At 39.8% G+C, this 72,089-nt stretch overlaps 3 protein-coding genes and 2 long non-coding RNA genes across 9 annotated transcripts in view; 4 read left to right on the top strand and 1 right to left on the bottom strand.

Moving 5' to 3' along the window:
- The first annotated feature begins 24,524 nt into the window (after window positions 1–24,524).
- LOC105448275 lies at window positions 24,525–28,775 on the top strand. Of its 5 annotated transcripts, XR_974215.1 has the most exons (4): window positions 24,526–26,159; window positions 27,149–27,328; window positions 27,533–27,756; window positions 27,848–28,775. It is a non-coding gene; the product is annotated as an uncharacterized LOC105448275 (long non-coding RNA). The 5 variants fall into 5 exon arrangements; XR_974211.1 differs by having other exon boundaries at window positions 24,525–26,159; window positions 27,533–28,775; XR_974214.1 differs by lacking the exon at window positions 24,526–26,159 and adding an exon at window positions 26,167–26,420 and having other exon boundaries at window positions 27,533–28,775.
- Window positions 28,776–29,210: 435 nt separating this feature from the next.
- LOC105448276 lies at window positions 29,211–35,672 on the bottom strand. Its single transcript, XM_011686777.1, has 3 exons — window positions 33,604–35,672; window positions 32,557–33,089; window positions 29,211–32,292 (listed from the first exon to the last, which is right to left on the bottom strand). Exons 1-3 carry the CDS (start codon window positions 33,779–33,781, stop codon window positions 30,055–30,057), a joined length of 2,949 nt encoding a protein of 982 aa, XP_011685079.1. The 5' UTR covers window positions 33,782–35,672; the 3' UTR covers window positions 29,211–30,054.
- Window positions 35,673–40,992: 5,320 nt separating this feature from the next.
- On the top strand, window positions 40,993–43,014 carry LOC105448274 (zinc finger protein 512B-like). Its single transcript, XM_011686776.1, has 2 exons — window positions 40,993–41,064; window positions 41,474–43,014. Exons 1-2 carry the CDS (start codon window positions 41,050–41,052, stop codon window positions 42,584–42,586), a joined length of 1,128 nt encoding a protein of 375 aa, XP_011685078.1. The 5' UTR covers window positions 40,993–41,049; the 3' UTR covers window positions 42,587–43,014.
- A 3,302-nt stretch (window positions 43,015–46,316) lies between these two features.
- On the top strand, window positions 46,317–48,846 carry LOC105448272. The gene is made up of 4 exons (XR_974210.1): window positions 46,317–46,549; window positions 46,782–46,929; window positions 47,167–47,472; window positions 47,588–48,846. It is a non-coding gene; the product is annotated as an uncharacterized LOC105448272 (long non-coding RNA).
- Window positions 48,847–66,918: 18,072 nt separating this feature from the next.
- LOC105448369 (DNA ligase 1-like) overlaps window positions 66,919–72,089 on the top strand; it is a gene marked incomplete at its 3' end in the record, with an annotated part of 5,195 nt that continues 24 nt past the window's right edge. Inside the window, exons 1-6 of the mRNA XM_011686891.1 lie at window positions 66,919–67,343; window positions 67,418–69,923; window positions 70,128–70,199; window positions 70,428–70,476; window positions 70,598–71,688; window positions 71,901–72,089. The exon at window positions 71,901–72,089 is cut by the window's right edge and continues 24 nt beyond it. Of these exons, the coding sequence (XP_011685193.1) occupies window positions 67,737–69,923; window positions 70,128–70,199; window positions 70,428–70,476; window positions 70,598–71,688; window positions 71,901–72,089 (3,588 nt within the window). The remainder of the gene's footprint in view (window positions 67,344–67,417; window positions 69,924–70,127; window positions 70,200–70,427; window positions 70,477–70,597; window positions 71,689–71,900) is intronic.

Here is a 72,089-nt window from a genome sequence, read left to right as displayed (position 1 = left end):
GTGTTACGGTCGCATGGGACGCATGTTAAGTGGTTAATTAATAATTTCCCTCCAGTACAGTTTATACCCCGAAACTTCGCCACCATCCGGATGGCGTCCGGATTTATGACGTTACTCACCCGCAAATCCAAGAATGCCGTCTCCTCGGCACGTTGCTCGGCGGTACCAGCAACAGGGGAACCGTGCCCCTCGTCGCGCCGCCGCCGCCGCCACCGACGCCGGGACCGCAGCCGTCGACGTCGTCCGCCGGAAGCCGGAGCTCCGGCACCTGGAGACTGCTCATTCTCTCGACGCACTCCACTCCCGGCTCGTCTGGTAGCGTCACGTCACCAGAACGCGTCGTCGCGACCGACGTCTTCGCGTATCACTCGCCGGCCGGACATCACCGAGCCTCGCGCTTCGACGAGCTTCGAAGGGGATTCACGACGACGACGACGATCAATTTCACGCGCACTCGGTCATTTCACACGGACGCGTCGTCGTCCGCCTCGATCAGAGCAGCATTTCTCAGGATCTGCACGCGCGACCGCGACATCCTCCTCTATCCAACGGCACGACACGAGAGCTTGCATTTACGTTTACGTATCGCGAAGCTTGCGCGTTGCGCCCGTAGGACTCCCGCGTCGACTTATCTGCGGAAACGGAATGCGCGCCGCGAGGCGTTATAATAACAGCCGGCGTTTGTTACACTTTCAAAGACTCGATGAATAATCGTACGTCGAGGTAATCAAACGATCGACGAAACGATTATCTAATGAAGCCGTCAAGCGGTGTCAAAGATCTACTTATTAGAATTCATCATTCATTCATATTCATCATTACAGGTTAGATTTTCCTCCGCCGTCAATTTTTTTCTTATTACTGATAAAACATCAGAATCAGCCTTGGGGAAAACGTTATGTAATCCATTTACACGTGCGGATCGAAGGACTCCGCGTTTGGCCAAGAATGCAGGCGGGAAAACGCGCGATCGTAAAGATCGTAAATACGTCAACTTTCATCCGTGTTAACAACTCGATCCCGCTGATATACGATCGTACGGTTCGCCAGAGACAGTGTTCCGCGATTACGTATGAAGATGACAAGTGTTTCAGCGACGGGCAATTCTTTCCGCGCGGCGCTTTGTCAGCGGTGTACGGCCTGTCATCGATATGCCGGCGTCGTATCGCTTTTATCGAGTATTTCCAGCAATTATGGCGAGGTGCTGAATGAAATCACACTATGCAGCCTGTGACGCGAGGCCGCCTTTTGTCTACGTCCATAAACGCTGCTTTTGAAAGCTCGAAAACTCGCCCGTTGAACAACGGTGAAACGCGCGTTGCGGTAAGCAATGCCCCATGGCACACACAGCGCAGATGAGCTGCGCTCTCGCGCGTCAACGCGACAAAGCGCCCGCGGGGGTCACTCATTACTGGTTCTCAAAGAGAATAATTTCGGAGAGCGAGCTCGACTCTCGCGCGCACGCGATAGATTCGCTCGCCGTGAATTGGCGCAGCGGCGTTTGTAATGATTATCCCCGCGGCCAATTTACAACGGCGCCGGGCGCGAAGAGAGAAATTTTATTTTTATTAATACGCGCCCCTGCAACGCGCGCTGCACGTGCGCGAACGCGACGCGTTGTAGATCGATAATCCCGCTAATTAATCTGTCGTTCGTCACAAAAATTATCACAGCCTCGTGTTTTTAACAAAACAAAAAGCTAGTCCGACGAGATTCGATCGCGCCGATTTTGAGAGGTAGTTTCCACGGAAATATGATATACGGCATGGAAAACCGTTAAGCTCGACATCCAATCTAAAAGAGTCAATGCAATCAAGAAGGGAAAGCCAAGATGAAGGAAAATTCCGCGAGAAGGAAATGTTGCTGCTGCGCGGCATCCCCCCAGAGCCGGTATATCTCCGACGCCGGCGGAATATTTGAAATTCAAATGACGGAAACGAAAGCGCGCAACCGAAACTTTATGTCCCGTGCAATAAAAAAATCGTGTCGCACTTTGTGCGATATCGCGACACGCGTCGCAACGATCTCTGTCACATTTGTATGAGCAATGCCATCCGCATGCGGCAGCCATCGCAGTTTATCTCGATTCGAACGAGGCTGAATGAACGCGGGATTTTATATCTTTCCGCTTTGAGGTGTCCCAGAATAACATGCGCTCTAATCAATTTCTAACAGCGACAGATTCCTCCACGCTTCGTGTTACCTAATTCAAGGCTGAGTATCGTTATCCGCGGCGTGCAGGCTGCTTCTATTTGTCTGTTATCTAAACTCTGCTTGTATTCCTCCCGACGATAGAGTATCCTCAAACGAGACGGCTAGAAATTTATCGGGAGATATCGGTCTGCCGAGGCAGATCCCGAGGGATGAATCGGGTGTGTTCGGCCCGCCAATTGGCGGTCCGTTTACTGGAAAAATTTATTGGCGGACCCGAAGGGAGAATTCGCGGTAACAATCGCACCGCGCACGGAGAAAGGATTCCGCATGTTTCGCGAAACACACCGTCGACGTGGACGTTCATCAAAGTTACATCGGGAATTACGGGGGGGGGGGAGGCTTAGTGGATAAGCACGGAGGTCGATTGTAACAACAGAATTTTATCTCAACAGAATTTTTATCCGCTCACACGTAATCACATCACGCTTCTGGATGTACCGCAGGAAGAAAAATTTACATCGCATTTACGTCGAAGAATTCTTAACTTCGTTGAATTTTAATTTAAAATTAAATTTTGAAGATACCAAGAATTGAAAGATAAAATATTGCGGCGGCGGCCGCTGCACGCGAACTTTTGCCGATGAAAAATCAAACTTCAAAGTTTTCCGGTAACAGGCGGCGATCCCTCTCGCCTGATCGTTCACCTGCGGACGGACGATTATCGACCCCTCCCCCCGCCCCTCTCTAACATTTTCGTGGAAATGACGATTCCATCAATCGCGGATAACAGGTTCGTAATAATGTGCATTTCGCACGACGGGCCGTGATATACCGTGGGGGGAAAATGCGGAGGTGAAACGCGAGGGGCGGGGAGCTCCGCGTAATGTCGAAGGTAACAAAGAAGGGAGAGAAAAACTGCCTCGAGTGTTTATTGCGCGGGCTTGTACGCGGGAGGCCACGTGTAACCCGGCGGAAATAGCGCTGGCATGTAAGTCGAGTATAATAGCGACATTAAAAGCGGAATTACTTCGATGAAGGTTGAAATATAACGCGGGTTTAATGTGTCGTTAAATCGGTGCGCTACAACCACCTTTTTAATTATGTTGCAACGTATTGTTTTTAAAATAATAACAATAACAACGACGACAATAACATCTCGATGGGGCGTAGTAGCGTACCTACTTGTGAAACGACGCGACGCAGTGAAAACGCGTAGATCCCGCAATTCCGTGGAGGCGCAACCGCAACGCGACGCGACGCAACGCGGGATTCAACTTGCGGGGATTGTTCTACCGCACGTGATACGCCTCTGCGTTTGCCGGGCCGACAAATGTTAATTAAACACAGAACGAACGAAGAACACCGTGTCGCTAACCTAAGTCAAACAGCGGCGCCGTCATCAGAAACGCGCTGTACACACAAAGGATAGACGCACCGTAGTAGCAATAGCATCTCAATTAAGCGACTGCTAGAAACACGAGACCGTGTAATATATTTGTTATCTGTAGAGATTTGTTGCAATTGTATAATTTAAATGAATAAATAAATCGGAGCCTCTTGAAATTAAACAAAACAATGGAGAGGGGAAAAACAAAAGCTAATAACACGTCAATACGTGGTCGTTAGTGCGCGAGTACTCAAATGCATATTATATACAAAGTTAATGTGGCGCGGAATGAATATATTTGCGCAGTAGACAATGAATATATTTCCGCGTGTGACTCCTATTAGCTATTGCTTCTTCTTTTCTATTGTTACCTATAATTTAATTCTGCCGACGGTGTCAATAACATTAAAGAATGTAACGCTTGATTTTCGAAACAGCACTACACGTCAAGATAACGAGATAGCGCCGTCGATACTATCTCTTGTTGTCTCGCTCTATTTCAGTTAAGGAGAGATTGACTTCGAGAAAAAGTTTTTTTTTTTCCTAAATTAAGGCCGGTAGTTCTTAGAACGTTCTTCATGTAACAATGTAATAATATATAATAAACGTGTCTCGCACACAAAAGTATGATAAGACGGGCATTGTCTTATTGATAACCGTGAGACACGATACGTGCGATATCTCTTTCTTTACGCGCACACATACACAGACACAGGTTAGCCGGTTGTAAGCCGATAATGCTGTAATTTGAATTGTAAAATGCCGCTCTCTTACATATACGTAAATACTCAACATTATACCAAGTGCGCAGTTTGTAAATGCAGACCTGCCCCCTCAGCAGGAAATGCTGCCTGTAATATATTCGTCATCGCGTGCGGGCAATTCCGACCAATCACCGCGCGACGGAAGCGATCGCCTCCTAACCGAGGGAATATCGCTTTTTCCCGATATAATCTCTCGATGTTTACGCGCTCGTTACACTCATCCCGCATACACACAGTGAAAGCGTTCCTGCGGGGCACGTGAGTGTATCACGTGCCGCAAGACTGGCGGATGAATATATGTCCTTGACGGGAACGTAGATTGCGCACGTCTCCGCATCGAAAAGTATGCAGAACGGAATCGGATTCACGTCGCCGGTGGAAATAAGCACGGTTTACACATGACTGGGCGACGAGGCCGGGAGGATGAGGATCGCTTTTACGAGCGAGGGAACGACGATGTAAATGGAGCAATGAACTCTGCATCATGCTAAAAGCTATTCTAACGATCGCATTTAGACCACTCCGGAATATTGTTCGGTGGCCCGCCCCCCCCCCCCCATCCCCCCCCGTCCGCGCAATTCGCTCACGACCGGCAAACATCCGCCTATTGTTAACAGCGAGATTAATAAATATATCAATGGATAATTATCGATCGGCAATCGTATTATCCACGTCGTCAAGGGAGCCCGGGATAAAATATATCGCGAACGCGTGGGCCGCCGATTCAAACGTTACCATCGAGACGAAATAAATCGCGAGGGAGACGGGAGAATAATAATTACGAAATCGGCTCGCGTACGCGAATCGCTTGACCTTCGCTTTTACGGCACAAAACTTCTTGGTTCGTTTTCGACATGACGTTTTCGGCACGCACGCACGCACGCATACACACAGGCGTATACACTTCACGACACGTCGCCAAACAGAAATACACTCACGGGAAACTAACTGAATATACCGTTATGATCCAGTCTGGCAGAGTTGTGTCTACGTCAGGTTTAATCCGACACAGAAAAACGCTACCTTGAAACGTAACGTTTCGATATGACGCGATATACGATGACTGATAATTCATTGGCTTAATCCTCTTACAAATTGTAATAAAGTCACGTTAAATCCATTATTTACAATAGGATAGCCCGACATGTACTAATGAAACTGACGCTTAATATAAAGGGAAAAATTATAAGAACAGTTAATGTTATAAATAAAATCTCTACAATTAAAATATTTGTACTATAAATAAATACTAAGAGAACAAAGTGGAAATAAAAATTGAAGTTACGGCACGTGACATCGTTTGTCTTCGGCACAACACGGCTGGAAAGAAATCTAACCAACACGACGCGGGGAGTCGGCAAGAATTTTGCGCTTTGTCACCGTAAAAGTGGTAGAAGTTTTGCGAGATGTCGTCTAAAACAGATACTTTCCGCTCTTATAACACAATGTCGGGAGGGAAGGTAAAGATGACCGTAAAAGTAGATCGGACAGTCTCGCATTACGATGCTCGTTATACTAAGCGCGCGATTCCGGCTTTCATTACGTCGAATGAGTATTAAAAACACTGAATAGAGAACGCTTCTTACAACACCCGAAGTTATCGACCGTCCATTACTTCTTTCCGCGATAAATATATATTCATTTGGAAATTCAGCGCATGCCTCCTTGCGCTATTTTAACAAGTTTTTTATAATTATTTTTACTTTCCACGCTTTAAAATCTTTATGAAGATCGGAGAGGCGTAACTTGAAAGCTAGAAGATCTCCGGGTTTCTCTTGGTAAAAACAAACTCGAAAATCCTCCTTGAGCGCTACGAAACTTTTTGAAATTTGCATTAACCGTTATTTTATACAGCACGCTCACAACATCGCTGCGCTATTGTTTCCAATAAATTAATTATAATGAATTTCTGCATAAAATTATAAAAGAAAATATGCATCGCATAATCCCCAGCTCCTTGCCTGGACTTGACTCTTTAAGTAATTTTTTTTTTTTTAGAGTATTATATCACTGTGAAAAAGAATCTCCCTTTTTCCCCCAGAACAGGAAGGTCAGTTTCTTTGATACAAGTCTATGTCAACAACGGCTGTAATCAGGTGGGCTTGCCGCTTTAAAAGACCGTATATTCCCCGGGATCGAAGCGAAGGTGTATCTATTCATTCCTCCGACACCTCTTTTCCTTGAAATGCCGGCCTTACAGGCGGAAGAAAGTGCCGACGACGACTGACGGCGGAAGCGATCGATAACAGTCATGTACTTTATTCTTTTGAAATGCCGTGCGCGCGTTACGAGACCTTTTTATTAATTACAAATAGGAACGGATCGATAGATAGTTAATGGCGTCGCGAGAATAAGAGGACATAATTATCATTAGCAATTCTTCTCTATTCAACGAATACTCGTCTCGTTAAGCCCGGCCGTGCAATGCCGAGGCGATCCGATAAAAAATACATGTCCCTGCTGCATGTGTAACATTCCGCTTGCGTCGTTAAGTGACTGACAGCTCTATTACAAGCGCATGCGGATACAATACGATAACCACATATCTAAGCGGCACGATCGTATAGGCGAAGCTCACCGGCAAACGCATTTCTCACATTCCGCGCGCGGGACTGGAATTCACGGAATCTCGATTAGCCGATCATCCGAACATATAAATAAATATCGGTATACATAAGCGCGGGACATATAGGTATATATATATATATATATATATATATACCTCCTATCTATATGTGCAATCGACATCTCTTCGATATTCAGCGGATAACGCGATATCTAGACTGCAGCGGCGACTCTTGTCGACCAACTTGCGGGACAGCCCGATCGGAACAGCCTTTCTCCGTCTCCAGAACTCTTCAAGTTCCGTCTACTGCACTCGAGAATCACTTTGTGACTCGTGTTAAAAATCTTTTCAGAAGTAACGTCGAGAGAAAAAGAGTGATTGAGAGCGAAAGAACTGCAGCCGCTGAAAGATAATGGATTCGTCCTGACACTGTAGAACAGAACAAATAAAATCGCGAAGTTGAATATAATGCCGAACTCTAATAATATGATGCCGAAAATAATATAACGAATCAAAGTAATACTCCACCAAATGTATCGGATACTATATCATTGGATACACAAATCCAGTGGAACGAAGTCCCATTTTCCACGCGTAATAACCGAGAAATTGAGTTATGCGCAGTTAATCCCGCGATAAAATTCGAGCTAGATGCATAATAAGTATGCCATTGATGCCCGTCGAACAAACGGGCAATCAATATACTTTCATCTCACTTCCTTCCTAATCGTTTGCATCATCTCGTTGTTGCCGTTCTATACGTCATTACATCCCCCTACCGATTGGCAATTACGTTGTATTGCTAATTAATCCTTTGGGATTAATGTCACATTACGATTGCCACTGCCAGAGCACGAGCTGCAGCTACAACTCAGCGAGTGTTCTAATTACCCGGTTGAAACCGTCCAATTTCCGATTATCCTGTCAGTAACTTAACGACAAACGTGAATAGACGCGGAACCGGAAACGTATAACGCGATATGCGTGTGCGATAACTAACTCGAGTTGAATTTCCTGCCGCGGTCTCGCGAATCCTACGCGCAAACGCTACACGCGAAACCAACGTAACAAAAATCTAAACATATTTAATGTCTTCGCGTAAATCTTAAATAGTTGATCTCAATTCTTATTAAAGAGCGTGTAAAAGAATTATTCGTCGAAATAGATTTACAAAATTTGTTTTTTTTTTCTATTTCCGTCTCTAAGTCATACAAACAACTCGCCACGTAATTGTCCACTCTCAAGAAGATACCGTCGTTTTCTTCGTCGCAGCTTCTTCGTAGAGATATACTTTTGTTTCTAAACGCCAGCTAAATCTGACTCCTTTGGAAGCAATTTAACGCGAGTTTTGTCGTCCGTCGTCCGTAATGATCGTTGCCGTAACTCCGTAATCTGAGTTGTATTCGCCCACACGTATCCGAATTATACTTCCGTAACAAGCTCGTTCCCCGTAAATGAAGCCGGACATCGGAGAATAATATCGATCCGGTCGCGATATCTCATGCGAATCGACTGACGTAACAAATAGATTTTCCACGGGGGATCTAGGATTAATTGTCGCGGCTTAGCAGACGATAACTCCGCACGCGAATTCGAGTGCGCGGGTTCAAAATTTCAAGACTTTGATTGATGCTGAGCGTAGATATCTTCTCGGTCTCACCGAGGGAACCCCAGTGAGCCTCGTGAGACGCCATCAACCGCCGTTGCGATCGACGATATGGCACAGAATGCATAATGGAACGGCCACTACGGTCGATGTTCCGCGAAGGATTGTACCGAATACGAAACGAGTTCTGTGGACGGGTTATCTCTCGTGTATACTGGCTTAAAAGTACCAAGCAACGCGAGAGAATATCTTTAATCTGCCTGGCGAGCCCGTTCCACGAGCAACGATGAGAAACGGCCGTAAAGCCGGGCAAAGGAGAACAGTCAGCACGCCAAAGTTACAGCGGGTAAACAGATTATGAAATGAACCACGGAGGTAAACGATTGCAAAAGCACGTGAAAGCTGAAACGGCATTTAATCATTCGTATCGTAATTAATGAATAATGCGCGAAATGCGAACGAACAAAAATCGTTTCCCTTTAAGTTTACGGCAAAAATCTTTGGCTCTTGTCACGCTGAAAAACTGAAGGCGACCGCGCCGGGATTGACGAGGCGAGTTGGAGGATACGCGTTGTGGATTGCAACAATTTTTCTCCGCAACGGCGAGAAGCGCGGCAAGTGATTTATTAAGACGCCATCGCGTCGTGATATAACCGTGATGTAAAAGATCCACCTTATCGATATTGAACTTCTCGGCGAGCACAAGCGCGTTGCGTAAGCGTTGCACGCAAAAAAGGGATGTCCAGCGGGAAAAAAACAGGGGGTTCACAGCCGCATAACGCCCCGTTCCAATTTTTCCGCACGACAAAGCGATTATGTGTTGCGCCGCGTGCCAACGACGCCTGCTAACCGCGCCTCTGCATTCTCGTCCTACCAATACCCCGGGGCTATCGATCATGCGCCTTTTTTTCCCTCGAAAAAATTGACGATCGAAATACGGTGGGCACGTACCACTCCAAGATCGCGAAATAATAACGCGAATAGCAAGGAAGTACAATATGCAAAGTGGAACACGTGACGCGCGCATCGGCGCGTCTTTCGTAATTCAGTCGGTACAGCCACATTCGATTTCGTAATGGAAACCAATAATCCGCGTACGCTCTGTGCGCTATGCTACACGGAAGAGTTTTGCAAAATCCCGCTACGCGGGCTGTTTATCCGGTTATGTTTACCCGTTGTTGAGATGAAACGACATTTGTTTGAACGGGAACTGCCTCGGCGCGAGATTCGTTTCCCAGTAACCGCGATAACTACGCCGCATATCAATTTGGGATTTTGATGTCGTACGCGCGCGCCCAAAATTCGATGCACGGAATGGATTTGAGGCCGGAACATGCTCGAATGCGCCCTCCACTTTGGCGCAAATTAGCATGATTGATTGCAGTCAGCTTGGGAAATAACAGTTTGACGGAAAGTACATACGTCGTCCCCGTTCGGAGCACACCGCATGTGATAAAAATGACTTCTCCCGCATTCGAATTAACGTTAGCAAAGTTAATTAATCAAAACGACGATACTTCGTATTTGAAGTGAATTTGCGGCCGAGCGTTTGTTACGTGCGGTTTTTTTTTATATAAAAAAAAAAGGAAGGTGATGTGTAAAGTGCTGCAAAATGTTATATGGACTTTGTCACTTGTCATACTGTGACAAACTACGTATCTAAACAAGAAGCGTAACATACTATTTTAATAGAATCTGTCGCTATCTGGATAATCACAGCCAATCCTTAGAAACTGATTTATATCCCTAATTATCGAAATGCAGTAATTGCTTCATCACTGTAATTAAATCAAATTGTTTATGGAAACAGCACCGTCGAGATATTTCTAGACACTTAACAGCTGCAATTACTTCCATCCTCGTTATAGTCGTGTTTTGCGACAATTTAAAATGTATACGAGGATTTACTCTCGCAAGAAAATCTAACCGTCCGTAATGTATGTGAATATAGGGTAATTTTTCATCAAGGTAAACGAGAAAAAAAATCCATATAAATACCGGTTACGTCCGTAAGTTATTCATATTGCTTATTTTCCGTAAGAGGTAATGAATATTTCAATATTCTGTTAAGACTCGTTACAATACAATGTTTTGACGAACCGATGCGTGTTGCGGTTATTGCGTGAACAATCGCAGTTACATAAACCGTTGTAAGTCGTTTTTCCGTAAAGAAGATTGAAAACAAATTAAGAATAAATTTCCGTATTATATAAAACGATAGTTTTTACATACAGAATGGAAAATCTCGAATGAACGGCTCGATCAAATCTGTTTGTCGAACCTTCAGTTAAATTTACCAGACTTCAGCAATATTAATTTTATTTTCAATAAAACTACTAGTATAAAGCTACTAATAAAATTGATCTTCGAATAAATAGTAAATTTTTATTAAAATCGAAGTGACGTGAAGCGAATACGGTAAATATATGGAAGAATTATTTCAGAGCAAAGGTTTCTTCCCGCGCAAAAACCACGATGTACTGCGGAATGAGAGATAAAAGAGTGCATTAAAAGAGTGAACACACGGGGGTCGACCACATTAAAAAGTACATTTTGACAGAAGAGCAGTTGTCACGACTGCCTTGTTTCACGCTAAAAGGTAGAATTTGTCGAAAATGTACCAACGGCCGCTTCGTGCATTTCATCAACGAGAACACGGAGGTACACCGCGTGGGAATTATGGAAACGCGCGTAACGAGATGTAACCTTTCTCTGTCTCTTTCCTCCAAATTATGCCAGATGTTATTTATATAATGCATCACTAACACACATACGTGCACACACGCTGTTGCGAATTCGTTCAATCGACTACTCGTAAATCGCAGCGTCCACGACAAGTCATATGTCATTCCGTGTGTTGTATCGGTGAACCGCATGTCACTACAAGCACTTAGCTATCGATCAAGCGGCTATACGATATCGCTGAGCCTCGAGACTTCCCGATTTATCCGACGCATTTTTTAACCGACGTAATAATGATGCAAGACAAGCAGTGGCTCATAACTTAAACGGCACTAAAGCGCAACTCTTTAAGATCCCCATTAAATATGTACGAGTACATAACATCGCCACAACAAAAATACATATTAAACTTTTGAAAAAATAAAAATGTTAATAATTAGCTGTGCGCTACATGTATTGATTAAAAAAAAAAAAGAGAACAAGAACTATCCTCCTTTTTATTTTCTTTCATGTAAGACATTGTGGATTCCATATTATTATTGAAAAATAAATATTTTCTCGATTTAGTTCCCTCAACAATCAAGATCTTAATCATTTGGTCGATAGATTTGTCACTGAAGGCAAGATGAAAGCACTTTTTGTCTTCTCTTGCGGAGCTTTCGTGCAATTTGGAAACGGACTTGAATCACGTACAACCTTTATCGACCGTGCTACATGAGAAAAATCCCTGTCGCCTTTTCGCATCATAATGGTTTCTCCGTTGATAGAAAAAGCGAAATTTTTCATAAGAAGAGAAAACTCTTCCACGGAAATGTCGGGAAAACTAATTACCTTCCTCATAGAAAAACATCGTGCTAGTTTTCGAAGTGCACAATAGTTAACATGTTTCACTTACAATAATTTTTACAAAAATAAAGACTTGATGATAAATAATTGTGAGCACTTTTGTTAATTTTCCAAAAACATGTTGTTTCCGCAACAACGGATCTTAAAAAAGGTTCAACTATTTTAAATATTATAGAAAATTAAGAAAATATATTTTAATAATGTAATCTTTAATAAACCTTAATAAATCTTGTCTGTCTAAGGAGGCATTCGATTAGCATCGACTATTAGCAAATAACAATGACCGCATATGACAGCTTGATGTAAGATGCATGTACCAGTCTTTGGCATGGAGATTCGTGGTGGAGTATGTGTTTCAAAGCAAATGGGATATATATCCTGTTTCCCTCGAAAGGCACGCGATATCAATCTTGTACCGAAACAAATCCACCAAACTCGCGTTACGGTACAACTTCATCATCGAATTTCAAAGCCGGACCACAAACGCTCAATAGCGTATGCTGCATAATTATTATGAAGTCGTTATTAGCGCGCGTAGCTGTTACCAAACTGGCGTTAATATAATGTTGGCGTTAATATAATATCGGCGTTATATAACCGAAGATTGGAAAGTCAAATACCAGCTAATGCAATATTCAAAATTGAGCGCAAACGATACTCTTAGTTATAATAGAAGAACTTTTTAAACAATTTTTTTTGGCAAGTTTTTTTACTTTGAATTAATAAACTTCTTGCACAAACATAAAATTTTTCTCACGTATCTTACATTATTATATTGTTTTTGATATACGTTAATATTTCAATTCTCTCTCTCTCTCTCTCTCTCTCTCTCTCTCTCTCTCTCTCTCTCTTTCTTCTCTCTGATTTACAGCAAATTATTTTAATTCGATTAGAATAGTTTCAAAAATGAGATTCGTACATTGCCACTCTCACTAAAATTCTTTGACATTTTTGACCTAAAACAATCATATCTCGTTATATTTATTTTTCACACGAAGAAAAAAATTAATTTTCTGTTAAATATAGTAATGTAACGATTGTATTGTATGTCAAAAGCGAGCAGTGATCCGATTATACAAAGTTTCCAGATTGTTCACTCGTGAGAGAGTTGTGATCATTCCCATCCCTTTCCTCCTCGTTTATAATCGTGTTTCATATACGCATGAATTAATAGCAAATTAAATTAGCTTCACGCTCTACCGTAAAAACTGAGTTTTACGATACATTCGTCATATATAATTCGCAAATAAAGGTTCATTAACTCAAATAAGTCGTATACAAAATAAAAAATTAAATATTTCCTTATTAAGAGGGAGCCATCGTTAAATATAAATCGATTTTAAATTTATATCAATATCAATAATTGCAAATCTCTCAAATTAAAACAGTAATTATTTAGGTCCTTTTGCAGAATAAGCTGATCAGGCAGCTTTCCATTTCTTTAATAATAAAATAAAGGAAGATAAGAGGATAGAAAGATAGAAAGATTCAAAGAATTCCACTGCACTACGCTAGCAAGCGTCTGCGACGAAAATGAAATGTACAAAATACTACTCTTCACAATGACAGCTCCGAAAAGTCTTTCTTAGCAAGATACGGGACTGGGAAGAAAAATTCTTATAAGATTAGTCGACTGTTACAACACGTCAAGGTTCGTCAATCTTGCAATAGATCTTTACGTTTGCTCCATTATGACAGCAAGAAAAGCTGATGGCGAGATGATAATTATCTCGTTTCATGACGACTTTGTAACTATGCGCAACGTCTCTTTTCTTCCGTCGAGAAACTGGATTATCGCCACTGCCATTGGCACGCAAATTACTTGCCCGGTCGTAACAGAGAATCCTCGATATTCTTATGGTGATTGGTAGATAACATTAAAGTTGCATAAACTTTTCCGCGCGTCGTCACTTCACACAATGCCCCCCTAATACATCTAACGCCTACACAAGTCAGGAGGAAGGTTCCCGAGCGCAAAGAATAGACTCTGTGTGCGAAGAATAGCTCGACGCATATGCAAACGGAAAAAAAAAACTTAATTAAAATTTATTAAACTGAGTAGAAATAATCCCCGCATTCCGCAGAAAGGAATTAACTGCATGACACTTTTCTCGCTTTTCTTTCTTGAAGGTAAACGGAAAGAACAATTTTGCTGAATCCAGATCTGAAAATAATTTTTGTTCAATAATCAAAATAATTTTGTGCGAAAGTCAAAATGATTGCTAGAATATCGAAACGTTTTATAGCAATACTTATCAGTTTTAACACTCCAACAAATTATTTTGATGATTCAACAAAAAATTATTTTCAGATCTGTATTTAGCAAAATTTTTAGACCTTTTAACAAAATCGTTCTTCCCGTGTAGAAATCGCCCCCGTTGTTGAAGAGAAAATCATAAGTAAGCAAGCTTACTTCGACGAACAAGCTTCAACAAAAATAAAAATCACGTCAAAGTTACGGACTCAAGTTGACGATAATATCCGCGCGTAGTCATTATACAATACGTCCAAACTTTCGATAAGTTCGGGATTGCGTTCAACCATAATAGTGTTTCTTTCAGAAAATAAGTACCTTTAATAAAGATAAAAGGTAGTATATTTTTTATGATATAATAAAGATATCTCATATAAATTGTCTGGGAGAGAAAGAGAGAGAGAGAGAGAGAGAGAGAACTGTAAAAGGCAACAAGATGTGCTTAATATGACAATAAATTGATTTTCAATTTGCGAATACTGTGCAACTTTATTAACGACTTGGCAACGGTATCCGTATATTCAAGTGACGTAAATGTTGCACATAATGCGCTACAACGTTTACGTTAATACCAGCGATTCCCTGTTGCAGAACGGTATTTTTACACACAAACTTTCATGTGCAAGGAGATCACGATCCTTCGCGCGCGGAACGGCGGCGTAAATATTTGTTTCAACCCTCCCGAAGAAGAGATTTCCTCTTTTTCTCACGGAAAATGCGGCAACGCGAAATGGTCATCGTTTTCGTCGGTTGACACGTTTGCCGACACATTGTTGTATGCGGGAAGCGGAAGCAAATCGTTCAACGAAGACAAAGTCTCGTAGTCAAGGAGACGCGCGCATCGCCCCCCAATGCGACACACAAGTCGTATTTATTTCCGATTCCCGAATGGAATCGACTTTATAAAAATCTTTTCACTTTTCATCGGCACACGTCTGTCGCACGAGTCTGTCATCGCGAGCGCACACACGGAAAGAACGATTTTGTTGAAAGATCTAAAAATTTTGCTAAAAACAGATCTGAAAATAATTTTTTATTAAATCATCAAAATAATTTGTTGGAATGTTAAAACTGATAAGCATTGCTATAAAACGTTTTGACGTGCTATAAAAAATTTTGATGTTTTAGCATTTATTTTGACTTTCGCACAAAATTATTTTGATTATTGAACAAAAATTATTTTCAGATCTGGATTTAGCAAAAGTGTTCTTTCCGTGCAGTTACTCGACGGCTCCCGTTTAAATTCTCTCCTAATTGCTCTCGATTGCATTTATTCGCGCAGCGCTGCAGAGAAGCCTCTCTTCAGCGAGCCAATTGCTCGAGATAATTACACGGAGATAATTACAACATTCAATCCGTTTCTATATCAATTGAAATGTATTTATAGTCGAGGCGTCCTCAACCGAAGTTATGAATATCTTGATTGCGGCACAGGGATGTCACCGCACAATGTTGCGAATCTGTCACCCTCTGGGCGCTCGATACGCCTCCATACAGTGCGTCCCGGAGTCATCCGCAACGTAGGTGGCTTTCAACGAGAGATTCTTTGATCTTTGGCGCGGACTCGGTCTCGAACTTTTTGACCATTTTAAAGCCGAATATTGCAGCTTCTCAGTCATAAACGACTGAAAATGCGAAGAGCCCTTCGCTTTTCGCTTTTCAGAGAGAGGAGAACTTTGTCGGGAATCGCGCGCAGGCATGTAAAGAGGTAATAAAACGCCGCTCTTTATTTGATTTCGAAAGTGCAGAACTCACTCGATTTTTTTGCTACGTGTCGGGATTCTTTTTTATTCGTGGGCGTCACCGCGGCAGCAAACTTGGTCACCCGAATCTGCACCCGAAAAACTGCGCTTCGAATGAAAACGACGTTGATCGATGAAGTGTACGCTTCCGGTGACAGTATAAATATAAAATAAAGAAATTTCCTATGTATTCATAGAGAGAAATGCCTTGTCACTATATTTTGTTGAGAAAGAGAATTATAAATGATAAGATCGAATGACCAATTCCGATTCACAAAGAGAAAATCCGTAAAACTGTATTTGCAATGAGAAAACGTGACAAGAATAGAGTCAACATTTTTCCTCTCTCAAATTATTCAAATAACATTACGTAAAATCACAAAACAAAATACAGCTTTCTCGTTAAAAACGTGATTTTAAATCGCGTACTCTGACCCGTTTATCGCACAATTAATTTTATTTCTTGCAATTCCAAATTAATTCTAATCAGATACAATAGAACAATTAACAAGTTTGCTTTATGCAAGAATAAATTTAAACAATTATCGTACTACTTTTTATCTAAAAGAAAATACGTAAAAATATCTAAAAAAAACATAATATGTCAATTGTCTTTATGTAAGAACAAATTAGTTAATTATTTTGTTATCTCAATCGTAATTTAGGTCGAGGCTAAAAGGCTATTAGAATAATACACCTGACGTCGATAAATACTTGAAACACTTATTGCATATATTCGAATGCCCAATCGCATCGTCAATCGCTCTCGAGACGAGAAGGATCACTCCTGGCAAACATCTACGGCAGCGGCTTGACTCCGCTCCTTCGCGGTACTTATCCGTTCGCCCAAAGAGTTCGTTCTCCTGGAGAACGTTTCGGAGCGAGAGGGCCACTTGGCTTAGCGCAATCCCACGATCGAAAATGTAAAAATAGGACGGTGCACTCTACGGACAATTCACCTCCCGGTCGCAAAATCGGCGGATTTACCGAATCGTTTTGCAGCGCGATCTCACTCTTCGGGACTCATAGGCGCGCGTTTCGCCGTGACGAAGAAGAAACACGCGCGTAAATAGCACACGCGGAGTGACGCGACTGCCTCACGACGTACTCGGAGTCGCAGAGCCACGGAGTCGTCAGCCGTGAGCAGTCGATGTCCTCGATAACGACTCCCGTGAAATCTTCGTTTCGCCGTTGTCCGCCGCTTATCACCGCGACGAGCGAATTGCTGGAGGATGGAGGCGAAGGAGGTGGAGACGCGAAGGTCGGCCGTCCCGGCGGACAGACGGAGTTTCGGCGAGGCGCGATGCCGCACGCATCCACGGCTACGATCGCATGTCGTCACACCGCACCGATGATCGAGGAGGCATCGACGTTGATGCGTCGCGACGCGATCAGACGCGCGCATCGCGCGACAAGCGCGGGGCCCGCCGTTCGTCGTGTTACCGGACGATGCACTCGCGCGTCGTCACGAACAACCTTCGACCAGGATAACGTCTCCCCCGTCGCGCGTCTAAACGCGTCACTCGTGTGTCCGTGCTACGTTGGCTGGTGCCTCCCGGGTGCGCCGAGTCGCGCGATACGACGCGCACACCAGCCGGCACGAAACGCGACTGACTTTGCGTTCGACTGACGTAGGAACAAGAAGGAGAGCGAGAGAGATAGGGAGAGAGAGAGAGAGAGAGAGAGAGAGAGTGCGAGCACAGAGAGGCGGAGGTGGAGAGAGGCAGACAGAGGGAAAGGAGAGATAAAGACAGACCCGAGTCAGACAGAGGCGGGAATCGCGCGCGAGTCGATTTGCGACGCACGTACGCACGCACTCATGCACGCACGCATGCACGCACGCACGCGTGCACGCACCACGTTCGCACGCACGCACGCACGCGACAGTGCGCGCTGGCTGTGTGACGATGAATGGAGCCCGAGCATAGCCGGAGCGCGTACTTGTACAAAGAGCCGCGTGCTAACTTCGGCCGCCTCCGTCGGTGGCGGCAACGCGCGACGTCGACGACAACCGAGCAGAAGGTGGTGGCGGCGGCTAACACACATACACACACACACACACACATGCACGTGTGCATACAAATACACAGGCGAGGGGGGCGGGAGTAGTCGGATGCGAAACTACCCGCGCCCTACCGACCCCGAGCTACAGCGCAAGAGCGACGGGGGAGGAGGCGTCCGGCCGACCCGCCGCGCCACCGGCAGCGGAAATGTACGAACGTCGACGTTCTCGCTCGAGTCCGGGGGTTCAAATTTGTTCTCGGGCGTGAGGGACTCCGAACCGTGACACCGGGGACCACCACCCGGAGGGCGGGTTGTGAACTTCCGCCGCGAAAACCTCCCTCGCGTATCCGACGATTCGTCAGACGTACCTATACTGTAAAACTAACAGCCTCTCTTGGGTTTTCAGCCTGAGAGTTTTCACTCTTCGTAAAAGTAAAATTTCATGACACGGTAATTTTCATTGAGATACTTTTGACAGACAGGCCAGATGTTGAGTGGCAACGTTAACCGATATTTCCCGCCAAAAAGGGGAATGATTGTTTCTTTAAGAAAATTGAGATACGCATAGTTCTTAAGAGGTGAAATCCGAAGCAGCTTATTGTGTTGTTTCGCTTCTGTAGCACGTAAAAGGAATTCGCCCTGAAGAGACGCCACGATCACGGTATTATCTCGATGTATTATATTCGGTAGACATTTCTTCGGATTTTCCTGGACGCAGTAATTCACCCGGAAGGATTCGCGGAATACCAAACGTGCTTCCGGCGGCTTCGAAATCCCAGCGGGCACCGATAAAACTTTTTCGTCAAAGTAGGTTCGAGCTCGATGGTTGAATTTGATTCGCAACCATTTGACGAACTCGTTACCTTATTGATATGAATGAGCTAATCGTATATGGACATTACGTGAAATTTTTGTTCGTGATATTAACATATTATTCTAATATCTTGCACTCAAAAAATGTTTTAGTCTTTTTAATCTTTTAGTTATGTTACACGGAAAGAACGATTTTGTTGAAAGATCTAAAAATTTTGCTAAAAACAGATCTGAAAATAATTTTTTGTTGACTCATCGAAATAATTTGTTGGAATGTTAAAACTGATAAGCATTGCTATAAAACGTTTTGATATTTTAATAATCACTGACTTTCGCACAAAATTATTTTGATTATTGAACAAAAATTATTTTCAGATCTGGATTCAGCAAAATTGTTCTTTCCATGTATGTTCAAGAGAAGCGTAAATTATTTTCAATCCATCGTTAATGGTTGATTTCGCAACAACAATAAATTTTAATTAAAACTTGACAATTTTTATGTAGTAATGATTTATAATAGTGACAATAATATAATAGTGAAAATAATAATTTTTCGTATCAAGATTTAAACGATCAATATTGAACGAATATACGGAGCTATTCTTGCATGAGGGGCAGGGCCACATTTTCTGTTAAACCCGCACGTTCAATAAATTTGACGGCTTATGACAGTTTTTTCGGCCATTCGTGCGGTATCCCGATAAGTCACCTCATTCAACGTGAGATGCGCTCAATTGTTGTGCGGTCGGGACGCGGAACGAGCTTCGGCGTAGTCAGGCGTTTTTGGAACTCAATTCCGACGTAATGGATGTACATACGTACGAAGTTTGCGACGCGAGCACATCGTCAGCTGCGCTAACTTTCCGATAATTGCGCAACTCGTTCTTCTCGGGCGCGGCAAGAAGAGACGAGAAGAAGAAAGAAAAACGGCGGCGACGGCGGTCTAGCGGGTGATCTAATACATAATACAGCTCGTTATCCACGCGCGACGGCGTGCTCGTTAGAGTTTCAAAAGCGACGTCGTCGGCCCGGATTGCAAAATATGATAATGGAGGCGCTCGCCGATCGAGGCCCAACGGTGTCGCTCCACGGTGCAGTCTTTTACGATTACTGTCCACCGATAAGCCTCATGTAGTTCTCGAGGTCGGTGATAGCGCGACACCTCCGACAACGTATCACGAAACAGTGGCTCTTTTTTTCCACAATCACCGCATTAAGATTAACGATGGAAGCTTGTTGAAAAAAAAGTTTTCGATAGTCACACTCTCGTTGCCTGACGATCACATTTACGCCGGCGAGGTCAACCAACGGGTCGAAGTAACGTCTTCTGTTGAGTAAAATCCTACATCTGGTATACGCGCCTATTCGGAGGCTGCTTTTATGAAATGGGCACGCGTAAATCATAAACTTTGCTCAGGAGCTCAGGGATTTTCGGGATATGTTAGGGCGGAACTGGGGAAGTTTCCTTTGATATCGTGTAATCATGTCGGACAAATAGATTCTTAATCCTGAAATTACGAGGCGTATTTCGAATATCCCGCGAAAAGTGCGACTCGTAATATTTCATTTCTTCGTAAGTCTGAAGAAAACGTTAGAAACGTGATGGTATGAGATACATAGAAATACATTTAAGAAACGAATGGTTCTCTCTACTCGGCAATAAAAATGCTAATAAACGAAGCGAAACATTTAAATATCAGAATAATGATAATCGAAAATAAAGTAAAAAATTTAAGAGCATAAGTTAATTTTGTTTGATTTTTAAAATTAGTTTCAATCCGTTTTGTTGAGATTTCGAATCACAATTATATATATATAAAGAACAAGTATTTCAGAGTTAGATAAATGACGCAAGTTTTATATAGCACATAAAATCGCAATTAAATAAAATTATTTTTAAATAAAAATAAACAATCAAAGGTGCCAAATAATTAAATTGGAAAGATTATGATGTACGTCATTTTTGACCCACTTTTATATCTTTTCGCTGATTTAATAAAAGTAAGAGATAAGACCTAATATTATATTAAAAGAGATTTCTCGAATAGATTGGCCTCACTAAATCCTCCAAATCCTTAAGCTTTAAAAGCATATATAATCCTTTTAAGGTTTTATATATTTTGCATATGTTAATGTTGAAGAACGGCACGCGCCTTTGAATCTGCGATAACGTAAAGATGTTTTGTCGATCAATGTAAACGTGCCAACAAAACTTCGCTGTCTACTGTATCGGGCAGCACAAGTGTGACTTATCGGTACTTTTCATATTTACACGTTCGAACTAAGTACAAATGTATCGCGCACCTGTATCGATGAATATTCCCGGACTACTGAGCGTTCGTTGTAACCGTCAGTGCCACGGTTATCAGCCGTAATGAAATTAAAAGAAATTATTTAGATAAAAGTACAGATGGTTACGTGATAAAAGATTTACAAAGATAATCATAGTTTATACAAAATATCAAGTATTTAAATAGAATTACAATAAATATTAATATATATATTTATATGCATAAATAACTGTATTTTAGATATAAATAAATTTATATAAATAATTAAATTATTATATAAATTTTTAAAATGCGACATTTCTTTCTATCGGATTTGTAAAATCAGATTTATACCTAAATATTGAAAATTTTCAATTATTATTTTCGCATAAAATAAATGTGAAAATAATTGCTATACTCCAAAATAAAAATCAGTGCTAAGAATTTCATACATAATTGTTCGTTTCCTTTGAAGTGAAAACAGGATTTTTTGGCATATAAAATAACGGAGGCGCGTCGCCGTCACGAGGGCTCCAAGAAGTTCAGAGAAACGGAAAAATTTCTTTTCGTGTCCAATTCAGCGAAAAATCGCCCGCGAGGAGGCTCGTTTGGTGGATTCCAAGTGTGCTCACAGAGGTGAGAGAAACTCGTTTTTCTTCCGATTATTAAAATAACAGAAAACCCCCAATATCGATTTCGGTATACACAGGAATTCACTTGCGGTGAGTTTAAAATCCATCACGCGATCCCGAGGCCTGTCAAATTGCGCGGCATTGTATCGCGTCGGTGCAACAAAATACTTTTGAACTGCGTAATGTTGTGCTCGTTACAACGAATAGGCGCATGTTACACGACGTGCTAATTAACGCCACGACTTGCATTGCGTAAGAATACAAATTACGTCTCTCACGTGACCGCAACTAATTCTGCTATATCTCGTCCACGCAAGAAAAACGTGCCTCGCCTATGATTTATCTCATTTGCATCACATTATATAAAATATATTACGAATACATTTGCATATTAAACAGTGATATCGAAAATAAATTTTATATATATCCGCCAAGATAAAAATACATTGCATTCTTTAAATTTTAACGTTGTGTGTGTGTGTGTGTGTGTGTGTGTGTGTGTGTACACTAATTTAGTTGACTAAAAATATCTTTTTAATTCGAAAATTTAAACTTTCAAAAAAAAAATAAAAGATCGACATTCTCGCATGTTGTAAGGATTATGCGTAGATACGATCTGCGATGATAAATTCGACATTACGCACATTCGAATGTGTCACTTCACGCATGGTGCGCAGCGATTTCGAAGTCTCGTCACGCAATCGCAGCACAGCATCATCATAAATCGAACTTCATTTCAATTCTATGCCCATATCGAGCAGTCATGACTTCGATTTAACGATCGACACATACTTAAATACAATTTTTGGATGGCAACTACTATATTCGTAAAATAAAAATACGGGCAATCAATTATTTTCACGCGTCTAATTATCAATCCACTGCGCAATATTCCTTTCTTTTTCAATCGTTCCATTTCTTCAAATCCGATCATGCAATTACAAACATGTGTCTGAAACGATGCGATACTTAATATTCGTGTTGTCGTTTAAGTTATGGAAATACGATTAAGTCTCCTCTCTCGTGTGATTCATGATAAAAAATTATTTATGCATTCAGATCCGCGCGGCCGGCCCGCTTTGTTATCCGCGGTTTCACCTCCCGGAGAAGCCACAACGTACATAGCGTCTGTCCGGTAATAATCCCGGAGTTACGACGATGCGGAGACGGAATAACTTGTCATATGATGTCAGGCGTACGCGCACCGAGCGCGGTCGTAACATCTGGCAAGTGTTAAGGTGCGTTTAAGCCTGTTCGCGCGACCGGCGAGCGAAGGAAATAGCAAAGACGCAGTAGGTCTGGGGCGACATAAAACAATTTCAAATTTTGTATCTACGTTTTCACTTATTATATCTACTTTATATAAGATACGAGATAAAGAGAGAGATACAGATGTCGCAAAATGACCGCGTAAATCAAAGTGTTTACACATTAGCCACGTGGAGTCCGGTAGAAAAATGTGCGAGAAAAGCTGCAGCCCAATCTCTCGGCTAATAATCTACGACTACATCTTTCTAATCCCCTCTCCCTTTCTCTCGTATCTTGTGATATATATCACAGAAATATTTTACCCGCTTTTTTTTCACGCTTCTCGAGATGTCGATACGTCAGATCCTGAGGGCCGAATTTAAACTCGACGTTCAAAATTATCCGACGTTTTTCCGGAAGGAGCAAAGTAATGGGAGTTCGATGTTTAAGGAAATAAGGAAGTTTCTCCAAAACGGCCGTTCTTTTCATAAGCGAGCGGATACGTGACTTTACCTCTAAATGTAATCAAAGTAATATTGCCGCAAACGCTCTTTTGAGCGCGTTTTCCCCGAAGGGGGATTTCCCCCGGCAAAGTTTAATCTGCCAACGTAATTCAGTAACGGTTTTCTTTAATCAGATTTCTCGGATGAGCTCTAACGACGCTACCAACGAGCAAAATTTCTAAACGCGAATTCAATCAATTCATGCAAAGCAGCCAGTTCCGAGATACACAGTCTATTGTGCTAATTTACGCGTGGTTCTCCATTTATCGTTAGCGTTACATCGAATGCACGACATTAGCGCACCTTAGGAACGCATAAATTCTCGATCGGCGGACGTGAGTGATCAATACTACTGATTCCGCGCTGGGGAATTCAACGTTTCGTGACGAATTAAACGTCGGGCGAACATATTAATCCGCTTGCGCTATGCGCTCGCATTGACGATAACGATCGCACACGCGACCAGCCTCGCAATCGCTCGCACGGACCGAATAAAAATGATAATGATTTATCCCGCGAGGAATCCCACGTTATCGAGTAACACATCATTCAGTCGAGCTAATATTTGCATCGTGCAATTAATCAATCATATGACAGTGGCAAAAGGCGTTTCATTTCTCTTTTTTTCTCCTCTTCGTCAAGCTTATATGTACTGACAGCTCGCAACGTTTCGGGCGCGCGCGACGCAGTTTCGCCCAAAAGATATAATTACGTGTCACATTTCTGATATTGACTCAATCGACGAATTCCGATTCGGTCTACATAGCAACACTTAACTTTAATATCTGCACGAGACAAAATTGTTAGCTTAAATAATAATCCAGTTTTCGTTATGTAATTCTAAACTTTCCTCGATCCAACTTCGATCGTGCGCTCGAACTTTTTTCGCGCAAAGCTCTTCGGGAAACGGTTGTTTTAACAAGATCGACGACAGCTTTGAATTCACAATGAGAAGACGCCGGCGACCTTGCCGCGGGGAACTGCGAGAAAAGTTGATCGGACTTTTAAATAGAGACCGCCAGCTGAAAGCCCAAACTAACATTAATTGAGCCAATTATCGGGGATTATTCTTTCGAGTTGCCGTGCCTAATAACGATAGGCAAGCGACAACCTATGTTTGCACTATAACAAGCATTTCGGGGATGCGCGCACGACCCCACCCACAGGGAACTCAAATCCCCATCCCCCGCTATAGATTTCCTGCAAATATTACGACTTTAATCAGTTTACAAGTTTCACAATTTATAGCGGCATTAAGCAGAAATAATTGCTCCGACCTTTCATTGGAGCGTCGCGCGCTATTCTCTCAGACGTTGCACTCCCACATACCTACGTTGCATGCCGCTCTGGATTTATGTGGATTAAGAGAAAACCAAGATCCCGTGAAACACGTTGGAGGCGCGGATATGCGCGGTGACCGACATTCATCATCAGTCTAATTTCCCACACAATTCTAATTATTTCTGACTACTTTTAATTATTGCGACACATTTTTTTCTAATTATTGAAAAGTAAAACGATTTCCATGAGTTTAAAATTATTTTAAATGTATTCTCGAATTGCCATTAAATACGTATCGTAATTAAATTTTTGAATTAAATTTAATGTTCGTGTGACGACATTGCATTTCTCTGTCATGACAAAAAGTTCTCACTCTCGAGCAACCTGTATGTATACTCGTGTATTCTCATGTGAATTATACGTGTGCTTAATTCAGGAGTAAAATCCCTTTGAAATGTGTGTGAGAAAACACAACGTAGCCGGATTGTGAGTTTTTTAGTCGATGAAGAATATAGTTAACTAGGTCATTTTCTTTTTTTTTTTTAACAAGCGGAAGGTTTGTCTGCGCCCGATTGAACGGAGGATTCATCTGTAATTAAATGGTTTTCGAATTTAAACGAAAGCCCTAAAACACCGAGCGTTTATTAGCCGATGCAGCGGCGCGGATCAAACTTTATCCTCCATATCCGATCAGTCGCGAATTAAAGGGGAGGACTTTGAAGAGAGACTCCGAAATGCGGAGGAACGGTTTAATACTGGTCAACACGAATACGAGCAGTATTTAGCATTTAGCATTTAGTATATGTAAAATTAAACACGAGTTATTTAACTGTACGGTCAGGCGAAGGTATTTTAGGAGCGTCGCGATGAAGACACTTTCGAGGGACTAAAATTGACGCACGCGACGTGAATATTCCAAACGATTTGAAATAATCCGCTTTTCCTGGCGACGCACTAGGTCTGTCGCTTTGGAGTTCCGTAAATACCGAGTATATAACGATCTCCAAAGCGTACCGACAAGCAACTCGACGAACTCCACGAACGCGTCCGCATTATTCGCGCGCGCCTATTTCAAGGAGATATTTAACCCTGAAATAAAATTAGGGACAAGAAAATCCGCATCGGCCAAACTTTAAACAGCCGCTGCCAACTGCAGCGGTACAACAGAGAGTGCGTGTGTTTTCCTAAATCCTGTATGCGCGCAATATAACCTACGACGTTAGCCGAAAGTTGTTGGAAGACGATTGGTATACGGCAAACCGGCGAAATATCAGCGTCATTCTTATTGAACCTAACGTCACTCGCATCTCACCATTTATGTCAGCGGCATGTCTGGCTCTTTGTTCAGAAGCCCAAGGATATTACAATATCGACATGTCACGCTTTAAAGCTGTCAAGAAATCTCAGGCATGTAGTAACACGAAGCAAATGCACATTTACTTTCATGACAATCGCAAAGCACAATCCAAACATGTTTTCGACATGTCATGCATTTCTTTCGAAACGATGCGAGCCATAAACATCATGCTAAACTAAATATTATGATTCAAAACATTATTTTGATAAAAAATATTTAATAGAAAATTTGATAAAAATTATTTTATAAAAAGTATTTTTATAAAATTTTTAATAAAACGATAACAAAAATTTCGCCTTTCCTTTATGAAAGTGAGAAATTTTTTCAGCTTTACTAAACTATTGAAAATTGAAATCTTTAAATTAATAAAAATAAAAATTTTGTTGCATATAAAATCTCTGTCATATTTTTGTTTTACATATATTCGACGATCAATTATTATAGTTAATAAACAAAAAGGAAAATGTTGTTTACTATAAAAAAATGCTAAATCTTATACTTTCCTTTCTAAACTTTCTTACGCAAAAATGAAACTTTTAACATTTATTCAATGTCCTTATGAATACCTGGAAGATGAATGAGAAATCACGGGATTTTTATGACCAAATCACTTCGATAGGAAAGTTTTGCCGATAAATTCGCGGGGAACTTTTTTAGTTTACGTATGGTAAAAAAATCAGCCTTACTTTTTGCATAATCTCTCACTTTGGTTCCTGTCGAAACTTCACAATTTAGTTCGAATAACCAACAAAATTATTGAACCATCAAAAAAGAAATTTTCAATCGTTTCTTTTTCTCCTTAATTTACGTTCGCCAATTTCAGCAGGGACAAACTTCTTGTTTGAATATTATTTAATTCAATAAAAGATAATGGTGATTTGACAATAATGATGATTTTAACAATGTTTCTAATAAAGTACAACTTAAGAATCTTTTTTAATATATTCACAAATTTAAAGCATTCGAATTATTCAACATATATCGCAATCTGAATTTAAAAAAAAATGTAATGCTCGTCTGACGACATCGCAAATTGCAGTTGACAGTGCCGAAATGAATTTAAGCCAGAAACTTTATCAGGTCATGCGTGAGAAAATGGACATTTCCGCAAAGAGAGTTACATACTTCTTTGGCAGTTAGTAAAACATGTGAATATTTTGATATAAATATCAGTGCCAGATATACTCGATGACATTTGCAGGCTTATATATTCTTCAATGTAAGAAAATCATATTTTACCACCCACATTTAAAAACGTAAAGAAAATGTAAAAGTGTAACAACAGTCAGATCAGCAATATTAAATATCACTGAACAAAAGTATAATAGTACAAACATAATTTTTTTAAGGAATATTAGATGCCTTTGAAAAAAAATTTTAAAAGTTCCATTTATATATTGAAATTTTTGAAATACATTTCTAGAAAAGAGAGAGAGCAAATCAACTGAGCTGCGTTTGTATTTAATCGATGTTCATCAAACTGTCCGCGAAACATGTTGAATTCGCAGTTGGATTAATGCAAAAGGTAGCAGATGGTAGAACGTCGGCAGTGACCTCTCGGCATCCCACTGAACCACGCGCTCGAGGGCAGACTATTTGGAAGACCGCCAACGACGCGTTTATTGTCGTAAATTGTCGTAAAAACATGCATGTATCAAACTAGATATCGCGTCAGTTAGACGTTGTAGCACTTAGATTCAATGATCCGTCAAAATAACACATGTCTCGTGATTTTTAGTAGCAGTACAAGTAATATTATAAATTATGTTGTAAAGGCAGTGAGAGAGAGAGAGAGAGAGAGAGAGAGAAACTATTCTCGTTCAGTCATGACACATTTACAGTTATTTCACTGCGAATCACAGTAAAAGCGATTGGCAAGAGTAGCGAAACGATGATGGAAATAACGACCAATGTTACAATACAAATTGAATTTAGTGTTTATGGGACGCGGAATGGACAATACCGATAATAATATAACGGCGATGCATTATCTGTGATATTTGTTTTATCAAATTACTAATATTATCCGATTGTTGTTAATGTATTATGGAATAACGATGAAAATGAAGAAATGTAGAATAACGTTTTTTAAAAAATACAGCCTTTTCACAGCGGCAAACTTTACGATAAAAATGTATACAAAAACAGATTGAAAATACAATAATTGATAACCTCCGTTGTGCAATTCGATAAAAACTCGGGACGAGTAGCTTTTATCGTGTAAAACGTGAGGTAAACAGCATGTCTCATTCGTCGATGAAATACTCAAGTAATACGAAAAGAAAGATTCCTTCGATGTTCAGAAAGAAAACATGAAACACGATCGTGGCTTCACGCTGAGCGAGATAAATAGACGGCTGGACCGAGTGCAGAAAGAAATTGCAAGAAAAAGAACATGTAAGGGAATGACGACGTGGCGAGAGACGGCAGGACGAAGTATCCCAGAATTTGCAACCTAATTTGCAAGAGCAACTTCGTAGATATCGTGTTTTCGTTAATTATAACGTCACTTTGAAAACATTCTCGTTCCACAAAATTTATCGAGAGATAAAGCTTAAACTGGTTGCAACTTTCTATTAATTACGGAACTCCAACGAGACTGAAAAGTAAGTGTACGTTGCGCAATATACTAATAAAAAGATTGTTAGCGGTTCAGTTAATCATTAGCCGGTCTCTTGTACTTGAAACTAATCAATGTGAGCATAGCGAATCATATAAAGATATCAAAAATATCAGCGAAATTGTTTATCAGTGATAACGAGTTAACATCTCGGTAAAATGTGAGTATCTCGCAGGCAAGAAAAAAGGTAAGAAAAAAAATCGACTCTCAAAACACAAAATGCACGCCGCAACGATTTCGTTCGTTCTGTCATCACTTATCACATATTTAGTCGCGCGTCACTGACACCGCGGAGATAACCAGATCCGTTTTAGCGCCAAACCGCGCATAAAGGCTTGAGGATGAGACGTATTTACGTACGATTAGTACGGCAATATTGTGCCGCACAATCATTTCGCGACACTTGCACTTGAGTAACCGAGAATATCAGTTAAATGTCGCCCGATAAAGAAACGTTTTCAAAGAAACTTTAACAATGTCGTCGCTTTTCCCGCTTCTGTATTTCGCAAAAAGATTTTTATCAAATATTTACGCTTCAATAAAACCTTTCCGAATAATACAATCGTTAGTAACTATATAATATCGCAACTATTAAAATGTGCGTATTTCGTGTAAATATATCGCTAATATATATATTTGCTGATCGTTCGGTTGCTTCGATTTGCGAGAGCAGCGTATGTACAGCGCGTCTTGCACTTTAAAGCGTGCATGCTAAAGATAAAGAGACATGTCCGATATGCATGCAGAAAGCGTCTAGGCCGCGAGCGAAAAATTCTAAGATGGATTTTGCCTTATCTCCTGTCCTCGGTAATCATTTGTAAGAATTGGCCAATCCCCGATTCTTTTTATATTTAATAAATTGTGTGTGAGATGTTTCTTCGACAACAATGATTTCGCAGCCCGTTTTCCGTTTCGCTCTTCCTTTTTCGCTACCCTCGACGGATTTCAGTCTACAATGGCATAAAATTCCGAGAAATAAATATGTATTCTTGAATTTGCCAGACCGTTTCCCTCTTTATGTTACAATTTCTCCAACTTGCACGATTCTCGTGAACTATGGTACGGCGATCGCATACACACAAACGTATATAAGTTCAGTCGCGGAAATTCTGCCCTGCAATGTGAGCAGTTCGTTGCGCGAGTCAAATTTAAACTTTCCGTCGTGTTTCTCACAAAAGTACTTAACTCCCGCGAGAACTTACTCCGCTTGAAGAGCTTCGGCTTCGAGAAATTCTGGAGATGAGCTTTATCGCGTCTCTTCGCTAAAGTGCCGCTTTCTCGAAACGCACGTTTAAGCGCACTCGTGCGCCGCACGGGTCGCGGAGTCACGTTTCACAAAGGAAATCTTCCGGCGTGCTCCTCATACCGGGTATCGCTTTCGCGACTCTCTGCCTGCCGGATTCGTGATATTCCCCCGCCTTTCCGACGACTCTCGCATTCGAAGTGGTAACGCGAATCGGTCGCCTCGGGTTACTCACGACGCTCAAGGGAGGATGATAATCTTCCGCGCGCGGGTGGCGATCGACATGGGAAACGGAAGTTCTGTCAGCTCTCCAGCGCTTTTCGCCCGCAAACACCTCGTTTAAGCACACGGGATCCGCGATGCCTCTTCGATAACTCTCATTATCTCTAATCGACGACGCTGACGTCTCGTGAAATTTTCTCGCGTCGAACGGTGCGATCTGATGGCTCAATTTCGGCATCGTTTTTACGGCGTACCTTGGAATCGCAAAATCCACGTTTGCAGACCTCGATTCCGATATTTCGTCGGTGAGAACGATAGGAACAATCGTGATCTTCTCTTTCGCCCTGGGTAAACGAAGATATCGCGCCTTTCTGAATTCTGTCGTCGTCAAATCTGCCTCATCTCTCTTGAACTCGGAAAGTCTCGGCGGATCTTTCGCAGTCGGAAGTCGAGAGTCAACTTTCTGAACGCAAAAATCGCGTTTGCTCACTGCGTCAGCGAGCGCATCTCGTTTATTGGCTTCAACGGAGCATATCTTCGTGGGAGGCATGATCTTCGCCATTTCTCCCGAGGAATCGGCGCGCACTTGTTGCACGAAAATGCTCGACACCTTAGCGAGTAGGACGTTATTACTCGGAGATGTTGTCGTTGACGAAGCGGTCGCCAGACGTGAATGTTGAATAGGACTAACGGCTCGGCTGGTGTAACGCTTCTCGACGATGGTACGAAATTCCGTGTTCACGCAGACGACACGAATCTGAGGAACGCCAGCTGACGCTGATACTGTCCGCAGTACCGCACGATCAGGATCCACAGGCTCGATCGATTTTAATGCAACTGCAGACGAGGGGATTCGATTGTCTTCGGCGACGCGTTCGGTTTCGGTTAGAACGCTTTTGTGATAATTGCTACCGCGATCGGCGAATTTCGTTTCAACGACCATCGAATTTTGATTACCCGAGAGAATCTCGGAATGTTCGTCCGACCGTTTATTCGCTGTTCCTTCGACAGTGGACCAATTGTTATCGATCACTTCCACAATGGACACCGAAGACTTACGTCTGCGGATCTCAAAAGAATTGCTAGTCGACGTCCGCGAATCTTCCACAGTCCGATATCGATGCGAATTGTACTCCATTCTGCTGAGGACATTTGAAGGATTTGTAGTGACCGTATCGCGAGGGTACCAACCGTCCCATGCAGAAGTGGCTTTCTCTATTACAGTTTTAGACTTGCGATAGGGTTGAAAATTGCTATTGGAAACGCATCCGTTACGAGAACGGTCATCTAGAACATTTTCTCCGTGAAACGTACGGCTATTGACGGTCGTCGGAAAGTAAGATATGCTATTTCCGATCCGACTAGAGGATCGAGGACCATCGAAGTTCTCGAACGCGCGAGTGGGATCGCGTACGGCGAAACTTAACGCCTCCTGTCGACGAGTCGAGCCGTTCTCGTTCAACCAGCTGGTACGAGAGCCTCTTGGAGTGGTCGGTTTACCGACCACGGAGAAAGTCGAAGGCGGCGCGGTCTTATCGACGAGAGCGGATCGATTCTCGGCGCCAAAGCTGATTCCCGTGCAGGCTTGTCGCAGACGCGTCTGGCCGCGATTGGGAAAATAATTGGACGTGCACGGCGACAGCACAGATTGGCCGAACGTGTCGTCTGGCCGATCCAGACGACAGGAGACGTCAAGGTCGAAGCCCGTGCCGCTGAGACCCAATGCCCGAGCCTTCCCGATAATCTCGTTATATTGGCACCGGAGCGAACTCAATTCGTGGTCTATTTTCATCAGCGTCTCGACGTCGGTGGACACTCGTGGGTGTCTCTTCGTCTTGCCGGCGTCATACGGCAAGGCGAGAGGGTCCGAAAGATTCGGTGGGAAGTAGACCGACTTGATGGAGGAGCACGGATTCCTGGCGACGTCAACGAGGACGTCGTCGTTTGTCACATTGGCAGTACCCTCGTCATTGACGAATGTCGGAATTGCGTCTCGCCGTGGATCCCAATTCATCGCGCGATGGTTATTTTTCGTTTCGTGAAGCGTCACTTCCGCCACGAGCTCCTCTGACCTCCCGTCATTAATCACCGTCGTATCCTACAGAGAATGAAGGCTATCGTGATCGTGGGAAGGACGATCGATTTATCCCTCTCCTCTACAACTCTTTATACTTTATTTATTCTAATAGACGCTTTATTCTAATACGCGAATCATAAAATATTTCCAAACGTCAAAAATGAAAGATTATATATAAATGGATAAATAAATCTTCACACGTGACTACTCATAATTTTTCATAAATTTCATTGCGAGGAAGATAAAGCTACTTGATTCGTTGGCGTTAAACGTCCATAAACGTACGCAAAGTATCGGCAGCTTCGTTCTTGGCGCGAGTCGCCTCGTCTCATATCGCCGGCCACGAAAATTGGTCGTCGCGCCGGTCGTTAACGAGACCGTCGAAGGATAAGGAGAGATAAGCGGCGCCATCCTCTTGATAATCATAGACATTTTCCTTTCACGCGCGGACGACGAGGCGGACATTAACGCGACGTCAGCAGCTGTAAAATCCATGGAAACGCCGCTCGGGATTCCGCCGCTTTTCAGGATCGGCAGGGATTTCGACTGTGCCAAATTCTCAGGCATCAAAATAAGGCTATCATGGGCGTGCGTGGTTTTCCGGGTTAACCTGTTTTCCATGAGTTCGTGCGACGAATCGGAAATAACTTCTCTCTTTATCGCGGATACGTTCCCATCGAACGCGGCGCGTTTGCTCAAGGAAGCGCTTTTCTCCTTGAGGTAAACGCAAAGCGATTCTTTGGCTCGCGCTCCGTGAATTCTGTTGCCGCTCCGTTTCGAAAGGATCATGCCTTCGCTAGACGTTTCATAATCTCCCTCTGCATAAAACGGGACAATTTGAATGCCGTAAATTCATTATTTTATTTAGTACAAATATCGTTTTAAACGTAAAAATACTTAAATTGCAGATAAATCATTAAAAACGCTACATCAATTAAATTTCGTTAAAAAGGAGAAAATGACGAATAAATTAACTGTTTAAAATATTTCATAAAAATAGTAAACTTATAGAAAATGTAGGGGATATAATATAATAAAATGCAATAAAAACAAAATAGACTTCGTCTAGAATTTCTTTTTCCTAACTTTAATTAGAGTTCAACGGAGTAGTGATACATCACTTTTTTTTAAGAACTCGAGCTAAGTAACCTATAATATATCTTAATCTTTTATAAATTTTTTTATATTAACTTCATTCAAGTGAATAAAAAAAAGTATTAAGGATAAGACAATGGCTGCGTTAATTATTTCGTTTCCAAGTTACATTAATACATGACTCGCACAGATTCAATTCTAACAGTTCTAAGATTAATGTCTCTCTCCCAAACCAACCGTCCGTATCGGATGCGCAAGTGGTCGGGACGAAACTCGACACCGGTCGGACCGATCTTTCCGGTTCGTTCAGCCCGTCTCGTCGTGTCGCGTCGACGGGGAAAGACGACGGGGACGGGACGGCGGAGGCTCCACGTCCCTGGCAATCTGTGCAACTGGCCTTCGGGTCGCGCGACATTGTCACACAAGAGCGAGAGGTTAGCTACAAACCGTCCTGCATCCCGGCCGGCTCCGCCGTTTCGCGGATGTGCAATCGTCACTAACAGACAACGCGACGACACGATGCACTACTACGGTGTTCACGCGGTGCATAATTTCGCGAAACTGGGAGAGACGTTGTCGGCAGTTGCGCCGAAGGAAGCTGAACGAGCAGACGTTGGCAGCCCGTGTGACAAGCGAAATGACATCGGCCACGGTCGACAAGATGCGAAACGACACTTTACAATTAGTGTCGTGGCATATTTCGGAAATATCCTACCTCTCTCTCTCTCTCTATATATATATTTTATTTCCACATTTCTGTGAAATTATTTATGAAACTTTTGCGTAAGGTCAACGTGATATATATTTGTCGTTTGCATACATTTGCATGCACTCAAGATTTCGATCTCGCGGCGCTTATACACAATTGCGATATATATTCTTGCGATATATATTTTCGTCACAACTATATTTTGCGATTTTTACAATCGTGAATATAGAGATGGCTTTTGCTACATCGGAAAGTGGAGGCGCGCCTCCCTCATTGTGCCCTTTTTTTCGCGAGTGGCGGTTTCAGTACACATATATATATATATATATTGCAAACTTTCGCGCGTGTACGTGATCTGTCTATGACAATATAAACTCAGTGGATTTCAAATGGCAGGGCCTTTTTTTTGCGACCAGGTTGCAACCCGGTGCAACCAATGGTTTCTGAATTGTCCGAAGTAACGAGACCAAACTGCAACAATACAAAAGCCGCGAGCAACTGCACTCGATATCGCAATTACACGTAACAAAATACGGTAGATGTTCTAGCAATGGAGCTCGAATAGTAACAATAAATTCGCAAAAGAATATGGTCTTCCGGATATAAAGAAGATAATATCGTTCTGCGAATTAAAAACGATCGTGCAAAAACATTTATCATTACGAAACAAAGTGATATTATATCTACGTTATAATTACAAGATATATTACAGGATATCACTTACAAAAATACTTAAAATTTTCGAAAACTAAATCGCTGTATCATAAATGTAATTCGTTTGTGTTACTTGAATTACGAAAATTGAATTTAGATAGGAACAAAGTAATTAACACATAATAAATAATTTTATTGTTAAAAAAAATCCAAGCGTGGAATCGATAAATTTTTGCTGTCGATATAAGTTACGTAAGGGAAGAGTTGACGTAAGGGAAGAGCTGACATAAGGGAAGAGAGATAAGAACAGCAGAGGAAAAAGATACATCGCATCCATGGGAAACTCAATATGTGAGATAAAAGGGAGAGAGAATACGTTAAGTAACTCTAGTGGTTACGTCCACGAAATATGGACGAGCAAGTTTCGGTTGATAGCCCGGCGTGTGCCGGTACTCGGCGAAAGTGTAAAGATCGCCATTTCGACACGCGTCAACTTCGATCGCTGCATAAGTAGCGTTGCTTATAAAGCAACCGAATTTTCGTAAAAGGCGCACATCCTAATCGGTACACATCCAGCCAGAACTGAATAAAATCATATTACGTAACGATATGTTAATCCAAAGCATTTCTAGCTGACTGTAATTTACATAATAATCGAGGGTCACCCGAACAGCGAGATTCTCGGGCCATTTAAGTAATTAGTAAATAAATTATATCTGCCAATGGGAGATGCCATTATAATACACATAGTTTATGCCGTGGTTAAACCGGAAATTTCTGTGATGAGCTCGATATATTTAAGATATCTAAAGTTGATTTCCAGTTATGCGGTATTTTTCACTGCCTCGTGCGGAATATTTTTGGCTCTATTCGCAAAAGAAACGGGTCCTGCAACTCCCGCATTTCATAACTTTTATATCAGCCTTTCTACATTTGCGCTATAGCGGATTTAGCGAACCTTCGGCAGAAGTTACGACACTCCACTAGACTTGTAAATATCCTATTTCTCACTGATGATGGTGATGCGGATTCACGATACCAAGTTTCTGAAGTTTCAACTATATTCACGTCGCATATTTACTGCACATCGTGGCCGCAATTTCGACGGATACTCGTATAAATGGAAAATATTCCGCGAAGGAGAGGCCACGCATTTTCCACCACCGTTTGATTCTACAATCCCATTTTCTCGCATGATATGTATCGTATAGTATTTATAGCTTCACACCAGAGTACAGAATGTCTTATTTAGCCAACTCATGATTTTAAAAGAGCTTTCTCGAGTCTAGATATCATTTACTGTAACGTGAAATATCGCGTACATGTTATAAGACAATACTTGCCAAGCGAAGCTTAAAAGTCATTAAAAAATATACATTTTTACTATAAATTTTACTGGAATATTATAATTTACTTTCACACCGTTTTTAATTGTGTCTTCTCGATAATTATAAATTGAGCGAGATAAAACGAACGACGAACTCGTTGCATGATTTCGAAGATTTATTTGCGTAATTCATATAATGCCATGAACTTCGAACGCGACGACGTAACAGAAAACGTTTATATGCAATTTCGAAATGACTCATTACGCTTCTCCGAAGAAAGGGGCAAACGCACGAGGCAACAAAACCGGCTCAGTTGCATGCGTTAGGTAACGAGCGGAACCGAAAGATCGAGCCTGCACAATGACACAACCGGTAGAATCGTCACTCTTTCGTGCGAGAAGTGGTACTTCCTTGCTTCCCGTTTTTCTCAAGGTTTGGTTCACCGATATTGCTTTCTTTGACGAAATTTCTCTTAATCCACTGTCATAGCAGATTAATGTTAATTCCACGTGACAAGCTTGATTCGGTGCACTTGTAATAAAGTAAAATAAATTCATATAAATGCCTATGTCACTAAATAAATATACAAATGTTAATCTCGCAGAAAAATATTTGTAATATTTTTTTTAGTACACTTTTTTTCGTAACAGTTTTTCAAAATAAACCGAAAGAAAGAGAGAGGGAGTATATCAATTATATAAAATTATATAAAATTAAAGAAAAAAGTTAAAGAGAAGTGGATCATAATTCCGAGCTTCTTTCTTTAGTTTACGTGCATTATATCGATTTATTATTATTTTACGCTATTCGCGTGACGTTAAGCGAATTTATCGAAGGATATCGCACCCCCGAGAGAGTGATCTCCACCGTTCGATCGCATCGATATATGTGCGATCGAGAATACGATGGAGAATTACGGCTGTGGGTCTCCTATGATATTCAAGAACCACCATTTCATGCGGTCGATTGATCGCGGACGAAATATTCGTTCCGCGATTCAACGAGGCCGCGTGAACCGAATATATACTATTGCCCTCCTACCGGCGTTGCATCGCGCGCAGTCGTAATGCCGAAACTTGTTCTATCACGATTGTTAATCAAAATGGCCAGCGGCGAGAAATTTTCATATTCATGAGCTTCGACTATTACGTTATGCACCTATTGTTAATGCATCCACGATTCCGTTCGATCGGTTGATGCTAAAAGGGTGATTCGACCCCTTTCAATTCCATAACATCAATCGACATTATGTCAATTATTTCGTGTACGTCAATCTTCGTGCAAGAAATTAGCAAGTAATCTGTAATACATAAATTAACTTTTTATTCAATTAAAATCAAGACCAATGGTTTAGCTATTATAAATAATAGCTATAATATTTATATGTATTACGTATCAAATATTGTAAACAAATTATAAACTATTCGATATTTTTATCAAGAATACTTTGTACGTGAATAGCAAATATAAATGCAGCAATATACATATGTACATAATCGTTGCATGAAATCATAATTGTATTTACTTATTAAATACAATACTGTTAATTAATTTGTTAAGATGAATAATTCGTTCATATATGCGTAAAAGGTATTATTTTAAATTATGAGATTATAAAATATCGATATTTTAATTGCTGAGCAATCAACAATCAAAAGCGCCAATAGAAAGACTTAGAGAAACAGATTCATTAAATTCAAGTGACACAATACCAACAATTTCCCACTGATGTTTAAATTCATAATTAATAATGCTGAATGCACAAATTTTTGCAAGTTATTCCTTCAATTTACATATGTTTCGTGCAATAAATTATATATCAATTTTAAACAAGATATCTGTATGCAACAAGTAATAAAGAGAGAAAGAACCAAATTCGACCAAGGCTAGATGTTGGTTGCCCAATAATATTTTCAAGTTCTTTACAGTGTTTCAGGATGCTTGTAGCATAATCGAATTGAAGATCAATCTAATTTATGATATTACTTCAGCTTTAAGTTATAATTGTGTTTTTAGAGACAATAATCGGCGCGCAGTTTACGTCAGCTGAAATTTAAAAGATTTAAACATTAAAAACATTATTGGGCAACCATCATCTAGCCTCGACCGAATTCTCTTCCCCTTTATTACTTGTAAATAATATATTTCATTATCAAAATAATTTAACTGTCTCGTAAAATGTCGTCCGACGTGACTGCAGCACTTCTTTCTTCTTAATTATTAAAAATCGTCGTCTCTGTCAAAAGTAAAACCGTCGAAATTCAATTATTGTTAATGGATCGACGTCGTGTTGCTCAAGGTAGCAGAATTTATATTTAATAGGAGAATATTATTTTCTCCGGAATAAATTATTAAGAGCCTTTTGACGAAAAGTACCTCAAGTGCCTCGCTTTCGTGTTCTTAGATAACGAGCTTACTTAAGGCAACCGAGACTACCGAGATAAAATAGAAGACGGAGGGAGGAGGGGGGCAATAACCCGCGCGTTAAAGGGCTACCGACAAAATCGATTGAGCCATCGACGATCGGTCGGTGTCATAAACTTCGCCGGGATTCCCGCAGGAAATCAGGAGGTGGTTCGAGAAAGGAGACAGCACGGGAATAGGGCGCTCCTTTTATCGTCCTCGTATTTTTCCACAGTAACATGTTTCTCTTCCCTTCGTCCTCTCCTACCTTGCGGTTTGCGGCATCCGAAGTAGGCTACGTGGAAATTTTATCGCCGCGCGAGAAGGAAGGGAGGGTTATACATATGAAAGTGCTAAAATCGCAAAATAATATTTCGCTGTCGCGTACTCGCCGGAATATCGTCATTTCTTTGCAATATACGTGAATTTTACAAACTACAAACTATAATCGCGATCGTATCGACGTGGTCTAGTAAAAAAATTAATGAGAAGAATTAATGTGCTATTCAAAGTAACAATAAAAAAACAATAAAAAAATGTAACCTGTTAATGCGGCAAACATCATTAACATTAGCAGTTCGTTTATTTATAACCGAGTCAAGTGATATATCGCTTTCGGTAAAATTAAAATGCACTCGCCCCCGTGGTAAACCAGTATTTTATTTTGACGATCCCACACAGCCGATCTCTAAGCTGACATTTTCGTACCGTCCGCGTCGCGTCGTCTGCACTCGGCGCGTAGATTCGCGAAGAAAAAAAAATAGCATATCTTCGCCGGGCGGTGTCTCGGATGTCTTAATTGTTTCCTTTTACGGAAATTCCACGGGCGAGCAAAAACGATCCGCAAATGCCGAATATTCCTGTTATTCGTATTTCGTGGTGAGACGCGCGCTCGATGGCCACGTTACGATACAATTTACATCTGCGGCACACCCGTCGTACAATTTAAATAAAGCCCATCTTCGCGGAAAAATGCGCGTCATGAATGTAAAGCACTTTCTGAAAATCGGCACGATGCATGCGGAGGAACGATGCATTTTCGTCGAGACAATTCTTAAGATGAAAATCTACATGGGTTACGAAAACCCGCGAGCTCCGAGTTATTCCGTGACGTGTAGATTTATGTTGCGCTATGAAACGGAAATGGTTTATACCGTTGTTATTGTGCAATGTGAGAAAATATCGTGAGTGACTTTTAAAAACAGCCAGGTATTTCGTAATCGTTTTGCAAACTAGCAATGGTATCGCGTCGATCTCTGTCAAGAGGAGAATTAGACATCGTAAACTTTTATTCGCCAACGCGAAATTACGAACTACGCGAAATGTAAAAAACAAAACGACGAAGATGGTTTAATTTCTCATTAAAAGGTAACTCGATACCTATTTACTTGTGATATTTTCCAACGGGTTGGTCGTACCCGTCGTCGCATTATAACACGATAATAAATGCTCGCAGGATAGCACCAATAAATATTTTAGAAAGAAGCCGACAACATCTTCGAGTTCCGGTTGTTCCACGAGAATCAAGTAATTTATATTCCGAATCGCAAGATGATCATTATTAAAATGGATAATGTCTTGGACTTGTCACTCGATACAATACATATATAAATACATATATGTACATATATATAAATTATACATACATATATGTCGATTTTTTTAATGAAGATGTGTCTAAAAAGAAATTATTAGGACCTCGAAAATATGTAAATCAGATAACATTCTGTATATATTAAAATATCAAGGTATAAAATTTTGAAATTTGTCAGCAAAACCAGTGTTTTAATAAATGATTTAATCATAATTTAATCGTAATTTAAATCAATATTATTCATCTATAATCTATCATCTGTGAACAAGGAAAATTTTAAAAATAATGAAGAATATACAGAAAGATAAAAAACTATTGTCCCCATATTTTGGAATCTTAAATAAAGCGTTTTAGATCTAATCTCTCATAAAAAGAGGAATATAGAATTATGTTCAATATCTTGCGATTAGGATTACTAATATCATTCCGCAATATAGAAAAATTTACAAAGGAAAAAAATGATTTTTAATACATTACATATATATATAAAATGTATTAAAGATCATTTTTTTCTTTGTAAATATATATATATATATATATATATATATATATTAAAAAATATCAGGCTCTTCCTGAGGATTTGTTATGTTATACATCAATCAATCCTGATTTTGCCGCAAGCGCCGTCTCGTACGCCGATCGGTAAAAGTTAGCCCTTTACAAAAAGAATGAAGGAAACGGAGACGGCGTTACTGATATACACGCCAGTTGTAGACAATTACGCACGTAACAGCCGCGTAATAATGCGGAATCGGACCCGTTTCGAGAGCAAGTCTGCCACGGGTCTGGCCGTTACGTCAGAGCGGAGAATCGGATGGACCGACCGGTTGCAAAAAAAATAAATGGGAGGTGCGCGGATCGCGGAGCAGGGCGTGTTTCTCATCGTTTCAGTGAAAGTAATCACCAGCATACATCGTGAACCGGGGACATTTTGTATAAAAACGCCGATCGACCGAGCTGATGGCACACTCGATCCAAAACTACCACGAGATACAATGAAGTTCTTCGCGGTAAGTCGAAGGAATTTCTTATGCACCCGCTCAGGCCGGTGCACAAAAGTACGACGGTTATTCACCGTCGTACATCTCATCTCTTTAACAATATCTTCATTATTCAGTTAGTTTAGATTTGCTAAAGCGCTCGTTTTATCATTATAAATGAAATTACATTGAAATTATATCCTTAATATGCATACGCTCTAAAAGAGCTATATTACAAAAATATTAAATTATCTAATTATATTAATTAATTAACACAAATAATTAAATACGTAATACGCATAATATTTAATTTAATTATTAAATTAAATTAATTAAATTTAACAATGTAAAGTCTGTCCTTTACCTTTTGTTAATTCGAACGCTACTCTTGATTTCGAAGAGTGTATTAATTCTTTTTTTCTTTCTTAAAAATGTGCAGATTGTGCTGTTGGCAACCGCCGTGTTGGCGGCAGAGAAGAAGGAAGACCCGAAGAAAGACAAACGGAGTCTGCTGCACGGTGATATCGGCTACGGTCTAGGCGGCATCTCTACCTATGGTCTTCACGGCGGTATCTCGAACTACGGCTACGGTCTTGGCGGTCTCTCGGGCTACGGCTATGGTCTGAGTGGATATCCGATCGGGCTCGGATCGACGAGGATACTCTCGGGATCGGGACTCTCAGGATACACCGGTAACACCCTCGCCGGCGCCTACGCTTCCGGTCTGGGATACGGACTGGGAGGTGCTTACGGAGGTTACTATGGCAGCAGCCCATACATCTACGGTGCTACTGGTCACGCCACCGGACTCGGCATCGGTCATGTGTTGCCCAGCGGTTTGGCGCATGCTAAAACCGAGCGCATCACCGGTCTCACCGTGCACCGCGAGGTCCAAGTGCCGGTCCCGGTGCCGCAGCCAGTCCCCGTCGAAGTAACCAGGCACGTGCCCGTCCCGCACCCCGTGCCCGTCAAGGTGGACCGTCCTTACCCCGTGCCAGTAGCGCAACCAGTACCTGTTCCAGTCACTCGCCACGTGCCCGTAAGGGTCGAGCGTCCCTACCCAGTTCCGGTACCGCATCCCGTCGAAGTACGCGTGCCACAGCCGGTGCCGGTTCCGGTCTCGCACCCGGTGGCCGTTCCAATCTCCGTCACGAGACACGTGCCGGTCTCCGTGCCATCAGCCGTAAGCGTCGTGCCATCAACCGTCGGCGTCATACCGTCGACCCTCGGCGTTGGCGTCGCCCCGTCGACCGTCGGCGTTGGCCTCGTCCCGTCGACCCTCGGCCTCGCGTCTGGACATGAATATCTGGGATCCAGTTTGGGAGCCATCTCGGGCACAACTCTGACCGCCGGTCATGGACTTGGCTTGGTGGACGGTGGCCTCGTCTCAAGTGGCCTAGTCAGCAGCGGTATCGCTGGTGAACACCTTGCCGGCGTGGAGCACGTTGGACTCAGCAGCGGCGTGATACCGACTTTGGGATCCACCGGCGGCGCAATCGTTCACGACGGTCTCGACACCGCATATCCCATACATTCGTTGAGGAAATGGTAAACTCAAACCGACAACTCGACTTGGACGTGTGTCTTTTAAGGCGCTTCTCGAACGTAATTCGCAGACCGAACGTGCAAAATACTAATTGTGTTATGTACGTTGTCGAATAAATTTATATATTTTTCTACCGTGTTTCACAGAGTCGTTATTTAACTGTATTATGTTAAGTGCAGTTATGCGATTATACCGCGGCTCTCTTTAAGATAATCATTCAGATCCCTAATATTCTGTAACGTTTTACCATTTTCGTTAAATAATTATGATTGTCCAGAGATCTGAACAATTATCTTCCTACAATTTCTTTTATCTCTCAATACAACTGTTTTATAATAGTTTCTGAAACAAATTCCGGTCTAAATTTCTCTAGTCCAATAAGTTAGACATGCCCTTTGTAAATCTTATCGAAAATAAAGAATTAAAAGAAAAAAGAGTACAGTTCAAAAATTTCCTGTGTCATAAAATGGGGGAAAGGAACAATACCGTATCGAATAATCTAAGAATAGAATTGTGTTCGGACACGAAATGCGAGACCAAAGTCCGAGCGATATTAAAAGCTTCAAGGAGCCGCATATCAAAACGCAATATTATCCGTGATATTTTTTTGTCGATATATCTAATGAAATTTTTTTTTTAGAATAATCTCGTTTATATTTGTCTTTTTCTGTTCGTTCGTCAAACATAAAATTATAACGTTCATATAAAAGCATAACGTTGCGTAACAAAGCGAGGTATTAAATGAAAAGGTTGGGAGTAACATATGTTCACCCATCCTCCCCGGAGTCAAAATGGAGGTGCCTCGACAAACACATGGCACATACAATGAAATCGATGCAATTGACTATACTAGCATTTTGCAAGGTGGGAGGAATGACGTCACGAAGTTTCTTTCGCGTCACACCGTGCTTGCAAGCTGGACACAAATCGGAGCTTTGTGAATAGACAAAGCGCAAATCGATTTCTCAGCTAAAAGAACTGAATAGAAAAGTCGGTTGTATCAGAAAAAAATAAAAAAAATTTCCAATTAGCTTTACAATTAGCTTCTTTTTTATCTTTCTACGGATTGAAACATAAAACCTTTTACTGTTATAAAATGAAATTATAAATAGTAAATTACAAAATTTATATATTACTATATGAGATACATAACAGTCATTGCTCTTTTGTGTATAACAATATAAAGAATATAGGTATATTTATATACATTTACTTTAAGAAATATATTAATTTGAATTTAATAAATTCAATGTGACCATTTAACACTAATTTTAATTTTAATAAAAATGGCAGAAAAATAAATTGTTTAATGTCGATAAAAATAATATGTATAAATTTTTAACGTAATGTACATACATATAATTGTTTGTAAAATTTTTACAAACAACTTTTTTGTTGGTAATAAAAATTAAAAATTAAAGTTAAGAATAATATAAGTAAAATATCTACTTTTTCTATGAACGATAACGTTCAATAAATTATTATCACAATAATGTTTTCGTTTAATATGCGAGAATAAGACATTCTGTGATACACAAGGAGTGGACATTATCGCTTGAAGCTATCAGCATCTGTGTAGTTTGCTTCCATTACCTTGTGTTAATTATCTCTTTTTTGCAAGCAATATATATATATGTATATTATTGATACAACGTTCATATTTCAAGTATCAACCTTCAGATTATTATTTTAAACAATTTTCGCGGTTTACGTTATATGTTATTATTCATTCGAGGAATTTTATTGAACATCCTATAGTCTCCACACGTATCAACTACAGTCACAGCGGTTGATAAGAGACTGAAGAACCGTCGATACTATACCGGTACTATTTACCGTTCAGGTGCCTACTATACCGACATAATACTGTTAATAAAAACAACAGAGACCCCTCTTATCAACGACAAAACTCATGTAATATAAACGCAACAACGTAATTATTTAAATAGAAATAATCAAGACTTACAGTACAACGAACCGTATGTGGAATGCAATTGAATAACTCCAAACTCACCTGAAACAATTAAAAAATCAATGCTGTTTTATTTTTTTCAAGTAGAAAATTTCTTTATAAATAAAACTTTATCTTAGAAGCTATACCTATGTTATAAAGCAAGTATTTACAATGATTTCATTTTTAGATATGTAAATAGATATAAGATTCCTCATTTCACTTATAAACACGAATTTTAATTAGCGCAATCTTTTTAATTTTCAGCAGAAAATATTACAGCATAAATTGAGGAAATGGAGCGAGAATATGGGACAATTTCTGCATATTATACATTATGTTATAAATATTAACGAATCTCTCTATCTCCGACAATGAAATTAGCTGCTGCGGAACACAAGTGTGCGATATATTGACAGATTGTCACTCAAATTTACTGTACTTTCCAACACGATTTACGTCTTGTTTGCACATAACGATTCGTCCGTTTCGCGGTGTTCGAGTAAATAGTCGGTTTTGCTCGTTCGCACAGAATTGCGTACAGAACGGTCGTTTTTCCGTCTACAGCGAAACGAATCGTTGAATAAAAAAAAACCCTGTCTCAGTTGCTGGATAAAAAAAATATTTTTTTGTACGTTCTATCTGTTTTAAAACAATTTTGCGCAACAAACGGAAAATATTACTGCAAAATGTTTCCATTACAATTCATCGTTTTTATTTGCGTCAATGTAGTATTGAGTACAGAATCCATTGCAAATCTTTCATTTCTTTTTGCAAAATCATCCTGATGAGAATGAAAAACGTAAAAAAAGGTTTTTAATTCGTTCCATACATTTTCGATTTAGTTTCGCATTTTATATTCTGATTGCCATGTCCCAAAAATACTTTTTGGCGAAAAACGGATCGTTTTGTCGAGATTACACAAATGCACTTATGTAGTGCCGTGATTCACTTTGAAGTCTGTGCAAACCGTATTATTTAGTTTTAGGGATCAAAGCCGCGCGATTTCACTTGCGTCAACATAATGCACACCCGATTTTCGTACAACAACGAGCGCCTAACTTCCGTACAAAAATGATTTTACGCGTAGAAATTAATCCTGTTCAAATACGAAGTGGCACGTGCAGTGCAGAGGAAGAGATAGTATTAATATTATAGAGCAAAATAATTAATTAGATGTATATATATTAATTACTATCAATCTTGTTATGTTTGTCAAATGGTATCTAAATTTCTTTTTATCGAAAGTAGAAAAATCTATAATAAATATATTATCACCATCTCATTAAAGTGTATGTCAAATAATCTGAATATCTTTACCGTATTTTTTTTGTTTTGCAAAATCACATCATATTAATTTTTTATTTGTAATTAATAATTATTGCCGTCACTTACTGCGCGTTACGTAAATTACCGATAAAATAATAACTATGAATTAATAACTTTTTTTAAAGAAGAAATTATAATGCTAAGTTCTTAAATATTCCCGCGAGAACCTCATTGAAACATCCTGAGATAGATCTAGGTCAGATATATTGACATTATCACGTCGTATCATACCCTGTGTGTACAAGAGTAATCCCAGAGGATCATTTCGCATCTTGTAACACCCCTTTCGACCCTCCCCAAGATATTTCATTACGATTACGGTCAGCTAAATCAGCAGAAACGCAAGTACCGCTCTTCAAGTGATTAATTACTTGCAAATAACGGTTAACGATACCCCTACCTAATTCAATAATTGCCATGGAAATGAAACTATAGCTGGCTCATTTTCGAGCACGGACGTACCCGACTGACCATAGGTACATGCCAATTTGACCTATTGATTGAAGCTACCCATTGTGACAATATTAACCGTCTTGATCGCCTAATATGTGTCCTCGATGGCCATATATCTCATAAGCTCGAATGCATCATTAAATACTGATCTCGACATCTCATATATCTGAACAGGTCTCGAAGCCAAAATTGCAAGGATCGACGACGCAAGGGATAACGAGTAAAAACATCTTTTGGCAAGTTCTGCAAAACATCTTAAGACGTCACGAGCACGTATATCAACTTTTACGTATATTATTTAAAGTTGGAAAGCGCGCAAAGTTGCACGCTTTCTTTATACAAATACCATCGCGTACCCTAGACGAAATAAGAATTCTCGAAATTCCTCTCAATCGTCTTCGCTAACCGAGGATTCCAGAATGCCACGAGTAACTTTAAAATAACTTTGCTCTCGATGCTTATCGACAGAGCTTTCAAATTAGCCGGCCGTCTATCGACATTCGCTAACGTTTTTGGGACTGCCCGTTGAAGGACTTCCGTGCGATTTCATGAGAAATTCGCTTAATTCGACTAATGACTCGAAAGGAAAGTGGCATATGCTCGAACTGTAACAGCGGTAAGTGCTGCGCAAAATTCGAGAACCAACGATTTTCGGAAAATTTATATAAAGATTTCAAAGCACTGTTAATATTTTCAAGGGAGAACTTTTAACAATTTTAAATAACAGAAATTCATTCTCATTATTTTGTTAAATTTAAGCCAACATAGATTTAATTTGAAACGTGATATCGTGGAAAATATAAGCAGGCGATATTTCAAATTGCTATGAAAATTTTCAATTTTATTATAACAGATTTTATATAAACCTTGATCAAAGCATCCAATCCCAAATGTAATTCTCGCTGTAAGTCTCGCTGTTTAACGTTTTCCAAGTGGCTAATTACATGCGTGCAATTACGTCTACGTATTAAAGTGCACGCGTGTCTTCCGGAGTTGACGGACACACAGAATTTACATGCGTGCTACGAAAATTAAAAATCAGGTAATTCCACGGATAATTCCATAGAGAAACGAGAATGCTAAACTTCGAACAAATTACGAGCCGAACATTACGAAACCAGTTACGGAAATTGGCTCGTAAACAACCTCTCAGGAGGAGGTGAGTGGTACTTTACTCAGACGATCTCAGAACTTATGCAACCACATACTAATCTTTACGGTTTGTAAATGGAGCAATTAGACTTTGGCTTATCCATTCTATTACAACTTCGCAGATGTTAAGAACTTTATGCGACGGTATGAACCACAATCACGACCTGTTCGCCGTTAAGATCTCGCCGCCACACCCTCGTCTCCAATTGTAAATTTATTCAAGAGCCTAGATGGTCTTGATCGGTCACGCTCAACCTATCAGCCTGAACAAACAACTATCAGCCATCGAGTCTTCGCGGACAATAACAAACCTTTCAACCTGTTGGATCGACCGCGAATTAATTGAATTGGACGTTCCGCGATTACTTTTTCACAGGCACGTAAAAAGCGGAGCATGATGCGAACGAAAGGGTGATTTTGAAAGAGTACGTTCTTGAAACTGCGCTCGCGAAAAAAGAAAGAATAGAAAAAAGAAAGACACGGGAGACACGCATCATGATCGTTCGCAATAAATTGAATTTAAATTATTTTTTCAAACTCTAAACGCGACGTGCGGCGCGAGAGATCTGGCGCCGTTACTCCGTTAATCGTGACCACGGGATTCTCTCATCGTGTACATTCCATTTTGATACAAACATTCGCGAGAAACTCGATACTTCGACGCGCCGCTGAATTCTGTTCTGTGAAAACGTAAGCGAGTTCATCGTGGTCGTGGCCCCTTTGTTCCGCCGCGTAAACTGCAAACGAACCCGCCGGGGTAAAGCCACCCTTCGAGCGCCACTTAAATTACGGGATTTTCACGGGTACAAAGGCGTCAGCAAGGAGCGACGTGTCCGGCATTATCACGGGATCTGGAGGGACAATGCTATTGCTGGGTGTAGCAGCCGCGCGGGCACGGCGCGGCGCATAATAATTTTCACTTTACTTACGGGAGATAGCCGCGACAATTATCCAAGCATGCCGCCGACAAAGACTGTCGGTCGTAATTTTACGAGTGGCTCCAGCAATCTTCTTCGCGATAAACCTTCTCCCCCGCGGAGAATCTCTCCGTTGGGAATTCTCCGCGGATTATTTTGCAATTCGTGAGTAATACTGTATCGGCCGATAAAATAATTGAAGAAGGCACGAGAAGAGCACTTCCCTCTCTTTCGGGTATGCGTCAATATTGCTGCGAACGCTTTCATTTCATCGGAAAATAAACTGATACTCGAGAAAATATATAAATATAAGAGAATAACCCCGACTGTTCTAAATGCTTAAAGATAATTGACAGATAACGAGAATATTATTGTACAAATTATCAAGCAGAATTCTCATAAGAATTAATGCTTTTTATATATGTATAAAAATATAAACTACACATGTGTAAAAGTAGAAACAATTATTGCAATTATAATTACTTAATTAAAATTAATACAACATCTCGCTTAACATATTAAATAATATCTCTCTTACGCGTCAGTAATATCAAATTTTGTACTGACGCGTATACCAAACATGTAAATCTGCGTTTGGCGCATGTTTTACTGAATTTATTTTATACAAAATTATTAAATCATGTAAGTTTAAAGGAAATTTTTTTTCACTTCGGGCGTATTACTTGAGACTTCAGTGATGATAAATCATTCGGCGACTTACACGAAACATTTCGATTGAATGCCGCATAACAACAATCGAAGATAACTATAGGCTGCCAACGATACAGGATTACCTAAATGTCTAGCTAACGTGCGAGGCTGATATGAATTTATCGCATGACGTATCACAGAGCAGCGACGGGTAGTGTATATGCGTTCATCAAGACAAGAGGGTGGTACGCTTCTATCCTCGCTTGTAACAACGTGCACATGTATCGTACGAAACTACGGTACTAGTTGCCCGTGACATGGTGAAGAGAAACTAAACTGAGGAGAAAGTTCAATATTTCGTAGAAAATACGACGAAGGTTCCCGTACGTGATTTCAGAAAGTCCCTTCATTTAACTTCGAAACTTTTGCATCCTGTAACTTGCGTTAACAGCTCGGGAGAGAATACAACTCTATTTCTGCCCGCCTCTCTCTCTCTCTCTCTCTCTCTCTCTCTCTGTCTCTGTCTCTCTCTGGGAGAATAGAAAAAGTATATAGTCACTCTCGCGAGAACAACGAAAGATCAATAAAACGAAGACTTTTTTTCCGTTCTTTTTGATAGCTCATAAAATGTTCAGCGAGACAGAGATGAAGCGCACTACCCATGCTTAACCGGTAAGAGCCGAGAGTTAGGTGCTCGGTGCACGTTGTAAACGTAAGTTTTTCGCTGGGAACTAACCACCCTGTGTGTGCACGATGGCCGGTTTCTATCACCTACGGCTGATGAACTCTGAAAGACTATTTTCCTCGAGCGACAAGACGTACTATCGCGTGGGAGACTGAACGTAACTTCGTCAATATCGATGAGTCGACGAGGGTCGTCCTGCCTAAGTGTGCGTCCCTCTATATGTATATATATGTATATATGCCTGATGCACACTGATGCACATAGCCACGAGCGTCATCAACAAGATTATTATTTTCTCGAGTTTACCACCGTTACTTGCTACAAAAGCTTCTGCGAATACACGCTGCTCCTCTAGATGCAGGCGGGCAATATGTCGCTCTGGCGTACGCGTGCACGAGAAAGGCAAAGAACCCCATTAAGGTAATCAGCATAGTGATGTGTGGCGCTACGGACCAAATAAAGCATCGCAAAGTTCAAAACGCTTCTAAAATATTACACTTCCCCCTATCTTGAATAAAGAACGCTGAATAAATGTAAACACGAAGAATATTGCATTTATATCATATATTTTCCTAGAAAAATAATTTTAAATGAAAATTTTTCCTCGGAACACTAATATTACGAAGGATAGTCTTGGAATATCATTTGCATAAATTCTTTTTCAGAAAAAAAAATTAATTACTCGTTCGGACACTAAAATTTAATTGAAAGATTTTTGCGGCGAGAGAGTATAATTTTCGTGTCTAATTTAAAGCTAATGTTGTACCGCAAGAATATCTCAATGCGGAGTAAATGCGTCAATGTCTCGGTGGATGTAATGGGAATGAGCATACGACGCCAACATAAATCCCACACGTTATGTTCGCAATCGTGTAACATGACGCGACTTAATTAAAGTAACTGTCGTGCCGTGAATGCATTTATCGACACTGCGCTATCCGATGAGAGTCAACAATAGCGCGTAGCCTTAAAGCGACTTCCATAATAACACATGCGCCATATAGCGGATACAACAACGCGTAAGCATGACGCAAAAGTTGACGATTGTTTCGCGATTTACGATTTCGAGTTCACTGCCGACGCATTGAAAACTTCTCAGATTGCTCGGCCGCTATTCGCAGGTTCGCATCGAGTCTTGAAAAGTTTCTCAATGCGTCTTTGTTACAAAGATAATTTACGACATGAAAATATTGGCACATTACTTATTTCTCCGAGCACAATATCGTCAAAGTGACAAAAAATCACAGAAATTATGAATAAAAAGGATAACGAACAAGAGTTTTAGCGAATTTGCTATTTCGGGAAAAAAAACCCGCGATATAAAAAAGCAACCTCATAAGCAGATAATAAAAATACGTCAAAGCGAAGATTTAAATTTTTAAAATCATGTTTTAGGTAATGGAGATTGCCTCATATTACGTTTCTCTTTTTTATGCGATAATATGGCCGGATGCACATGGATTCTGGATTTTCACAACTTTTTCGTAGCATAATTTTGCGGAATTAAAAAGGACGAAAAGTCATTGTCCAGGAAATTACCACGTTCTGAGCCGGTAATGAAGTTTCATGCAAAAATTCTATATCCGCATGTCACCAAATATCCGGCGGTTTTACGGCGATTTTAATTTTAAATAACGTTATAACGCGCAAGGTATTTTGCTAAAGAGCTCACTCTTCTCCTGTTCTATACTGCCTACGAAGGATTTAAATATGATAACGAAACAAATTAGGTTGTAAGATAATAGGATTTTCTTCGGCGCGATAAAAATAGGGAGATTGCACGCCTTTCAGGCCTTCTTTAAATAATACAACACCATGGTTTAGCGGCACGCTCGCTTGGCGCTCATAAATCACATACTTTTTAGAGTGGTTTCAAAACGTGTGACTTCATACCGACTGTTATTTCCGGCAGAAGATTTATTCATAGACACACACATTTTCAACTATGCCCCGTGAAAAATGTTTCGCGGATGCGTCTCGTGGAATTGCGGGAGAAGTTGCCGCAACTTCCCCACGTAAACTCCCGCGCACGCGAAGAGCTTTGGAATACAGAGAATTCGCGAGAGTTCCCTCTTCCCCATCTGTTCGTTGCGTGCGAACTTCTGTTTTATTCGCGCGGGATATAATTTTTAATACCGCGCACTAATACCAGATAAACAATGGTAATGTCGATACTCTGTACGCCATTTTCTACGTTAAACGCCGCTGCGAGGCCGGACGAGAGATCGTGCATTTTAATTTCGCTAAGCCACGCCGAACGCACAAATCCCACCTCGCGAGATCGCAACTGCGTATTAACTATTTTCGCAATTCACACGGATGAAATTGCCTTGGTTTATCGCGGTCACGCGCGATTCTTCTTACTTATCGAGAGACACGTACACGCGCCGATATAATTGCGCTGTTCTGCAGTGTCTATAATCCGCCATTCAGCGACACCGCCAGCGAAATTTCGCGTTCGCGCAATCCGCAATTCCATCTACGCGAAAATCCATTAAAGCCAATTGCTAAGCATGACCATAAAAAAAGTTCACAAATGCAAATAACATTGTACATGCAATCACGAAGCAATGTTTCGCACAGAAATGAAAACGCGAATTGCATTGGATATCTTCTTAATCTAATTAGCCACGCTTTACATTAGCACTCAGAATTAAAATTCTCTCGCAGAATAAAATTGCCATATTAAACAGTATGTGCGTGTGTATGTATGCTCGTACTATTGTCTTCTTAATTTAATTTTATTCACAATTCAAATATTTAAATATTTAGACTCTGAAGTATACATATATACTTAGCGTAATTTAATCTTAATAAAATTACTTGGTAAGTAATATCGTGGAGCAAATAATCTTCCAGAATTCCGAAGAAACCTGGGACAACGGCCAGCGCTGTTATTCAATTTCCATGAGCTTCGTTCAGACAGATTGGATACTACAGACGCTTCACAAAGCTCGATATCATCACGCTTCTTTCTTCCCGTCCTTGAGAAGCTCCTAGGACTCTTTCATTTTACTCTTTCTATCCACGAGGACACTATAAACGCGACCGCAATATTTCCTAAGAAACCTCAGATTTCCTGCCTTTGTTCGAAGAGACGCGATGTAACTAGCAATATGCGAATCTCTTTTATTGCGTGTGAAACCCGAGATAATTTCGGTATATGGTAATCGCTAACATTTTGTTAACTTTTTCATTTCTGCAGACCATTTAACCATTTCAATAATTATATTGACATTCTAATTGATTCTATTATACGTATATAGAATTTTTATTATGCTCTTCTACATTTAAAAAATTCAGCTTTAAAAACGAGCAAAATCTTTTTTAATTCATGAATTATATTTATTAATACAATTCGTTTGCAGGTAATTTTATGAAAATTTTATTCACCGCAGATTATTTAATAATTTCCTGAAAATTACAGCAACAGAGATATTTATACCTCGCAACATTTAATTGTTATTAAATAGAATAATAATCTTTTTAATAATCTTATTCAAAGGCAAACTGAAAAGTAAAAAATTTTTTTAAAAATGTAAATAGCATTGTGGTAATAAAGTATTTCAAAAATATGCATTTCAAGAAGGATCATGGGATCATATTCTCATTAAATGTGGACTCTGCATTGTTTCGCATTCGTTCCTCCTCCACGAGCATCGACCCTTATCTTTTTCTCCATCACTGTTCAGCATTGCTTTCAGAAAATGCTTCCTTCGCTCTCCTGGTAGTCTAATAGCGTGTTCAGTTTTCGCCCTCTTTACGGAAGCGGCTAAGACCCTTCTTATTTCGTCTTATGTCTTGTTCTTTTTATCGCCGAGAACAGGACCAGAGCGACACACATACTGCGAGAGGGAATACAAGAAGTGGAACACATCGACGACGAGTGGGATTGCAATACGAGCTGGCCGCACTTCAAATATGCAAAATGAGTATTGCGGATTCCGCGTATGACGTTATAGCGTGCAAGAGATACGGAAAAAGAGGAAAGAAGGCAAGGGCAGAGAGAAACGGAGCTTTTAATCAACGCAACAATGACCACAAAAAGATTATTTCGTCGGATTTAATTGTGATTCGCGCGGTTGTTCGAGCGCAATTCGGTTAAGCTTAAATTATCATCTGTACGATGCTGCGAGATTTAATCTAACGAGGGATGTTGCAACGATGACAAAAACGATAGATATATTTTATAAATAAAGCCGCGCGCGTAAATGAAAATTCGGATTTCATTAATGGAATGTGTAATTTTGACGTGATTAATTTTATCAAAAGCAATTTTCCCTTGAAAAGAGATTAATCAGTATCATTCTACAGTTTAAAAAAAAACAAAAGAAAATGCATTTTCATTTATTTTAACGTTTAAAACCGCCATTATTCTTACTTCAGAAAAGTGATAAAGCTTGACCGTAAATGGCAATTACACACGTGTGTATATACAGATTAATCATTACATGCTTCGCAATTTAGTATGCACTCGGAGTGCCGATAATGGAATGCGTGATACTCGAATAGCATTTCACGAATACCGATTCCGCGCCCATAAAGTTTCGCGAGCGTATTTCCCAGAAGAATTTGCCGGGAAAATGTTTCCGAGATCAGATTAGGCGGATATAACGGTTACTTATCAAAACTTGAAGTAAAAGAAGAGATAACTAAAAGTAGTAACTAAAAGAAAAGATATAGATACTGGTATAATCTTTTTCAAGAAAAAGAAAGATATTTCAGCAACTCTAAAGAAGCGTAATAAAATTATGTGTTCTTATTTTATATGTCTAATCATAATTTTATAATCATAATGAATAATACATATAATATTCTGTAAGAAGTATTTCATTATGGTCTACTTATTCATGTAATAAGAATTACATAAATTATGTAATAATATATCCGTGTATATTATAAAAGGTACTTTTTTAATAACAAATTACGTGGTATTAATGGCTTATTTCTATAATCCCTCGGGTGCGCTTTCTTACCGCAGGGAAAAAAATTATTGCTCGCAGTAACACGCTTGCAGTATCAGGTGGTAAATTAAATTTGAAAGCTCGGCCCGTAATTCCATATATTAATGGCGACGAACGATTCGTAATTTTATTAAATCTTTCCAAATATTATTAAGGTTTGCCATTGTCATAATATTATGTTCTATCATTAATCCATATTATGTGAGACGTTGCTTGTAACCGTAAAACTAGCTCTGACAAATCCAATTATTTTAAAATCGAGGAAAAGAATCATTTATTTTGATAGCGCACATCTTCGTGATATTAAAATTCAAACTCATCGAGGCTAATTTTAATAGCTTCTAATTATTGCCTAAAATCGATAATTATAAAATCATTTTAAAATTTTTTGAAGATAATCCCATCGAAATACGAACAAAATCTACATCGAAGTGTAAAAGCATTTCGACCTCAAGGAGACACGTGTGCTGTAAACCTCATGATTCTTGACAAATGTCAGTAGAGTAACCCCGGTCATCTGCAAAAGTGTACGTAACCGAGGTCAAGTTGGTCTACGAAGATTCGGATGGATTCCCGACCTATACGTGTCAGACGATGTACCCCAGCTGGTCGCCAATAGAAGCCAGCCACCCTATAGGGGAGCCCCACTTGTTGGACGCCTCCGCCGGAAGGGGATGGAAACCTGAACGACCTCAAGCCACCTGATGCTACGCTACTGGCGGCATCGATCCCCCAAACTCCTTCGTCAAAACCCCTCCATGGTAGCCATGGCGACCAACTTCCCCTATCGCCGTCGCCTCGAACGAACGAACGAACGAACGAACGAACCTGCAACGAACCAACCTGCCCACCCCTATCCCTCGCCAGGAGCCCCTGCTACCCGTTCGCCGGAGGGTGGCAGGTGACGTCAGGTGATAAACACTGGGCCGCGACGTAAGCGTGCACCATCTCGAACAGGTTACCATTCTACAAGGATATATCCTGCAATCGGGTCACATCGAACATTACGTTCGATCAGCGTGATTTCGCGCCGGCTGATTCAATTTTCCGTGATTCGCTTAACCGTCGTGGTAGCAATCGAATCAGCTACGGAGTCGATTCCCTCGCGTGGATGTTGTTTCAGGATAACGATTAACACCGAAGATAAGATTAATGTAAAATTAAAAAGATTTTTTGAGTAATACAATCTTCTAATATAGACGACTCTTTTAGATAAATTGTAAATTGGTGATTAGTAAGGTACAATTCAGTAATGAAAAACTAGCCTCTTAAATCATAAGCTGATTATAATGATGTACGCAAACTATAATTTATTGTTAATTATTAGATAAAATCTATTAAAATACAAAAGAATGCATTAACTTTAAAACATACGGTTTCAAATCTTATTCATAAAATATCAATTATTTATAAAAATAATTTATAAAGCATTTCGTCTGTTATTTCACGTACAGAATAAACGTATTTATATAAAAACAGCGTTATCACGGGAAAATGATATAGTAGCAGCGAGCGCTAAAAGCGTGAAGATACGCTGATGGAAGGGCTTGCATAAATAGATAATTTCAAAGATTAACGCTAAATACGCAGCATAAATGAGGCGATATCGTTCACACGGATAACACGAAGAGGTAAATATGAACCATGGTGATGGCCGCTTGGCACTCGTTATCGCTGGTTTTGCACACCATGCGGCCAGATTGCCTGAAGTAAACATACATATTATCGATTCAATTTCTAGTAGAATATTAAATTGTTTGTGTTCTTTCTCATTAATTGTATCTGAAACGCACTTCAAATATACACAGAAAACATGGGCATATTTTTAACGCATATGGAAAGAATTCCTCCTTAGAGACAATGATTTCATGATTTAATTAAAAAGCTGTTCAATAATAAACGCGAACTTTGTTTATATTTCACGTGTTAAAATATTTTTTCACTTGTAAGTTCTACCGATATGTCATTTCATTTCATATGTACATAAAGTTGCCGGGTTAATTGAATTTGATATTTTAAATTTTTAAAGTTCAATATTCACTGAAATGCCGATCGCAAAATGGTGAATGCCGGGCACTGTAAATGCCCCGTGGGAAAATGATTCCCCTGGTGGCAATACCAATAAAATGTTATTATCGTTTGTCACGAGCTTTATTCGATGGCGTTGCATCTTGCATGACTCGACGTGGCCATATCACGATCTCGTAAATAGAATAGCCAATATTATTTACTGCTGTTTTATTTTTTTTCTCGAGAAAGCTGCATTTTTCAATAATGTTTTTATAAAAATGCAAAATATGCGTGTAAAAAAAATACACGTCTAAAAGAGTTATTCCTATTATTTTTAGGTATTTTATAATATCTATCGACACACAAAATCACGTTCATTATTGCGATCTATACCAATTTACGAGTCACGTCAATCATTTCATCAACGCTGAAAGAAAACAATAGCAGAGGTATCGATGATATATTAGACACATGATATACTAATAAAATTGATATTCTCACATTCCTTGACAAATAAGAATATTTTGCGCAAGAATGTTCGCATATATATCCATTTTGACACCATATAAGTTCTTATTTCGCAAGGAATGATTATAAATATAGCCGTAGATATATTATAATTCGAGTCTAAATCAAACTTGATATCGTAATAATTTATAAGTCGTTCACTCATTCTCTAAGCTTATCTACACTTCAGTCTCCACTTCATGATGCGCCTGTTAATGTTCTGATATTGTTTACGCAACAAATCTAATCTCGCGCAAAGCACAGACAAAAATCATATAAACGGTTTCCTATAAGTGCGAGCAAGTGCATTATTCGGCAGTATTCTCAGCTCGAGCTGGCGCACAATGGGCCAAGCATTTGAACAGCCGACGTTGATTCTGAAATTGTTCACGCAGATTTCCATCTTGCACAAAGACACGGCTCCTGAACACGATCAACGGAGCACGTTACTCAACGTATTCTCGGCTCAGGTTGGCTCACGAAGAGTCAATTAAACGCTGAAGGATCTCATGGGAAATAATTACAAGTCACGTTCATTGCACCTTTGAACCAATTATATCCAAAGCAACACAGAGGCAAAATCAACTACTTGGGATTAATATGCGATATCAAGGAAAAAAAATATCAGACATAATCTTGTCATTCTTCTAGAATAAAATGTTGCGTTGTTTTTCTTTCGAATGTTCGCCAAATAATTAGCCAGTTTAAAAAATAAAGCAAAATATAATATCGAAAACTCGACTTATGACAATTTTCCAACGAACGTTTTTACTCGCTGTAGTTAAGTAGCATGTTCGTCCGTATCGAACGATCTTTCCGCCATTGAGAGCCACACCAACGCGCAGCGGTCGCGCGACAAGACAATTATTCGACGTCGAGGCAATCGGCGCTGTATATTTTATTAAACGTAATGACAGCATACGTATACCATACAAGTATGCCACGTGTACAAGTAACGGTGACGTTTAATTGCAGCAACGCGCGTTACGATAATTACATTAAACTATCAAACTTCGAACATTGCATGGCCACGCGATAATAACATAATAACAAAGTATACCCGCAGGAATTTCTCAACAACTTCATCTCAGGTCGGGCATGCCAAACACACTGCCAGGAATCATGCGCTTATCTACGCTTTAAACGAGAGTTCGCTGAACTGCAGTTATACGTATATCGTGAAAAAGCGAAATTGTTTTATAAATATTCCACGTACATTACTTTTTCATTTACCATTAAACACTTAATCTATGATACCACTGCAATAACGGACTGCTTTCATGAAAAAGCGATATATTAACAAATATTTACATTTTTACAAACAACAACAAATCTGTAATTAATTTCATTTTAATGTTAAATTCTTTAAAAAACATTTTAATTTGTCACATGTCATAAGTTGTAACAAAAAGAAATAAAAAATAAAAAAAACTTAAACAATCCAACAGTAGTCAAAGTTGGATGCTTCGCCAGTGAAAAGCGAGCATCTCAAAAAATTCTGCGCTCTTATACGAAAATAAAAAGCTCCGGAGGAAAGCGGAAGCGCCGTCTAACACGTTCATTCGCACGAACGGCGCACAATCGCGTATTTTACGCTCGGACGAGTGGCGAAGAGCGATCGAACGCGAAAGCCAGGTAGAATATCAACGTTATCACGGAGATTGCAGCCAGCAATCGGTATTGGTCAAAAAGTCCAATTTCCGAATTTAATTCTTTCGCGCCCTAAAAGTATTCTTCCTCTAAAAAAAAAAAAATAACCGACTATTGACTAAAGTATCGCGATGGTAACGTAAAAGCCCTCGCGCGTTAGGCCATCAAAAATGTTTTTATTAAACGCGCGCAGGTATATCTCGATATATCGATACGGGACGGACAACGATTTCGACATTCCACGTAATATTTCTATACGGGAGGGGGGAGAGGGGCGAAAATAGAACTAGAGCGTTCGTCAATACTGCAGGTCGTCACGTCTGCGAAATTTCATAAAGTATTGAGCACCGTCTGTTCGACGTGCGCTGTTTTTATTACGTGACTATATAGCAATCGATAACGCAAATGGGAGGCGTGCACGCAGATAATGTCCCGTGTCATCTGATGGAAAACTGATAGCAATTATGTGTGTTTTCCAGTAAGAATACATCGTCGTCGATAAACGTGGTAAAACGCGCGCCGTTTGTGGCATACGTAAATATTAATGGATTCGGACACATGTGTGTCAATGTAATTTAAGGCAAACTTCGAAATTACTAAACTTTGTTTCATTGAAAAAAAATTTACGAAATCGATCACGATAACCGCGACGTCTCTCCTATCACCGAGATGGATGATTTCGCCGCCGCTACATCGACGAAATTGCCCCGGGGGAAAAAAAAAATTACGTTCAACGTTATAACGCATGAGTTATAGAGCGAGACGACGGAAAAAGAGCAGTCTTCTATGGTTTAAAACACAATTTGTCGGCCGCTGGCAAGCGAGCGTGGCAAAGGCGGTCTTATGTGACCGGAGGGAACTTTGTACGTACGACAAGAAGTTCGGATATGTACACACAGAAGAGAAAAGAAACAGAGAAAGAAAATGAGAAAGAGGGTGAAAAGAAAAAAAAAGAGGAGGGAGAACGAGTAGGCAAACAGTTTAAAGCCATCCGTCTACGATGGCCACCCGCTTTGGCCTCGGCGATTCATTGTAGCGGATGCCAATGACCGCGAGGGTACGAGGGATGCACGAGTGCATCGCTGCATATTTCACTCGGAGAGGGAGGGGGGGGGAGGGAGAGAAGGGTGTACGTCACAAGGCGGGTCATGACGTCACGTCTAACCTACATACTTTAAGGGTGCGGAATCACGTCGATGCGCCTCCGCGTCGTTATACGCGGCCGAGATGCCGCTGCACACGCGAGATACGACGACTTTGGGAAATCGGGGGTACGAGGGACACGATCTCTCTCCCTCTCTTTCTCTCTCTCTCTCTCTCTCTCTCTCTCTCTCTCTCTCTCTCCCCCCTCGCCTCGTGTCTCGTTTATCGGCCCGACAAAATTCGCTCGGGTAGATATGCACGGCTGTTTGGGGAAATGCAACTGGCTGTGAGTCGCGCGGAAATGAGAAGAGCATTTTTACGGGCCGGGAACGAAAATCCCAGCCCGACCGCATCGGGATGCGACACTGCGGAATTTATACCGGCGCAATTAATCCTCGCGTGTGCCATCGGACCCTGATGTGTATATCATCGATTGTCGGTTTACCTTCGGAAGAAATGATATTTATGAAGAATATAAAAGTATAATATATATCATGCGCGAAGAGTCTCTCTATAAATCTTCATCGTAATTATAACGGCTGCTTTAAACTCGGATCAGGATCAATATTTCCATAGAAAAAAATTTCGAAAGATACTATCGCTCGTTACCGTTCCCTTTAATATTGTCACACAATATCGGATATCTGAAACTGATGAATTATATAGTTATGCACGAGTGCTGTTATACTTGGCCGCCGGACGTTACCAAATATTACATGTTGTATTTGCTATGCATCGTATGTGGAAAGTTATGAATATTACGTGGACTTCGCCGACTGTTACTAAATTGAAAATCTGTTTGCGATACTAGTTTCCAAGCAAAGTGTACGAAATGTTTCGTATATAGCAATATGTCAACATGCTCCTATCTAAGAGAAATTAATTTTCGCTCTTAATGTTTTTTTTAATATTATATATATAATTCATTAATTATACATTTATCATGTAATATTTATTAATTTTAAATTTTTATATATAATTTTTAACACGTTATTTTGCAAGTTTACATTTTGAGATCTAACGCGTACGAACAGAACTCATCTTAAAATATCGATGTTGCGTTATGCATTGTAAATGTGCGCGTTTCAATAATTTACGTTATCGCATGGCTTGTATTATACACGGAATTATATATCATAGGATAGAAACAGCACCATTCTAACACAAGAATTAATATACAGCTAGATCCGCACTTACCACGTGGTTCAGATGAATGATACGGTTAAAGTTCCGACTTTACGCTATCGTGGAATTATTAAATTATTATTAAATAACAGAGTGTGATGTAACGTCGAGAGACAGGCTCATATCATTTATCGTTTATAACCATCTATTTTCATAGTCCAAGAGCATATTTTCACGTATAAATTGAAAAGAATGAATACCCAAGTTATACAAGGTGATAAACATTAAAAAAATTAGACAATTCCATTTCGTATAAAATTTACACACAAACACGGATTATATTATTTTAATTTATAATCCGGAATCCACAGTCCGGGATTTACATTCCGCGTGAATTCGCCGAAAGGCTCGAGAACTTTCTTCAAATTATTGGAAGAAGAAATCTTATTTTCCCATCTTACATAGTCCCATTTGGGATTTTGGACGTGACGGAAGATTTGATCTCCGGCCTTTGAAGCGAAGACGAGAAATAGACGCAGAGATGGAGCTTTTGACAAAAGTTCCACAAGGTAACTTTGATCCATGGGTGATAGATAAGAGACCCTAAGCACGCACGCGAGTCCAGGTTATCCCGTATAATTCACCCTTAACTGTATACGTTTTACGTCATAAGCATGCGCTACGAAGAAACTTTATCGGACGTTATCAAAGAGAAATTTTATCACATGTTATCAAAGAAAGGGCACTTTTTGTGCTTGATCCAATCTAAAGGTCGATCACATAAAAGCAATTTGAAGAACCTTCCAATCAGCTGCTAACGTGGAAACGGGAAGAACTTTTAAACAACATTATTGGTTTACTTATATTTCAATAGAAGAGAAAGATAAATGAAAATTGTTCTGTTCCTTAATCAGCAAATATAGTTACGATACTTAAATAGTGATTATCCAAATAAATTATTTCCTGCAAAAATAAGGATAATAATGATCGGTGCTAAAATTTTCGCTAAGACCTATAATTTTTCAGACATCTTGTATTTATCTAAATTACTATATTGCAAAACTTTTCTCAATTATCAGAAAATAAGATAGAAGACGGTACTACAAGGAATTTTTGACGCCGATTTAATTGAGCGGCTAAATAACGTCAGTTCGCAAAGAAGTGGAAGCGTGGAAAAGTGTCTCTGCGAGAATGTCGCGCGATGGCTTCATCATTAAAAAAAACCTACGCGCTGGTGTCTACGGTCTCTCGGAGAAGTGGAAAACTCGTTAAAAAGTTGAAATAAAAGAAATCGGAGCTCCCTTGCTTCAGCCAGCGCGTACTCCGGCTAAGACAGAATTATTTGAATAATCGGATCCTACCTTTGTATCTCGCGTCCGATTCCGGAAACGAGACGAAAGAGTCTAGTGCTTCCGCGAGCGATTCAACCGCATTCAAACGACCGAAAGAATTTCCAACTCTCGTGAACTGAAATACCTCTTTTAGTATATTCCCTATACTCGTCACCGTGTACACGTATACATACGAGTACGTACATAAATGTATGTATAAAACATATGAGAAATCACGCTTTTCCCTTTAATTGCAAACCTTACGATGAATCCAAGACAAATTCAAGATGGGAACTTACTTCAAAGCTATCACCAGTGATTGCTATTTGTAGCTTTTAATAACATACATTTTGTACCAATTATTAAGCATCAAGTAAAACGTATAATATATTTTAGTCGATTAAAAAAGCTTCGTCATTTAGTTTTCATTCAAATTGTTCACTAACGATTTTTTTTGTAATCGAATTATAAATTGTAAATTTCCGTAAATAATTTTTTCACTGCTACATACTGTCTACAAATTCATAGTCAAGTATAAATGCAACGATATATTTCTTCAATAAAAACAGAAATTTATATACACCCTGGCAGCTTTGTGTATACTTTAAATTCGTCCAGGTAAATCTTTTCTTTTTCTAGCTTTATGGGACGGCAATATACGCTTCTGATGCACAACTCTCCGGGGAAATCAGAAAGGTTATCAAACTTGAAAGGATAAGAAAATCGGTTAAGAATTCACATTGGTCGCATAGTGACCGTACACTCCGAGTAATAAAATTTCTATCGGAAAAAATAAATGCATATAAATAGAGCATATCCAACGGAAAATACCATAAAAAAGCTTCCCAGATACAATCTGAGAAGTTTAAAGCAAAACGTCTGAGTTATATTGCTAAATTATATCTGCAATTATATATATATATATATATATATATAGCATACGTCCACGACTCACGACTATTTTAATAGCGCATTAAAGTTTTCGATTTATTAAAGTTTTAATAGTAAATCTTTAATTAAAATCGAAAATTATAATGTTTAACTAAATAAAACTTTATCCAATAAAATGTTAATACGATAGTTTCCAAGTTATAGACGATCAAAGTTGGCCAATATCGCGTAGTGTTCGTGAGCACGTAATTATGTTTAGTCGTGTACCGATTTATCATCTGCTAGTGATTTTTATATCTCGGGCGGTATTGATTTTTATGACTCAACCAATTTTCTCTTTCGAGTTCTTACGTAACATAAATATAACAGTACCTACAGTAATCAACTGATTATTGTATAATGACAAATTAATTAATAATATAATATTTTACTATTGACGCAAAAAATATTTTACATCATATAATGTTTTTTATTTTAATAATTATAAATCGTTGATAGTGAAATAGGTAGACAGATTACAAAAAATTAGACTAAAATTAAAGAATTAAGAATAAATATGATTAATAACCTTTAGCTCACTTTTGTCATAAATAGATTGGTTGGGATATACAATATAATTGTTAAATATTTTTTATTTTACTTTTTTTTCTCTTTACTTTTCAGTTTTCATCTGAGAAAAAAATTATCTAGATTATATCTTCATAGTATCCTCGATCATGCTTCCTGACAATTTGGACTGTGTATAGAGTGCTTGACACAAGGTGTAAGTAATGATAATATTTTTTACCAAAAATAAAAGTAATTTTTATTTTGCGAAAGTTAACATCATTGTTTATCACTTTTTAACAAGTTTATTTTGTCTATAAAATATCCTTCATCATTTCTCTTTATAATTGCGAATTTATCCTACGAAATTTGAGACTGATTTATTTCGTAATTACTTGGTGTATAAGACACCAAATGCTGATAAATGATGCATAATATATGTAACAAGCTAAACTTCATGAGCTCTATAAGAGTGTATCCTTTGTGCATATTTTATGTGCAATAAATCAATACGAGTAATCGTATACACACACATTTAGGATTAAATATTTATTATATTAATTAGCGTAATCACGTGCATTTCAAACTAGTTATTAACAAACAATTGATTTATAGTATGTCTTTTTGTTATTTAACTCATGCAATCCGACGATTCACATGTTACGCTTTCAATTAAAAAGACGATAGACAAATTAAAGCGCGTATAACAAATAACGGGACGATGTGCAATTACAAGTCTATACGTAATTCATCGCAATTGCATTAATCAATTTTGATCATTTAAAAGGCAAAAAGTATATAACGTTTATTTCCTATTAAAATGTTTGACTCAAAAATGAATTTTTTAAAATACGTTATTAAAGATAAACGATGACGTACAATACCTGGTATATAATCACCTACTAACACACAGGCGAACATTTGCCTTTATAACTAGCATTATTAAATGCAAATATGTAACTGCTGCAAAATGTTTTAATTAAAGTCAAGTAAAACTTACGGCTGTATGTCTGTGTGTTTAAAACTCAGTTTGTTAGAATTATTGTAAGTCATCGGTACTCGCTACGGCAAGACGAGCTTAATACGAAAGTATATTCTCCTGATATTCCACTCAAGTTTCAGGGAACGCTTAACGCAGTTTATGAAGTTCCTCCGGCGTCGAGGATGCCGAGCAGCGATTAGTCGCAAAACTTTCTTTTCTCTAGATTGAAAAAGCACGGTCCCCAAAGTTTGAAATCAATTGAAATTCTCCGTTATTCGGGCAAAATTACATTGGCCGATTGGCCCTCTCGGGAAGGCCCCTTATCGAGTCAAAAAACCACGGGGGAATTAACTTTCACAAGTGAACATGGAAGGAAGCTCCGTTTCCTCCCATTTGCGGTTTCGATCGCGTGTCAAATTTTGGTTTTCCAATGTGGCTCTAGCGTAGAGAGTAAACTCGGCACACCGACGCTATTGATTTTGTGAGGGGCACGGAGGAGGTCAGAAAGAGCGAGATGAGGACGGAGGGAGAGAAGGGGAACAGAAAGAGAGAGAGAATATATGTGTGTGTGCGTGTGTGTGTGTGTGTGTGTGTGTGTGCGTATCAGAGAAAATCGAGAATAGGTGAGGTCAACTCACCACTCATTCAGGTAGGTTTTTGCCTGATGGATGGCGTCTAGGGTATATGGTCTTTTCCGGATTTATATTCAGGGTTATCCTTGAACACACTGGCCTGAGCCACTCTTGTAAACGAGTAAAAATCGATATGTACTTTAGGCTAAAAAGATCAATATATCGCTCGAAGCTCGCATTATTCAACGGAGATAAGTAATTTCTAATGTTAGGTAAAGGTCGCTGTTGGTTCGATATCTCGGATTTTTTTTACATGTCTCCGAGCACCGTTTGTATTGATTCTTGTATTGTCACGTTAAAATAGACTTGTTCTAAATCGCTTATTATACTAATAAGAATATGTATGTACGTATGCATTAGGTTCATCTCTTTAAAAAAAACACACCTATTAAACGTTTTATAACTTCGATTAAGTACATAGTTAGAATATTAACTAGTTAATATCTCATAACATTAAGCTATTAAGAAAATTTATTAAATTACAAGCTGTTAAGAAAATTTATTAATTTATTAAATTGTGACAAAATTTATTTAATTATACGGATTAAATTACTAAACTAGTTATTATAAAAGATCTTTTAATGAAAAATTTTGCAATCAACTTATAAATCAACAAGAAGCCTCAGTAAAAATTTAAGACGCGTCTTAATATGAAAAGTCTCCACCCGACAACTCATTTATCGTTGGATAAACAGATTAAATTGGGGTATTATAAAACTTTAATAAATCTCAATTTAGTCATAAATCACTTCAAACGGTTTTTTTTTTTCATCTTCACAAGTTTCACGCTCCGACGAACTCTCCATGAGCTTTATTAAATATGAAAACTATTGCACTTCAAATTGAGGTGATAAAATACACATTAATCCGACTAAAAATATGAAGTTTTAGTGTAAAATTTAATTCTCTCTTTGTGTCAAATTTTTTCACTTTACAGATTGCAGTTTGATATTTAAGAAGCATTTCACGCGAGATTTTAATATTAGATATTAAACGGTCCGACACATCTCTATGTAACGATTTCTTACGGCGGTGCATGAATAAAGATATCCGAGGTTGACGCATATAGGAGCACTATAAAAATAGCTTGTTGAATACCGTACTGCTTTTATGCATGCTTCTATGTATCTCAAAGTTTAACATCAAAATGTTTATCGTACAAGTCATATAACGTTCTGTATACCTTTTTCAGCATAAGTCGTATCACCTAATATTATTTTTATTGCTACATTGTATAGTAATCGTAATATATTGTAGTATACAATAACACTATTATTAAACAAAACAAAAATTTTGCATCTTAAAATTTAACTTTATGTCCGTACAAATAAAAAAGATCTTTTATTTAATATTAAAAATAAAATATTTTATTACTACAATATTTCATTATCACTTTTATCATAAAATAGGTTTTTTGCTCCACTGTTGTATGTAAATATCGTTTAACGTGAAAGATATGGCGGAATGTAAATTTCATTTTAATGAAGACGTTAATAAAATAAAACGGTCTTGATGCAGGACATATTGATGGCAAAGATAGCAAATGGACATACAGAGTATACAGACATTGAGAACCGTGATTTGTGACAGAGGGGATATCGAATGCTGTAATCGCATGCTATGACAAATCTCATGAATGATTTGCGGCAATCTGCCGACAGAATCTGCCCGCGTTGGAATCTGTCCAAAATTGATGGTGCGTTCTCGCCGAAAATGTAATGCGTGCGTTCGCGCAACGGACGACGAGTGCTAGGCGTATCCCGTATATCAACCAGCGAGACATGATTTAATGTTTATGAAGATAATGTGTGTGCACGACGACGAAAGAGGGAATAATTGGCCAGGTAAACTGGTTAGAAATCCCACTAAATCCTTTAGCGCTATTAATGAATATATTTCTGACATGAACTCCAAACAGATGAAAATAACCGTGGAAACATCATGCGTGGAAATAGGAACGTTATTTCGCAATTGCTCAACGATGCAGTTGTTAAACTGCATCGTAGAATAGAATTTTTTAACGGAACGATCCAAATCGCACAGTTGTATATTTTATAATTGCAAAAATAAACCCTTTGCCATTGCAATTATATCTTATTATAATGATAGGTTACGTTATCTTAGAAAACATTATGACAGATGAATTAACCTACGTTTTGACGAACAGATTAAATTCGCGGCACAATAAAAAATTTAGAGGATATCATTAAATCTTTAGTCGGACGATCGGGAGGCGCATGGAGAACAAAAACAACTCTGATAAGGATCTGCCGAAGCGTACTACCGATCAAAAAAATGCAACAGAAGCGGAACGTCGCTTTCTCGCTGAATCGAAGATTCTTATAATCGAAGCCACGTCGAAAGAAGAAGGAGAAGACAAAGAAGAAGAAGAAGAAGAGAGATCATCGATAAAAGGAACGAATTTTTTTCGAAAAGAAGCAATGAAGGAGAATAATGGAATGTTAAAAGGGACGACCGCGTCAGAATCCTTTTCCAGAAGAATCGACAACACCGAGAGATCAGTTCAAGAACGCAAGAGAGATACTGTTACGAAAATAACCATTGCCGAGCAGTTTAATGAGACGCGGTCGCTCCCAGGAGAATTCTCGTCCGACGGATCAAAACGCGAGATTAATAATCCAAGAAAAATGGGAGATATGGCGACGGCCGACAGACACCGATGTCAACGTCCTCTCCGCGACATAATTGGCAAACGAGAGCAGCGTAGAGAAGAGCTGGAAAAGGTGGAGGGTGATTTACGACAACGTCTCGATATGCTCGAGTGTTCGATGCCGGCGGTGATGGTATGGAATACCTGGCGAATGTCGCAAGGCGCACCCGCCTGCAGGATCAAACATATTCTGGAGAAACAATTTAAAGACACGGGAGAACTCTCTTGTCGCAGCACACCGAGCTGCCATTACGATTGCAGAGTACGAGAAGTCGAGGCTGAAAGAAAACTGGCGTTGAAAAAGGTGGAGGAAGCGCGAACTCTCTGGTCGGAGAAACTCGCGACGTTGGAGGAAAGAGAAAGAAAACTCGGCGAAGCCAGAAAAATTCAAGAGGAGCAAAGAAACGCGATAGAACGGTTAAACGAGGAAAGTAGAGTGCTGCGGGAGACGAGGGAAAAGAAACCAATGGAAATGGAGGAATTGTGCCAGTGCGGCGACACGCAATGTAAGCAGAGACACCTCAGCAGAGTCTCCAGCGTGACGTCGGTCGAGTCCGGGGACATTAAATGCCTGGAGAAGCTGCAACGATTAGCGGAGGAGGAGGTGATAACGAAGCGGGAAATAGCCGAGTTGGAGCGCCGCGAGGAAGCTTACATGACAACGCTTCAGAAGGCCGACGAGCTGTGGTCGAAGATGGAGGGCGACGTGGTGAGCACGACGAACGGATTGCAGGAACAATTGGACATGAAAATTGCGGCAAATCAGCAACTCGCGAATCGCGTATGCGAACTGGAGGACACGCTCGAGAAATGTCGGACGAGGTTGGCCACGTGCACAGCGGAACTGGAGAAGTTTCTGAGTATCGAGAAAGTCGAAGCTACGATAGGTCGCGACGATGACGTTGCGAAAGTGGTAGATAAGAAAGTTGCGGTAAGGGCTAAAGTCGTGCATCGGCCAATCGGCCGGGTAGACGACATAGCCACGGTGAAGGACGACGAAGTTCTGGCGAAGGTCGAAGTTGCGGACGGGGAAGCGCTGGCGACAGTCGCCGTGACCGACGCCGACGTGGAAACTGCATTTGTCGGGGACGATAAGTTCGTCTCGGTCAGACCCGATTTGGCTGATCTCGCGGTCGATCGCCCGGTGGATCTCGTGCAAATCGAGGACGCAGAAAGCGTAGTTCGACCGGAAGACCTGGATCATGAACAACTGAAATTCAAAGAAGTTCAGAAATACTTGACAAAATTAGGCTCGCTGGAAGAGCTGTATAAAGACGACGGTGAGCCGTGCGCACCTGATTTTGTATGCAACGATGTGGTGACGTCGCCTACCGGTATGACGGACGAGGAACTGATTGCGCTGGGCGTGAAGCAACCTGCACCGACGAAGGAACGTGACAAAACCGTGAGTGACGAGGAAGAACGAAAGAGGCAATTTCAAAAGGAATTAGACACCGCTGACGCCGTTATTGATAAAAAAGAAAAGAGAGAAGATGAAATTCCTGGCGTCGAGATCGAGAAGAGAGTTGTTGAGAAGGTGGAAAAACGGGTCGCACCTGAAATTATGGTAGATGTATCTGTTAGAGAAACTGTAACGCCACGGACAATCAAAGAAGAAGCTGCGGATGATAGGTTGGTAACGATGCCGAAAACCCGTGCGCCGGAAATCGAGGCCGACCGGGACGTCGTGATACAACGGGATACGGTTCTATCGTGGATTGATGCGATCGATACGATTCGTACGACAGCAGCGGTATACAATTCGTATTACAATTTAAAATATTAAAAGAAATATTGCAATTATATAAATATATAGAAACTGCATTAATATTTCAGCTAATATTTGTGATATTAGCTAGAAAAAGTTTAATGTAATATTACGTAGTGCGATAAATGCGAATATTTCTTTTTTTCTTAATATTATTATAACTCTGTTCCATATGTTCCTGAAATGCAGAAACATCCTGAGTGTCGCGAAGTGGAAAAAGATGCTGACATCTTAGCAGAACAAGTTGGCACATATGTCGGGGTAAGAGATCAGATATAACGTTATACTTTTCGTTATTCATGAGTAATGATTATAGTAGTAATGCAAATAGCATTTTCTTCAATTCTCACTATTCAATAATTAAGGGTCACTATTTAATAATTTGACTAAAAAAATAAGAATGCTATTAGTTTAATTAATATCTTCGTAATTTCTTCAGATTAAAATCTTTATATCCTATTATTATATCCTTTAATTATATTCTATTAGATAAAACCTAAAGAAGTAAAAGAGAAAAATGCAACAATCATCACAGAAGGTAAGCAGGAGGTGATTGAGAAGAACGAAACCAAAACAACACAAAAATAAAAATAAAACCGTAATAAAATCATAGGTGAAACTAAGTTACAAGACGAATTAATAATTTTGAGGAATTTTAGCTAAAAAAATGGAACCTGAGACAAAAATTGAATTCGCACCATTTCCTGATTCTGAAGAAACACGGGCAGAAATAAAAGCTCCAACGGAAGCAATAGCTGAATCAGAATTACTGCCTACTCTTACAAAAGAGGAAGTACCAATTGGCATGGAACCCCCTACGGCGGTTTCAATGGACGATTCTTTTCAGCCTCCTACAATTCATGATAAAAAAGATTTGAAAGACGACACGATCCCGTTAGCTGTACTCGAGCCGCATAAACCGGATATCGAAAAAATAAAAACGGAAGAAACACGAGTCGACGAAATCGTACGAAATGCAAAAGAAATTGAAGTACCTAAAAATAAAAATGCAGAGAAAGACGTAGCAGTCGAAGATCTGATAAATAATAAATTAACGGTAATTTTAGAGGAAAATGATAAAACGGTAAATTCTATAGATAAAAAAGAAATATTGGTTGTTCCAAAAATAGAAATGAAAGAACAAGAAATCATATTTAATCATATAGAAAGAGATGAAAAAAAAGAAAAAGATATGCTAACAGAAACAATAGTAGAAGATGAAAAAGTAGATAAAGTCTTACCAGTGACAGAAATTGAGGAAAGAGAATTTGTAGAACAAATCGTAGGAAAGTCGAAAGAAATTTCACAACAGGATGAAACTAAAATGGCAGACATAAAAGAAATGATACCACATATGGAAATCATAAGAACGAATGAAATTGCAGAAGTTCCGGCGGTTGCAGAAATGGAAGAGGTAGAACAAGATGCAGAGAAAACGACACTAGCAGTGGATATGGAAGAAATAAAGCAAATTATACCAGAGACAATTTTACCAACCGTGGACATAACCGAGGTAGAAAAATTTGAACCTGAGAAATTTCCCATCGTGGATATCGAAAAAGCACCGAATGCAGTAGAAGAAAAAATTAAAATTGAAGAGCCTACACCTATTTTGGATGTAAAAGAGGAACCACTGCTCCTGGACGCGGTAATGGAAAAAAAAGTTGAAATCGAAAAACCTGTACTAATAAAAGAAGAGATTGAAGTCGCAGAATTGTTACCGGTTGCGAAAATGGCGGAAAGAGAAGAAATTGTAATCGCAGAATTGCCACCAATCGAGGATGTAGAAAAAAAAGAAAAATTGAAGCCATAGAGTTGCCACCGATTTCAGATACAGTAAGAGAAGAAAAAATTGAAGCAGTAGAATCAATACCACTTGCGGATGCAGTAACAGAAGAAAAGATTGAAATAATTGAAGTCGCAGAATTGCTACCGGTTGCGAAAATAGCGGAAAGAGAAGAAATTGTAATCGCAGAATTGCCACCAATCGAGGATGTAGAAAAAAAAGAAAAAATTGAAGCCATAGAGTTGCCACCGATTTTAGATACAGTAAGAGAAGAAAAAATTGAAGCAGTAGAATCAATACCACTTACGGATGCAGTAACAGAAGAAAAGATTGAAATAATTCAGCCCATACCACCATTAACAATA

Source organism: Wasmannia auropunctata, unplaced genomic scaffold, assembly GCF_000956235.1.
Source record: "Wasmannia auropunctata unplaced genomic scaffold, wasmannia.A_1.0 LD336088.1, whole genome shotgun sequence".
Taxonomy (NCBI): domain Eukaryota; kingdom Metazoa; phylum Arthropoda; class Insecta; order Hymenoptera; family Formicidae; genus Wasmannia; species Wasmannia auropunctata.
The sequence above is the reverse complement of the archived record's forward strand: the minus strand, read 5'-3'. Positions and strand labels throughout refer to the sequence as shown.

Coding starts and splice junctions, on each gene's coding strand:
- LOC105448276 (XM_011686777.1), bottom strand. CDS start 33,781: ATGTCGCGCGACCCGAAGGCCAGTTGCACAGATTGCCAGGGACGTGGA. Junction 33,090..33,603: donor TTGCGCATCCGATACGGACG/GTTGGTTTGGGA, acceptor CGTTTTATGCAG/AGGGAGATTATGAAACGTCT. Junction 32,293..32,556: donor CGAAGCTGCCGATACTTTGC/GTACGTTTATGG, acceptor CATTCTCTGTAG/GATACGACGGTGATTAATGA.